The 72,089-nt window shown below is 37.2% G+C and overlaps 2 protein-coding genes and 1 long non-coding RNA gene across 8 annotated transcripts; 2 read left to right on the top strand and 1 right to left on the bottom strand.

Moving 5' to 3' along the window:
* The first annotated feature begins 22,805 nt into the window (after positions 1–22,805).
* Positions 22,806–29,026, top strand: drd1a (dopamine receptor D1a). The gene has a single exon (XM_026918832.3). It carries the CDS (start codon positions 23,675–23,677, stop codon positions 24,842–24,844), a length of 1,170 nt encoding a protein of 389 aa, XP_026774633.3. The 5' UTR covers positions 22,806–23,674; the 3' UTR covers positions 24,845–29,026.
* Positions 29,027–38,489: 9,463 nt separating this feature from the next.
* On the bottom strand, positions 38,490–45,500 carry msx2a (muscle segment homeobox 2a). The gene is made up of 2 exons (XM_026919620.3): positions 45,040–45,500; positions 38,490–43,873 (listed from the first exon to the last, which is right to left on the bottom strand). The coding sequence occupies exons 1-2, from the start codon at positions 45,305–45,307 to the stop codon at positions 43,437–43,439; spliced, it is 705 nt and encodes a 234-aa protein (XP_026775421.3). The 5' UTR covers positions 45,308–45,500; the 3' UTR covers positions 38,490–43,436.
* Positions 45,501–62,133: 16,633 nt separating this feature from the next.
* Positions 62,134–71,883, top strand: LOC113530001 (uncharacterized). 6 transcript variants are annotated; one of them, XR_004578748.2, is made up of 5 exons: positions 62,134–62,540; positions 62,713–62,752; positions 63,098–63,237; positions 63,732–68,991; positions 69,500–71,883. It is a non-coding gene; the product is annotated as an uncharacterized LOC113530001 (long non-coding RNA). The 6 variants fall into 6 exon arrangements; XR_008302385.1 differs by having other exon boundaries at positions 62,135–62,752; positions 63,732–68,734; positions 68,876–68,991; positions 69,500–71,882; XR_003403101.3 differs by having other exon boundaries at positions 62,135–62,752; positions 63,732–65,401; positions 65,667–68,991; positions 69,500–71,881.
* Positions 71,884–72,089: the final 206 nt, after the last annotated feature.

Genomic DNA, 72,089 nt, shown 5'->3' with positions numbered 1-72,089 from the left:
TGAGAATGAGCCACCACTCAAATAATATGTGGTCCTGTGGTGGTCCCTGATGTACAGGGTAGATGGGGCTGACATATTATGCATAGCAAAAGATGGGTTACTGTCAGTAAGTTGTGATTATGGTAGGTTATGGTAGGTTTATCCGATAAAATTTCCAGAGAGTGCAGGCCGTACTGCAGCATGTAACTAGGTTTTATGTGGGTGGAGGCAGTTGTATTGTTGAAATATAGAATTGTAGATCAAAATACCATTTTTTGCACAATCTGTTTGGAGGAGCCCAAATCTGAGTAGAGTGTAATTTTGTTTTTCATTCAGCATTACTCATCACCGAGAACTTCTCTTTTTACCTGCATGTGGTAATCTGTGTACTTTCCATCACGCATGGCCATCATTTTTGCCAACATTTGTAACCTTTTTATAACCTTTCTGTTTGTTTGTTGTGTGTTTTTCTGTTTTTGATGACTTGCTGGAAAGCACATTGGTCAACGGAAGTTGTAATTAATTGTGCTATATAAAATTGCCATTGTCATCATTAGCATTTTTCTGCCACCTGGTGGACATACAGACATGTCAGCAAACACATCAGCCATGGAGACAGTAGGGATGTTTCTGTGCTGGGAAAACTGTCAGGTCATTCTGTAGAAATGCCGTCTGAGTCATTTAAAGTGTGGTTTGACCTAAAGGTAGACTAACACAGAGGCAAAAGCAGTAGAAGCGAATGAGCGTAATGGCAGGAACGAGAGCTGACACTTCCTCCAAATGTGCATATCATCACACCATCTCTCTTAGGTGAAAGGAACTTGAGCACCCCATACCAGAAATAGCTGCTGAGTATCAACCACTAGCCTCCAGACACATCGTCAGCTATATTTGCAAACTAGGCCCCCTACACAATTTTGCCTACACATCACTCACCAGATGTTGGAACTAACGCTCCGAATCAAAATTCTGGAAAATAATGTGGAATTATGAAGGAAAATAAACAAATAAGAGTTTTTCAGCAGGAACACATAACAATAACTGTTTACAGAATGGAAACTGAGGACAATTTGGCTGATAGGTAAGAATCTAAGGTAGAGTACAAGTTTGCAGACTAATGGCGGCATTCCCCTCTACTTATACTCACGCCCACTCTGAAAAATGACCTTTTGACACCAATATAGCAAATAGTCCTAAATTAAACGTTAGTAACAAAGCTAGAGGTTCAATCAAGATCTTGAGATTACAGTGACAACGGGGTATCTATTGTCTTCTGGCTTGCTTTGCAGTAATGTTTAACTGTTTTTATTTAAAGGTTACAATATAAAGACCACATGAATTAAATGTAAAAACAAAACAAAATAAAAAGGCAAAAATGAAGTCCATGTTAAAAAAGCCCCATTTGGGTGAATTCCACTGAGCATAAACTTGGGTGAGGAAATGGAATACACTGTTGTACCCAACTTAGATGGTGTAGAGACAAGCCCAAAAGTGTTGTTTCATTAAAAATGAGTCAGAATCTCGAAAAGCTGAGCAGTATGCACTTTTGCTTTTTCCTTAAAATGCATACTTTGCGAAAAAGAAAGATGCAGTTTAATTAAGGGAAGGTAAGTGATATTTGGATTTTATACTGATGTCACTGAATATTACTATTAGTGATAAATATTCATATGAAACATGATGCACCATTGCGACGTAATATGATGGCAAAGTAAATTTGTATTTCCAAAATCCATACACGAAAGACAGAAAGAAAATAGAAAGCGAAAGCTCACAGGCTACATAAGAAACCTGTGAGCAAAACAAGGAGAGAAATAAGAAACACTTCATCCTGTAGCATTTTTTAATTACAAGGCAGACATACACATCCTATAAATGGCAGAGATGTAAACTCTGAAGAAGAAATATAGAAGACATCATCAGCAGAAGTTGATGAAATTCTCAACAGAAAATTGATCACAGAATATAATAATTCCTCATTAATTTATTTAAGATGATGTCAAGGCCATAATATGAAGCACCTCAAAATGATTACGATCACACAAAACAAAATCTTGACTTGCATTAGGCTTCAGGGTCCATCAAATCACCTTTCAAGAAAATATACTTTTAGTGTATTTGAACCTCATACAAAGAATTTAGTACCTGCTCATTGATAAATCCAGGTTTGTTGAACAGGTGTGCACCACACAAGGAATAAAACATTTTGAGGCATGCTGTTATAGGAAAATAATCAACAATGGGGTGGTGCTATACAGCCCAATGCGAAGTGTTGATTATTTTCCAATAACAACAACTACCAATGTGTTTTATTCCTCTTATACCAGAGCAATTTGCAAATTACTACAATATATTATATATTTATACATTTATAGTTTCATTTAATGTAGTGGAACATCCACAAAACAGGTTCTTGTCATAGCTGAAGTTATAGAAGTACTTGTTATACTTGTTTCTTGTTATAAAGTACTGACACAGGAAACTCCTTCCAAAAATGCTAAATAAATATCTCCCAGAAAACTTCACCATATCAACAATTACACAAGTTTTTTTAATCCGTTTATTTGGAGTGTCTGCCATACAAGTCCCTGTTTAAGTTGTTACTATAGAAATTATAACATATTAGAATGAGGGCTTTAAATATAAACCTGTGATTTGTCTTTCAGTTGGAGGTAATGTCAGAGCTGCTGTTCATTTCATAACACATTATGCTAAGATTTGAAACAATTTAGCATGGCTTCAGTTTTGAATAGGTGCCTCATACAGGTTTATGTCTGAAACTTATGATGTGACTTTTACAAAACAAATGTTGGCACACATCCAAAAGCCTGCCTAAGTGTCACACTTCTCACTGATATTGGAATGTTTAGTACCACTGTAATAAGCACTTCCTCAGTGTCTGAAATAAATAACTGAAGCCTACGCAAGGGACTTTAAAGAGGGGATGCTCACATCAGTTATAGGGTCATTCCAACTGAAGTGTTGAAAGACAGGATGCTTTTAAATGGTCATGATTATTCTAAATGGCAAAATGGTGGCAACACACACACACACACACACACACAGATAGATAGATAGATAGATAGATAGATAGATAGATCAGATCAATTGATCTATCTATCTATCTATCTATCTATCTCTTCACATCAATGACTGATTTCTGTCCAAGACATTAATTCACTACTGCATTTATTGCACCCTCCATTAAGTCTAGATGGGCATTTAAATACTATATTGAAACTGGTTAATTAAGACACATTCAATGCAAATGTGTAGCAGCACAGCACCACTGCAAGTAGTGTTGAGACCTCACAGCTCCAGGATCTGGGGTTTGATGCTGAACTTCGAATTTTGTCTCACAGTTTTCTCCCTATATCCACATGGGTTTCACACACACTGTGCATGTAAAAAGGTGACTAATAAGGGAGGAGTGTGTAATGACCTAGTCTGAGGTTGACTGAGCAACATGATACACATGCACCAACACAACACATACTATCATGTCAGTGTCACAGCTAAGCTTAGGAAAAAAAAAAAAATATATATATATACACATATACATACAATCTATATGTTTTAATACCACAATGCTGTTGAATTCTTAAATCTGATTGGTCAGAACGTACTGAGTAGTTTTCTATAACAGCAACTTACAGGTTTATGTTAATGCAGTCCTTTAAGTAACAAATACTTGTATGGCAGACATTCTACATAATCTAAACCTAATAATAATCAGATTAAAATTTCTGTAGTTATTTCACAAAGAAAGAATTTATAATCGCTGCTCTGGTGAAGTTTTTGGTGTGAAGTTCATTTAGCATTTATGGAAGGAGTCTCCCCCATGAGAACTTTGTAACAGTCAGAGCTGTTCCTTTAACTTTTCCACCAGGGGAAAGTCTTGTGCTCTGCGGTTTCTCATAACATGATACGGATGTAGCTTTTGTAAAATCAGAGACTGTGTATAGTTGTTATAACTAATTTGTTTTGAGGATGTTCTACAACATTAAATGTAATATAATTGAATAAAATGAATGAATCGTCACGCTTTAATAAATAAAAAATGCAATTGTTGGCAAATTGCTGTGGTCTAAGGGTAATAAAACACTTCGGGATATGCTACCCCATCGTTGATTATTTTCCTATAACAGTGTTTTATTCCGTATTTACCATTGGGTTCTAGGAACAACTGTTACAAAATTATTGAATACAATCTACCGCAGCTAAAATGGACTTGGCCACGATTCACAAGCAGTATAGAAGAGTATTCATCCTTTTTTTCAATTATAAATTGTCTACTGTGTTGCTGCATGATTTGACTTTGAGAGTTCTGCTAAGTATACAGACTAAGACTAAAACCCTGATTGACACTTCTGTTGCGTCACACTGTGCCTATTAATGTATTCACAGCACTCAGAATTACACATACACACCTCAGTGACATCTTTCAGAAGCTTCGTTGACCAGATTGATGGAAAATATGACTCGGTGTCTATTACATATTTAACTAATCATTCCCTGAATGATTTGGCTCTGGTCAGAAAAATGTCTTTTTTAAATTCATGATAAACCAATAATTAGCTAAAAGCCTGAAATTGGAAATATAGACATTATAACTAAATCATAATGTTGTATGTTAAGACCCAAATACGCATATAGGGAAACCTTTTTTATTATGATGAAAAAAAACCCCTGGGAAATATGTGATAGTGGTGCACCAAATCACCAATTATATATGTATCAGAAATATATGACTCAGACCTTCGGCTATGCTGTGTATTCAGGCATCTATGTAGCTGACATCATAGTTTATTTCTGAGGTGTGATCTCTAAGCGGCACAACACAGCTATTTCCTCCTTACTGGGTAAAGTGACAAACTACACCAATCAATGCATTGTTATTACAGTGCAGGCCTGCAGTGTACAGAAAGAGGGAAGAAAACTTCCTTTACTCCCCTATTTCACAGAATAATCTCACTTGGATACTGTAGACTTGTACCTGAGAACTGCTACTGTAAATAATAAAGAGTATGATGCTTATGCAGAACATTCTTTCAATATACTAAATATAGTACATAGTGGGAGAAGAGTAATAATGTATATCAGGTGTGAATGAATGAATGAATGAATGAATGAATAAATGAATAAAGCCAAATGAGACACATGGGGCTTTTTTTCTTCTCGGGGTGTTTTTTAATTCAAGGAAAGCAAGCATCTTGTCTCACTACCTGTAATATAAGGTTTATATTTGAGCAAAAACTTACTCAAGTTGAGTACTGAGTATTTACATAATCTATGTCTGCATGCATGTATTTATATTAAGTGTATTATAACTGGAAATCAGACACATACTAATGCATAAAAGCACTAATTTTTATGCATTAGTATGTGTGATTACATAACATGCCATGGCTCAGAACATAACTGATCTTATCTGTCATTCCACAAGCCAATGATAGTCAGCACTAACTGTTTAACACTTAGCAAATATAGCAGAAACAATCTGATAAAGGCAATGTGATAATCATGTATCATGTTCATATATATATATATATATATATATATATATATATATATATATATATATATATATATATATATATATATATATACACGTGTGTGTGTGTGTGTGTGTGTGTGTGTATACTCATGGATAAAACTAGCTCATGGGTGAAACTAACTCATTAACTCATGGGCTGGGGTGGGTTTAGTGCTAATATATTTTGTATCTTTTTGTATATTCCTGAAATAGGGAATCAAACTGAAATCCAATGGCAACACCATTTTTCTTATGAAAAGCGTGGTTTATGAAAAGCATGGTTCATTCAAGATAAAAACCCAATTTTCTCAGTCATGTGTGTCATAACTATGGGTATTCTTGGATATGTCTCGTATGTTATATATTCTACCTACAAAACTTGAAAGAAGTATCTTTTTAGGTCACTCGGGTGCACGTATGTAGAGACCAAAGGCATTAAAACCATCATCTGTTAACTTAATAATATCATTCAGTAAGTGTATGACTTCTAGCCATCAGGCCTCCAAACCTAAGATGTCACCTCTGAAAAAAAATATCTGTTGGCGTCAAAATAATTGTAAATGGAGGGAGTTTTTTTAACACATTACTGAAACTGACACCATGATCTGTGGTCAAATAACACCAAAATAGGCTGAAGACTTTCTGACTACGAAATAAATTTATGACCTGTGATGTTGTGGTGAAACTTGGAAAGTATACAGGGCTTTTTACATGTAAACATATCTAGGTTGTTACCAGGGGGTTAAAACTCGGTCAGCACTAGATTTGTCAGGATTGCTGTGTTCCAAACTCTCACAAATATGGCCAATGCACCAAGATTATAAATGATAGTTTCCAGAAGATATAAACCCAATGTACACTTGTACTACCAAATTTTATCAGTCAGTGTTACGTTAGCAAGGAAAATGAGAACAAATAGTGCCTAGCACTTTTCAGGTAAAAGTGATACGTTTACATTATGCTCTAAACCAGAATCTTAAAAGAGCATAATAAAAAGTTGCTAACATAAGTGACTGACATTTACTTTTGTTGTTATTTTTGTTTGCTTGAAGTTAAAAAGGGGGACATGGATCAGGATCACCAACTACAGCACAATCAATAATCAAACAGAACGCCAGGTCGATTTTTGTTGAAAAGCTCTTCCAACAATAGACATCCTCACAAAGCAACTTTACAGAGCTCTGGATCTTGATCTAGATCCCTAAGATGATGACCCTGAGATGACATGAGGAAGAAACCATGAAAAGAAACAGACTCAAAAGGGAATCCATCCTCTTTTGGGTGACACCAGATAGTGTGATTATAAATCATTACAGTGTACAGTCAAATAGAGAAAAGACACTAAATGTGTTGAAGGGATATAGAATGTTAAGTATGGGCATATTTAAATAGGAGTCTTGGAATGAGAACAAGACAGGCTTCATGAAGCTTAGGTGCAAGTCTACAGAATCCAGGTGATGTTATCCACCAAAGCAAGACGTGATTCCTGGTACAGACAGCCAAATAAGGAGCAATGAGTGCAAGAGTAGAACATCAGGATGAATCAGGTAGGTCCAGAGGATGAGATTAGCTATAGCAGTAGAAGTGTGTCAGGATCAGGAGTACACACGTACAGCTTGAACATGCACATTAATCACAATATACTGTGATTACCTACAAGCTGTTGACATTATTGGGTTAAACACCACAAACTCATCATCACCAGCTCCATATTTGCCACTTGTTCATGTGTCTTCTGGAGCACAAATGCAGGATTGCAGTTCATAGCTATATCTCAGCTATCAGTCATGTGATGTTCACCAAACAACAGCAGAGATATTTGTTATTTTTTAAACTAAATTAATTACATATTAGCTATTCATTGCCAGTCAAAAGGTTTTGAACAAGTGGAGTTTTTGTTGTTTAAAATTTTAATACAGTTTACCCACAATTGGCAATTAAATAAGAAAAAAAAAACATGTATCGGAACTGTAAATAAGTGCTTTATTACAGGTGAATGTGTTTGTTTGGTGAAGTAGTTACTATAAGACTGCAAGTTTCTGTAAGCCTTGATTTGTCTTACAGTTTATATTAGATCATATTATAAGTTGTGTGCTATGAATGCCTAATTAGAGTGATCCAGATGAACCTTTTCCAGTTAGTTCTAGATTTTTTCCCTAAAAAACATTTCTCAGTTCATTTATATCTCTTACATATCTTTCTTACTCAGATTTTCAATATTTATTTATTGAAATTTACAATATTTAACTTGAAACCATTTCTTGAAGATTAGCCAAAAATGTTAATAAAGGGTATTCAAAAACCTTTGATTAGCAGTGTCACAGGAAGTGTTTCACCCACACAGCATGCCTATTTAAGTGCAATTTTAGACATCTGAAAATTTGAAAATTCTGAACAAATCATGATCTCGTAAGAATCTATCAAATGGATTACAGTTTAAAATGAAGAAAATTTCCCATATATATATAAAACTCCTATTTATTTTATGCCTTAATTTAATATTATTAATATTGGTAAATAGAGTTAAAATATTATTAATTTGGTTGAATTATTATTTATTGAAACTACTTTTATTACACTTGGTAAATTTGTCCAAAAAGGGAAAAAAGAGCAGGTAGACCTGGTGCTAGAAAAGTCGGAAGTTTTCTAGTACAAATTCAAAGATACTGTGTAGCACAGTGGGAAAAATTCATTGCATTCATGCATTAACACATATATGAGGTGTAATATAACCAGATGTGACAGATACAGAATGTAAAAGTTTAGAATTTTAATATTCATTAAATTTGAAATGCACATGTAATTTACTATTGATGAAAACAATCCTTTCTTAACTTGTGCAGATTGTTGTCAGATAATTTCTCCCCTGTCTCCCGAAAACATGTAAAACAGAAGCTTGTGGATAAATCCAGCCTTTTGCTTGAAAAATAATCATGCAGGATTACAAGCAATTAATAGTATTAATATAATCGACTTTTCAATATGATTTGTGAGACTCAGGCTCAAATAAAATGATGTGGTCAGGTTCAAGTTCAGTTCAGGTGCTCTGACCAGACTGGTTCTCAAAATTTTCTGAAATTCTTAAGGAGAAATAATTAAGCTCTTAGAAAAGGTACAGCTGCTAATGTTAGATATGTATAGCTCATAAGTTACACTTAAGTGGTAGAATAGTTGTTAAAGTGTTGATAAATTGTTAGGTTGTTAAGCACTTCTCTGCTGTGGATGGTGTACAGTAAGCCATTTTGTAAATATAAATGTGAATTTGCATTGCAGACCGTTTTGTCTGGACATTTAGAGGTAGTGGAATTAAGGAAAATGTCGAAATGTTTGCTACATAACAAATAAAACAGGATGAAAAGTGCTGTTATAAGAAAATAAACTACAATGTGGTGTGATGTGGCCCTACACAAAGTTGAGTTACTTTTACACACCCAGAAGTTGAGTATTTTCTTATAATAGCACATCCTAAAGTGTTTTACACCCTCTTATACCATGGCAATTTGCCAAAAATCATAAGTTCTATTATCTATTTATAGTTACAATGAAGTGGGATGACCTTGAAACAAGTTCATTCCTGTTCTTGTTATACTTATGTTATAGCAGCTACAAACAGTCGTTTCCTCAGCAGCCTCTCATTTTTCTCTCTCTTGAAGTTAGTAATACATAAAAACTCTGCTTGTCATATTACTGTGAAAACACAAAACACAAAGTCTTCTGTCCTGAAGACGGAGCCAAGGTGGATACTTTCAAGAAACTACAGGTGCTACATCTGACTTTTACAGTGCGCTAACACTAAAGACCAAATGATAAATAGACATATCCTTCATCAGCGATTATACATTTTTATTTGCCAAATAGCATGTTTTTTTTTTATTAATCTTAGATTATGTGGACTGTCCTTGTTAATTACCATTACTATAGAAACAATAATGTATTAGAACAAGCGCACCAATATGAACCTTTGATTTGAATAACATTAGCTGTATAGCAGACAGTGTAGTAGTAGGCTCTGCCACTGTTGTCAGAGATAAAAAACAGGCACTGTTATTATATTAAGTGTTAGGAAGGCTATTGTATATAGAATTCTGAGGACATATAAGTGGTAGAACATCATTTAATGGTCCATTTCATTAATATCAGGGACATGAGAGAATATGCATATATATGTATGCATATATATATATATATATATATATATATATATATATATATATATATATATATGCATATATATATATATATATATATATATATATATATATATATATATATATATATATATATGTATATATATACATATAAAACACCTTCACATGTTACTCACCTTAGAATGTTCCATGTGGGCAACTAGAGTGCAACCTGAGTGTTTTCCTAAGCATGGTCGGGTTTTTTTTTTCTTTTTTTTTTTTTTTTTTTTTCTCGGCCTCAAACTTCCTGTGTGTGGTATATATAAAAACAAGCACACAGAGAACTTTATCACTAGAAAGCGTCTCTGAGAGGAGGAACCATGAAGAAGACACTCATTTTTCTCCTCACACTGTCTCTCACTCTATCAGGGGCCATCAGTAACAAACTTGATAAGACCTTGAAACACATTATTGAGGATCTGCGTAAGATTAATGAATCAACACCCCCCATCAAATTTGTAAGTAAATAACTAACACTTCAATTTCACATGATGTTATTGTGTATTGATATAAAGTGTCACAGTGTCTGTCGTTTGGGCATGTACTTATAACTTTTGCATAATGGGTCTCTATTACAAATGGAGCTGTTAATATATGATTTTTATTTTCTTTTTAGAGCCCAGATGTCAGTCACAATATATCCAGGAAACATTGGAGAGTAAGTAATTTATATTGTTCATCTTTGAGGACATCAAATCAGTTCTTTTTTAAAAATGCAGTGCAGGTCAACAAATAATTTTATTCTTATTACTCTACACTAGTGTAATACTTCCAGAGAGATCTTGAAAGAGTTGAATGTGGTCCTGCACAAAGTCAAAGCAGATGAACTCTCTCAAACTAATAAGGCTACTCTGAAAACCGTCCAGCAAAATCTAAAGACAGTCGAGGATTTTTTCCTGCGAGGCCAATCTGTGACGGTAGGTTGATGATACATGTTTTACCATAAAAAAATATAAAAGCAATATCAATATTAATATGATAGTTAATGCACTATTTTATGATAACTCCTAAAATAACTTCCCATCCACTGGCCTAAAATCTTTTTAGATTAATTATTAGACTGTTTAATTTTTTTTTTCCTTTTTCTTTAAGGGAGAAAAAACCTGTCCAAACAGACGGTCTTGTGAACGCCCTTTGGAATGCTACATCAAAATCCTACAGTGCCTTTACCGTAACTGCTCTGTTACTTCAATGCCAAGATAACTTATTTTCTTAACTTATATAAAACGACTATTTATTATGAACATGCTATTTATTTAATGTTACGTATTTATTTGTAACTTAATAATTTTATATTATTTTTTTCTAAAGAGCTACACTGTCTTTGTTGAATGTAAAAAATCAGTAATATTGCAAGAATGCAATTTCTGTTTGGAGTGTATTGCAGCAATACAGTATATCAAATGTTTACAGACATAGAATGGTGAGGCATTAACTCACCTGACTGTGGTCACCATGCAAAATTAATTTAATAATGACAAGCCACTATTTTCCTGATACTGATTTGATTCAACAGATGCACAAATTTACATTAAATGCGATACATGTTGTATACTTCGAGCACCTCTTAGTTAATAAAATTTTATGTATTTTATTCTGTGGTGTGAATTTTATGAACAGCTTAAAATACAGAACTTCAGTCTGTGAACAGTGCTTTCTTCTGGAGGAGGAACTGCATGAAACTGTACAACCTACCTCATTCAGTACCTGAAGTTCAAGTAGACTTGATAAAAATGACCTTAATGAGCCAGATCAGATGTAAAAAGCAAGGAAATGTAGTTAAGTATGTCATGCATTAGATTTCATATGAACGAGCTTATAAGAAAATATGTGATTGGTGATGTGAACACTATCCTTGCAGTACTTAAATAAAGAAATAAATAAATGAAATAATTAATTCATAAATTTAAAGCTACTTCAGAGAAAGATTCATTTTATCAACTTCAGTAACTGCTTTATCCTGGTCAGGGTCACGCTGGATCCGACGCCTATCCCGGGAACCCTGGGTGTGAGGCGGGAATACACTCTGAAGGTGCATTTACATCTAGGGGCAATTTAGAGTAGCCAATCCACCTATCATCATGTTTTGAAAGCTGGGAGGAAACTGGTAGACCTGTAGGAAGACCACACTTGGACACAGAGAGAACAGGTGAAACTCCACACAGACAGGGGACCCTGGAGTTGTGAGGCTGCAACACTACCCGCTGTGCTACCATACCTGTCTACTCCCAAAAGTGACTCCTAAGAATCAACGGGCTGCATGATATGCATCGTCCATGTGCGCTAGTTCATCTTCTAGCCAACCTTGATCCCAGGGCCAATTCTAGAAAACCTGTGCTCACTGAGATGCACCTTTACTGGCACTCCTACCCCACATGAGTCAAATAGTCTCTGCCTTATACATGTTCTGAGGACACTGACCCATTCAAGTATTTCCCCCCTTAAGGATCCAAATTCAGACTCAAATGTTTTATTTGTCGCATACACAGTTATACAAGGTGCAATATGTAGTGAAATGCTAAGAAGTTGACACAGTGACTGTGCAAGTAAGCATAAAAATATAATAAAGAGAAAATTGAATAAAGGTAAAAGTAGAGGAATGTAATATGTGAAAAAAAGAAGTATTGAAAGGTGGGAGTCAAATTTACAGTGGTGTGCACATGGAGAGGAAAAACAATGTAACTGATTTCTGTGCAGTGCTGTGATCCTCCTGCACTGAAGTATGATAAGCAGTAGAAGTGCCGATTGTAGAGGTGTGCTCTTCATGAAATGCTCATACAGGACAATTCCCATGAGTTGTGACCACTGGCCTTCAGTCCACCATGGAGGACATTGACTATCAAATTAAACTTGACTAACAGGATGTGACAAGTGGAGCTATGCCGTCAGTGTGCTGCAGTGATTTGAGGTTTCACCTCCACACATGAGTATGCACACATGAGTATTCATCTGGTGTACATGAGTATATGACCCACTGATGGGATTTTTGACCTTTAATCATTTTTCTCATCATAGCCAAGTGGGGGGGGCCATCAGACATAGACTTTATGTGACCTACCATCATATTATTGTGGCTCTGGAGAAACATGCAATTCCCCCATCAATTTTGTAAGTAAATAACAATAACTTCCTGACATATAGCAAAGTTCCTGTTACCAAACACGCAAAGGTTTTTTTCCAATAACAGCACATCAGCAAGTGTTTTATTCCTCTTGTACCACAGCAATTTGTCAATATATATGTGTATATATATCATTTATACTGAAGAATGACTTTTTATCATTTTTGTCCATTTAAAGTTACATATAATGTTGTGGAATGTCCACAAAACAAGGTAGTTACTGTTTTCATTTATGTTATAACATAGTTCCCTCAGTAGCCTCTCTCTAACCTCTCTTGAGATAAGACATCTTCTCATCTTACTGACAAACCACATGCTGTCTCCTGAAGACCTTCTCATGTATGAAACCTTAAAGATCTGACTGTTACAAAGTGCTGACACAGAAAACACACTACCATGTAAGTGTAACTGAACAGAGATCAACCACACAGATAATCAACCACACAGAATGTGTACTAGTTTAAATATTATACATAAACGCCTAGCAGGCCTCATTAGCATTAGTCTGCCTAGTGGAGAGAAGTGGCTACGTGGTGTATTGTGAACAACCTAGAAGCTCAACATGCAAAAAACAGTAGAGATGGTAGTTGATTTTCATGAGAAACCACCTCTCTGTCTTTACAGTTCACTGGTCAGCAGCAACTCTCAAAGCTGCATGACATCAGAGCCAAGAAATGAGCTAAAAAAAAAAAAATCATCATGGACCCTAAACACCTGGGGAACTATCTGTTTCAGAAACTCCCCTCAAGTGAATGGTACTTCTCCATCAGAAGCAGAACCACATGACATCTGAACAGTTTAGCAGTCATTCTTCTCAACAATTCATAAATGACAAATAAGCAGAACCCTTTATCCTATATTACCAAATGTGGACAATCTATATTATATTTAGTGTGTTTATTATGTTACATGTAAAGTCTGCATGTCTGCATGTTTACACATTTGCTTGTTTGCACATTGTAAGTTCTAGAACTGATCTGGCAAGTTAAATTCCTGTTTACCTGTGCATTGGGTAGTTTCTCTGAGTCTGAATAGTTATTAAGTTAGAGGTAGTTGTATGTGTTAGGGATATATCTTTGCCATTGCTACTAGTGCAAGACTGTGTGCTATTCTAATTGGTGCTCTTGTAGATAATGTTTTCTGATATGTGACTAGATGTCATGAAAAAAAAAAGGTTGAACTCTAATAAATGTATGAATAATTAGGTGCTATCTTAAAGTCTTGGATAGTCTTTTGCTATCTTTGCTTCTGTGTCTCTTTTACACACACACACACACACACACACACACACACACACTCTGAAGCAATATGATCATATGAGGGATATATACAGCTCAGAATTGCAGCAATATTGTGAGATCAAAGAAGGGAAGCCCCTTGTCTGAGACCATTGGTATGTGTGTGTGTGTGTGTGTGTGTGTGTGTGTCAGAAGGTGTTGGTGGTTTCCTATTTTTAATGGAGCAAAGACTATATGAGTACATTACTATATTCCTTTTTGACCATCCACTTATTGAGTACAAGTGAAGGAGATAGTCAAGACTGTGAAGGCCAGGCACTTGTGCTATTTTATATGACAGTGAGCACAAGTGCGGGACCAGCTGCAGTTTGTTCCTCTGATCATCCCCTTGATTGTGTGTTTGAAGTGGTGATTTACGAGTGGCCAGTGGCCATCTTGGATCTTCTTTGATGCTTTTTTAAAGCAGGTCCACATTTATCACTTCAGCCCAAAAAAAAATCAGAGGCTGCACCTGTGTTTCTCTCTCTCTCTCTCTCTCTCTCTCTCTCTCTCTAAAGCAGGTGACCTACATTGAGGGAGAGTTTTATTATACATTATTGATTATGCTGTAATTCTCCACTTAGGATCTGAAATAGTACAGTGACTGTGAGGACTGAACAAAGTGTGAGTTCAAGATGCTAAAAAAGTTTGAGACTCATTAGAATAACTCTGAACCATAGTCACACATTTGTCTGTTACTGCTTCTGCTAGCTGTTCTTGTAAACCATTGCACTATATATAGATCATTCCATTGTTAAGTATCAGTTATTTCATTAGTACATATTACATGTACTGTATTCATCACTGATCCTGCTATATATGCAATATAATATACGGTAGCTGGTATGTTGGTATTTAAAAACCATCAGATGTCAGTATCCTGCTATTACTATGTGTTATTTATTGTACTGCAATATTGCACTTTCAGCTGCCAAATAATGATCTGAATAAGCTGCTATATCATTGTCTCTATAAACCTATATCTTTAAAGTAATTATAAACCTGTATGTTTTTATTACGATTGTTAGTTTTGTGCATATTTTCTATCCTACTAGGAGTAGCAAACATACTCCTTTTAGCTGAATAACTGACTAATAAGCTACGAGTTTAAGAGGCTAAAATTATATCACTTATTGTAATTACTCATCTAACATATATGGGAACATGAAGCTCAATAAGGAAATCTTGACAATCATGCACTTTCATATTGTCGTAATTACATCCAGAAATCTATGACACGCATCTACACTCTTCATCTTCCACTTCCTTGCTTTTTTTGTGAAAAACCTGAGTCTGATCTCACCACTTTGATTTCGTCTATGTGGGAAAGTTAGACTGTGGGCAATTCATTGGTCAGTCTATGGTGCTTTCACACTCGACATTGTTTTCTCAACTGCCAGCTTAGTGTTTCATTAGTTTTATTTAACATGCAATTGTAAAGAAAACGAGTGCAATGTGGCCGTTTCTTAAAAAAGCACTGCTGCTGTCATTTTTTTTTGGTCATAGACAAACTTCCTTAAATTAACCAAGTACAACTTTTCAGAAAAGCGGTAAGTGACCCCAGCGTATTTAACTTCCTCATCAATCAGCTACAGCGACGTTAACAACCTCGTTGGCAGAATTAAACCAGTCTTTATTTCATCTTTATTTCTTATAATAATAAATCTAATTCAGGTATGCTAGGCTAGTTAGTTAATACTAGATAGGACTGGTAAGACTGTTGTTATGGTTACAGTGTGTGACACGTGAGATGCTTTTTTTTATATACCACCTTAGCTGGTTGAGTGTTTATTTTCAAGATTTTTCTCAACAACTGAAATGATTCTTTGGTCATGACACCATTCCCAAACCTGGCCCTGGGAAACATACTGATTTTATCATCTACACATTTTAGCATGCTCCAAACACATCCAAATAATCAGCTAATTAACAGCCCTTCCTGAGCTGAAATGTGCATATTAGAGCAGGAAACTGCTAAAATGTGCAGAACAGGGCATACTCCAGAACCAGGGTTGAGAACCACAACAAAAACCTCAAGAGCAAAAGGAAATCCAATCCATCAACAGGTACATACATTTACACCAAGAGCAAAACCTAATGTGAATGGGTGTACATGTTTTCCTGTCAGTCTTGAGTGGAGAAATTGAGTTTTGTGCTCTTCACTGAGGTCATGATGTTCCATATGTGCTATAATCCATAAATAATTAATATGACATGAAGGCAGTGGTGTACTTGAAACCCCCAGAGCCCACACAGTGCAGTCTGATGTCCTTCCGCTGATAGAGTCCATCGGCATGAGATATGCTGGGTTTTATCACCATGTTTTTTTTTGGTTTTTTTTTAAACTTCTGTTTGTTCTTAATTATTCATTTTAGAGCTCTTTTTTGCATTGTAAGTGTGTTTGGGTTGTATTATTTCTATCTATAAACATGGTAAATTTTCTGGAAGATACCCAGGATACATTTGTTTGATATTCAACCAGTGGTGAAGCCAGGAATTAATTTCAGTGTTGCATGAGGAAATACACTAAATAAAATAATCACATTATCTGTGTAATTAAATTGATAAGTGTGATGCACTCTTGCATTTGGAGGAGATGCCCGACAACGGTAGAAGTGGTGAAGGGATTCAGAATTTGACATTTATTTAAGGTGCGATCTACCATCAACCAATCTTGCTATATTAATAACGTTAATAGGAGTAGTTAATAACATACCTTTATTACAGTTCCACTGAAAATGATTATGTTACTAACAGGGGAAGGTGCCTTTTTTCTGTACCTTATAAAACCAGAGCTACTTTTCTTTTTCTCCTCCTGCAGTAAACCTCCAGTACTTCATCACCTACTCTTACTTTGATATCCCTCAGAGCTCAGAAGGTAACTAGCTCATCAATAGCTTTCAAACAGAGATGGGTAAAATTATCTTGGTATATCCTGATGGGTTAATCCTGTTTCTCCACCATACCACCACAGCAGCTGGTAGCCAATAAAATGTGACTAAACAAACTAAGGGATGCATTTGTTTGGCATCTGGGGCAGTTAAATATGGAGGAATCATAACGATAACTTTGTTGACCTTTTTTGAAAATCATAGTACCACAGCTATATGTCATCTGACACGTATACAATCAGCTACCTTGTATATGTGTCATGCTAACCACCCACAAATAAGTATTTGGAACTGTCATAAAATATTTCAGGGGGAGGTTCATACCCGAAATCCCCACCTAGCTACGCCTCTGCCTCCGTACTGAAATAATGAACTTATGAAAAGCCAGTTGAATTCCCATTTTAAAAATGACAGTGAAGTAATTAACCTATTTTTTGTGTGTATGTGGGACGATACATCTGTACACGTAGGCCTACTCATTCCTGTTTCATACCCAGCCCCCTCTACAGCCTCCTCTGCATCACGCCTGTACTTCTGTGAGTGTGTGTGAAAGGGGAAGTCAGCATTAAAACCAATGGCCTGCAATTAACTTACTGTGTCATTTCAGAGCCATGAGTCACACAAGAGGCAAGTGATAGTACTGTGTAGATACTTAACTACGAACTGTTTCTCTACACTGAGAGATATCTTTATCAATGGGAAGGCAATACAATAACTAATAACTAAGCAATTCACCCCAACATGGATTTTGTTTACCTCATTTAACTTATGTTGCATTTGTGGAATTACAAAGCATTTCAGTCACATGATTTTTCTGTTGCTGTCATTATATTTGGGACTGAAAATTTGGCTTCGCTGCACAGCGTGAACACAGCTAGCAGTGAAAGATAGCTAAAATCACCTGACATACTTAATACATACAGAATAAATAGTACAATACCTGTGCTTCTTATGTACTTTAAGATCAAGGAGGTCTAGTGGCTCCTCACGTCCAGGTGGGTAAAAGATCCAAGTGTGTTTCATTAAGAGGAAAAAAAAAAAATTTTCCTTATAGGAAGGGTAAGTCAATAAGTCAACAGGAAGGCTAACTAACTAACTTTCGCTAATATTAGCAATATTTCCTGCCGAGATATACGTGTCAATTGTATACTTGTCCCATAACGTAACTAGCTATATAGCATAGCTATGAGGCAGCATGATAGAGAGGATCTGCTGCACTGCTGCTGGTTGAAAATGTATGTAGTGAAGTGTATGAGGGCAGTCGACTATCAGTATAACTGAAAACGAAACTTCTTAATGAAACACAGACACAATAACATTGACGCAGTCGGTCCTCTATTTGGTCTTCAAAATGTACAGTGTTACGTCACATGAAACACAAGGATACGCATAATATTGCTGATTCATATGCAGACTTGCATACATTGCACTTACGTAGTCCAAGCAAGTATATGAGAATATGAATTTACAGTGCTGGGCTATGGTTTAGGGTTGAAAATCCATGTCATTTCCTGTCTTGCTTCTTGACAGTGGTGTAAGAAAAACTAATAAGTTAGCTCAATGTGTCAAGCATACCTGAAGACCTTGAACAAACTTTACTAGCAGGTGTGTGGAATAACAGAAGGGCAAAATAAAGAAAAGCACTTAAATGAGCACAAATTTGAAAACAAAAAAAACCCCGACTTCTATTGTTTTTGTTGCTGTAAAGCAGGGTTTAGGGTAATAGTGCTCTTACTAGAATGAAAATATGTTGGAATCCACAAAGAACTTCTGTAAGTTGCTCTGGGTAAGGGTATCTGTCAAATGAAGTATATGTAAATGCAAATACAAATGAAGATACAGCCCTGAGGCATACCTGTAACAGGAAAGGACAAGATATACTGTAACATTGTTTACCTCAACTAGTGATAAACCATAGATTTTAACACGGTTTCCTAAAACCATTTTAACATGGTTTCCATTTGTTTATTATGATGTGCCAATTCAAGTTTCACAAAGCTTTTAAGGGATCTTCAAAACTACTACTATTTACATTGCTGCTGAGGTTATATTTTAATAAGAAGTGGCCAAGAATGCACATATTTAGGCCACAAGTTAATATTTTGAGGCCACAAATTATAATGTTGTGGCCACTAGTGACTAAAGTAATGGTCACACAACTGTGCAGCTTGAGCTCAGCTTAATATTTGCCTTAGCATCATACTTAATATGTGGTCTCCAGCTAAGTACTTGGCGGGAATGGGTCAAAAAGTCTATTTGCTTTGCAAATTCGCTGAAGGTGATACAGTATGTCTTTATCTAAGATTGAAGTAAAGTGTAATATCAGTCATCTCTGTGCTTTTGCCACAATAGTTACGTATTTCATGGCCATAAAAATATCTCTCGAGAAATTTAACCTATGGCCTTAAAATATTAATGCTTTAATATTAAATAAATAATCACTAAGTCACTTCGGCAGCTCTGTACATTAACCAAGTTAAAATCTCATAAATCATTAAGTAACGTCTAATATCTTATGCCTTAAACTTATATATAAATAGCTTATGGAGCTGGATAGAAAGCTGATAGTATGTACTTTACAGTGCTCTAATGGCTTAAAATATTTATCCAAAGTCATTTATATAATCAACTTACAGCAGAAAGAAAATTGTTAATAATATTGATTATTTTTTCATTGTCCAAGATCGTCATACAAAAGTCCCGTTTTTATTTGTGTACTATATACGTACATTTATTTTGTCTGTTATATCTCACAGCAGGATTTGTGTTTATTTGCAGAATTTAAAACAGTACATTCTACATAAGGTCATGTGCAAAAATGTGCAAGGGCAAGAATGTAATTTTTGGAAGAAATTCTGGCTTGATGCCTGTGGATACAAAACAAAGCAAGCATCTATTTAACATACCAATGGAGAATCAGCCACTTGGGTGACTTGTAACATTTTTGTGCTGCATTCACTACATTTCACTAATTAAAATGAAAAGGCTAGGATTAACTCCATTCATACATCAGTGTTTTACCAGCATTTCATCAGACGCAGCTGCCTTGCAGAGCCACTTCAGCTTCAGTTTCAGTTCAAATACATATTCAGCTTCAGTTTAAATGCATATTGTAACAGTAATTATAGTCAGTCTCAAAGTTTTGTGCAGTATCCTCAGCATCACGTTGTAGTTATACATTTATCTGTGTGAGAAAAAAACCCCAACTTTAGTTATAACCTTAATAACAGAATGTAAAAATACTGCATGAATTTATTCTCTCTTTCAAGTTTTATCTATCACATTAACACAAACAATGTTATATTAACACCCATACACTGGTTAATGTAAGGAATAAAACACAACAGGACTTGTTGTTATAGGAAATTAATCAACAGACTGGTGATGTGATATGGCCCAATGTGAAAAGTAGTCACTTATCACCCTGAAGTTGATTATTTTTCCAATAACAACATGTTCCGAAGTGTTTTATTTATCTTATACCACAGCAATTTGCCAACAATTTAAATTCTTATTTATTAAAGAATAATACATCATATTCTTCTATCCGTTTACATGTTTCTGATATACCTTACAGCCATAAACAGACAGTTCCTCACCACTTGGTCATGTTACCTAGAAACCGCAAAGCCCTCCAACCTGAGGACATTCAAGTGTCCAAAATCGTAACCTTACAGCTTCACCTCAGACTGATACAAAGCACTGACTCTAGAGACTCATTTCAAAAATGTTAAACATACATCTCCTTACAGAAAACTTCACCTTACAACAATTATATGTTTTTCTTTGTTTGATAACTGCACATTTTTAATTGATTTATTATTAGACTCAGATTTCACGGAACATGTGTAACACAAGTCCATGTAAATGAGCTGTTACTACAGAAACACTAACATAACAAATGAAGCACACTAATATAAACCTGTGATTTGCCTAGCATTCAGTACTAATGACAGAGCTGCTGTTATATAATGTCAGTCAACCTCATCTGACCAATCAGATTCAAAATTCAACAGCACTGTGTTATGAATGAAATGATCACCTTCAGAGAATACAATACAGTTCAAGTAAGCTTTATAAATCACTGTGCGATATCTTATTCATGAATCTGGTTCATTCTGAAAGCCAACATGAATTAAATGTTAAGAAATGGTATAACTAAACATTAACTCCACCCCTAATCTAAGCCTTTGCAACTTTTCACACAAATTGTTATGATTTTTGCAATTTTGAGGCCATGTTTGTTGAAAATGACTTTTTTTTTTGTCACCATCAGTTAGGGATTTCACCAGTGATTGATCTGAGAACATGTGAACTGAAGCATTTGGATCATGAGCAAAATTTCAAGTACCAGGTTGACCAAGAGGAAAGTAATTACAGAAGAAGAAGAAGAAGAAGTGTTTAGTTAGGTCTTAAAGTGTTAACACCTACAGTGGCAAATATCACTTACAAATTTGCCTTGTTGAATTAACATGTATAATGCTGAACTAGCATTTGTTGTACTAATAATATCACTGTTAATTAACTGAACACTAATCATTTCATTTCGCAATCACCATGACATAATTATGTTTTTTTTTGTTTCAATACCTTGTGCTGTATTAAGACAGTGTATATAAGCGCATCTTACAAGTTCATTCAGTAAGTTAGTTCAGCACTGTAGGTGTTAATTCAACTCTTTATAATCTAACTGAACAATAATCATTTAGTTTTTTCCATTATCTTAGCATTGATTAGTTAATGAACATATTGTACAGTTTATTTCAATATGTTAGTTCAACTCGTTAAGGGCTAACTGAACACTAATCATTTTGTTTTCTAATTACTTCATCCTTTTTTTGTTTTTACAATACCTACAGTATAGTAACACCTACAGTGACAAATAACACTTTAGTAACAAATTAACAAGTAACAAATTAACACAATGTTGCGTTAAGACCAAAGCATTGGATTACAGTGTTGAAATAGCATCTTGTATTAACAATATCAGTGTTAAATAAACACCTAGTGGTTTATTAACACTTACACCGTAAATAAACATGTCGTAATAAACCTCACAAGTCTGAATGTGCAAGTTCAACACTGCAGGGGCTAAGCCAAATCCTAGGTGTTAATTTGACTCTGTAAGGACTAACTGAACACTATTTTTTATTTGTGCCATTACTTTAGTCTAATTTAATCATTGTTTCAGTAGTGTTGCATTAGCAAAGTGTGAATTCAGTATGTTGGTTCAGCATTGTAGGTGGTAATCCAACACTGTAAAGACTAATTAAACACCAAGCAGTTCGTTTTGTAATAACTTTAGTCTAACTGATACATCTTTGTGTATTAAAACCTAGTGACAAACAACACAATGGATATTCTTACAGTGACAAACTACAGAAACACTGAAATACAGTGTTGAATTAACACATATCTAAACACTGATAATTACACACCTAGTGCTGTATTAGCATTTACATTGTAAATAAACTCACTGCACAAGTTCAGTCCAATGTGTTAGTTCAACACTGTAAGGACCAACAGGACGTTTTGTTTTGTAATTACTTTAGTGTAATTAAGGCTTTTTGTTGTTTAAATATCCAGTGTTGTATTAAACACTTACAGTGCTGCATGAACACTGACAATAAGCGCAATAATAAACATTAGGATATTGTTTTATTTGCGCAGCTGCGTACAGTGATCTGAGAGTTTGGTTTTTTATATGAGCGTAAAGCTGATGGAGTCGGGGACAGTGGAGGATGTCCTTGGGGTTTAGGTTGCTGCTGGATGAAACCTGAAGCGCTGAGTGTGTGTGGCGGAGGGAACGGCGCCTTCTCGCCACTCGACGTCAGTGCGCGAGCGCGGCACGGGGCTCGCGTGTCACTCAGTCCGGTTTGGCTATCTCACATCGACATGGACGCAGCGGAAAGCACACGGCGCCTTTAGAGTTTATGCAAAACATCCTTTTATTCATGCATGGATCTTTAGCCAAGCTGAGGAGCATTTCACCGGGCCTTTTTTTTGTGCAAGAACCGGGGAGTTAAAAACGCGCGCGCTAAAAGGACGAGCTCTCAAACCCGTGCTATAAGTTATTTCTTATGTAAGATGCATGGAATGAGGAGAAAGGAATAAGCAGATGGAAGAACAGTAGGGAAAAGGTGTTTTTTCCCCCCTAAGGAGCGTATACTCGGCTCTTGGGAATACAGTTTTTGCATGCATAACGCACAAATCATTTAATCTGGAAATGATGTGCTTTACATCGGTATTCTTCACTTAATTTAATGTGTCAGTGGGACTGAAACGCAACCGTGCGCTTTGGATGACTCCGGATGGCTTTGCTGGAAAGCATAACATTTCAGTGCACAGAGAATAGGATGAAAAATTAGGGTGAGTGATATAATAATAATAATAATAATAATAATAATAATAATGATAATAATAATAATGAAGATGAGGATGAGGATGATGAGGATGATGACTTTGGAATTAACATGATTTAGGTGGTGAATATTGTTCATTAATTTGTAAGAAATTCATTTACACACAGCGACTGATATGGAAGAACATAATTTGAATGCAGCAAGGAAACCAGCTGATGTCACAACATGTCTTCAAACCACATCGTGGGAAATAAACAAATGAGATTTTGGCTGTGACAATAATAAACCAAACCTCAAGTACAGAACAGGAAAAGACACTGGATGTCAGTGAGCTTATCATCTATCTCGCTCTGCTCTCAGTCTTTCAGTGAGTTCCTGCTTTATGATGCAGTGATTTCTGGAAGGAAAAAACTGGCAGTGATGGATTTGAATTTAACAGTGATTGACAGTGGTTTGTTGGAGAGCGACCAATCAACACGAGTTCTCACCGGATGCTTCCTGTCTCTCCTCATTCTTTCCACCCTGCTGGGAAACATGCTTGTTTGTGCAGCAGTCACCAAATTCCGCCATCTCCGCTCCAAAGTCACCAACTTCTTCGTCATCTCTCTGGCTGTGTCAGATCTATTGGTCGCCATCTTGGTCATGCCTTGGAAGGCTGTAACGGAAATCGTTGGCTTCTGGCCTTTTGGATCATTCTGTGACATCTGGGTGGCTTTTGATATCATGTGCTCAACAGCATCCATCCTCAACCTTTGTGTTATCAGTGTAGACCGGTACTGGGCCATTTCCAGCCCATTCCGCTATGAGAGAAAGATGACTCCCAAGGTGGCATTTGTGATGATCAGCATAGCTTGGACGCTGTCTGTGCTCATCTCTTTTATCCCGGTGCAGCTGAACTGGCACAAGGTGCAGCCAGTGAGCTTACCATTGCAGAATACTTCTCATGGGGCACCTTTAACGGACAATTGTGACTCTAGTCTCAACCGAACCTATGCAATTTCCTCCTCCCTCATCAGCTTCTACATCCCAGTGGCCATCATGATTGTGACTTACACACAGATTTACAGAATAGCCCAAAAGCAGATTAAGAGGATCTCTGCGCTGGAGAGGGCTGCTGAGAGCGCCAAGTTCCGGCACAACAGCATGGGCAGCAACTGCAATATGGACTCTGAGAGCTCCTTTAAGATGTCTTTCAAAAGGGAGACCAAGGTGCTAAAGACCCTGTCTGTTATAATGGGAGTGTTTGTGTGTTGCTGGTTGCCCTTCTTTGTCCTTAACTGCATGGTGCCGTTTTGCGAGCGTAACCTTCCATGCATCAGTCCCACCACCTTTGACATCTTCGTGTGGTTTGGATGGGCAAACTCTTCTCTCAACCCCATTATATATGCCTTCAACGCAGACTTCCGCAGAGCATTTGCCATTCTCTTGGGCTGCCCTAGGCTTTGCCCAGGTCACAATGTCATAGAGACACATAGCCTAAACAAAAATTGAAATGACCCTGCTGCATGATTCTCTTCCTCAATGGGGTCAGAGGATATTCTTAGTATGTGGGGGAACCTGCTCTAAAATGCAGCCTAGTCCACATTCCCCAGTGCCAGAACAATAATGTGTACAAGAGGGGTGAAGGGATTTGGGATTAAGGCTCTGAGAAGAAAGCCCTCCTGCTGTGCTGGGCACCAGTTCTGATGTTTCTGTTAAGGGGGATAATCTTTATGACGGGCAATGCTTCTGACTCCAAAGACTGATTGCCTTGAAATCCTGCAGCTATGGACTATTTCAAGCATGAGCAAATTACTAGGCCTAGGCATTTAGGGACTAGGCCTTTAGGAATTTTGTATTTCCTTCCTTGTGAATATGTTTCACTTAGAGACCTTAAGAATGATAATGAACAAACAAGAATGTTTATATGGAAAGGAGTTTAAATGTGACTGCATAATGAACAGTTTATATATATGAACTGGAATTGAAACTAATGACTTCAGCTGGGCAAACACAGAATACAATGGGACATTTTCTGTAGTGCTCTTCTCTCTGCAGCGCATTTCCAGTTTTTAAGTTGAACTGCTAAGCTCTAAAGGGCCAAGACTTCACTAGAAAGCAGGGGTGGCTGGTCTAAATGGGCTAGCAGGTCTTTCAAAGATAAAAACACATCAGTATAAGGTTTCATTTTTGGCATTCACATCAAATTATTTGCTGGTGACAAATGTCTTAAGGTGGATTATATTTTTTGAATTCTTGCAGAACCAAGAGCAACAAATGTTTGTAGGAAGTATACACAGAAAAGTATAGAGAAGAGAGGTTAGGCTGTTTTCTTTCTAGCCCAGACTGTAGATTCATGCAGCCTATCACTGACAGTCGTGTGAGATGCTTACAAAGAGTGAAACACCCCTAGATGTGATCTCCATTTGCGCTTCACTGATACATCTGTAACACATCATCAGCAGTGATTGATGAAACAGGACTTTGAGGAATTCCGGAATTTGAATCATGAAAGGAGCTGCCTATATGTCACAATAATGTGCAAGTAATAGTTTGCCCCACATCATAATTATTATGCCATCACTGAGACCTTGTGATATAATGCATTGCTCAACCCTAATAGTTTAATTGTTGAGCCATTAATGGATATAAGATTGTAGCCCTTCCATGTAATATCTCAACCAACCATCACTTCCAGCAAGTAAACTTATTAAATTTAATTCTTGGTCAATAATTGAAACATCAAGATGAATATAACCTGGTTGCAAAAAACTGCAAAAAAAAAACATCTCCCACTTCTCATAACATTTCCCTTAAACCTCACTTTATTCATAAGATATAGCTTTATATCCCGGCTTATTCCAAAACAAGAGGGCAGATGGTCAATTACGAGATGGTTGTTCCGTGATTGTCATAATAAATATGTATGCTGTTCATTGGTGCCTGTGCTCCTCTAAAGTCTGCTTTTCTATTACCAAACTCTGACAGCTAACTACCAAGACAAACAGAACAGATGGCCATTAAATATGAATTCAGAGGTGGAAATGAACTATGATGAGTAAGCCCCAGTGAATGTGTAATGGATTCATTGTTATTATGACCGCTACTGTATTCAGAAGATGCCTATGCTGCTCAAAGGGTGTTCTACCTTCATCTCAGTAGCAAACAGCATCCACTGCTATATTAATTAATGTGTGTTATGTGCAATTCTACAGTGTGGCTGTATTGCTAAAGTGCTTTGTGAACAAGAACAAGATATGTTTAAAGGAAATGGTGGCTGATTTTTTAGGAATTCACAAAAGTTGACCTCAGTTCCTTAATTGTTTGGGTGTGAGAATATGATGTTAGAGGTATGCTTAGAGTATCAGTGTGTTTACAGAATGGATGTCCATTTGGGCAAGATGATTAAATCCCTCTTTGGTGTTTAAGTCATTATGAACGGTCAGTAATGTACTTGATGCTCATCCATCAAGAACACTTTAGTACACAAATTAGCAGAATGAATTCCTGTAATTTGAAGCAGTAAAATATGAACAAGGTATAAATATGTTTCATCATCTTATTGTCTCACTGTTGAAAATGGAAAAAGTGGCGTATATTCACTACAGCTGTTGGAGATGAACTCTAGGTGATTTAGCTATCACGATAAATGTACTACTATACTGTATGTAATGTGAGACGTTAAGTAAAAAGCTACTAAATTCATTGTGGTGTACAAGTAGTTTTATCTCAGCCTGTGCTGTGATAAATGATGGACTTCATCAATATGTCCAGTCAGTAGAAAGATCCAGAAAAACCACAAACTAACTAAATGGTTATGCTATCTGCACCCACAGTGTCAGAACTTTTCCCTTGACTTTTGCTGAATAAAAGTTTGTGTTGGTTTTGTTGCCATACTTTTCCTGTCTCATATGTATCTCACATAAGAGTGACGTGAGCTTCCCCTGTCAATGCCACACTATTTGCTGTGGGGAGAGGCTTAGAAACAAGTGCTGACTGCATGTCACACACTCTCTTGTCCTCGGTGTGATGAGATGTGAACGGGAAACTATAGCAGACAGGAGAAATTGGGCCTTAGCATCCTTTACGATTACATTAGTTTCTACTGCGCTCTGTGACATAGCACTACTGACATAAATACAGATAATAGGCTCAAGCTCAACTGGAGGAACTCCAGAGTCAAGCAGATTTTTTTTGCACAGCCAGCCTTTGTGACTTTGTGTTAAATTCGACCGTGCGCAGTAGGGCCCTCCACGCTGTCATTAGTGGTCAGACTCAGATTGAAAGCTCTCATGTCAGACACAATGGGCAGCATATTGAGTGACTCATTAAAGACTAGACACAGAGTGAAGCACCAATATCACAGCATGTGAGTCACCGTGGTAATCCAATGCTGTGTTTGGCATCTAAGCCACACTTACAAGCCCAGGTAGCAATGGAAACACTTACTATAATTACCTTGCTCAAGTTCATTAGTATTTCATGACATGCTCAGTAGGGAATGCAGTCAAAACAGTGTTACACAAACACCAACGGGGTGTAAATTTAATTTTTGCTCATTGAAGGTTGGCACCCTAATACCTCATGTTGCTGATTTTCTTACAGCAAGATTAGATTAACGAGTGTAATACAATAAAACAGTGTGACATAATGACATAATGTTTCTTGTATGGCTTTTTCCGCACATCCAAATTAGCATAACATTTAAATCTAAATTTTTATGTTTTCAATTTATAATCAAGTCACACAGGGGTGAGAAAGTGGTGTTCTTTATTTAGAACTAGTCTGCAACAATACAAGTGACTCTGTACATGACCACTGGATGTCAAGGTCACTGAGTAGCTTTAGGGAGTTTTATGCTGGCAAGTGAGTGTGTGTGAAAGAGAGAGAGAGAGGCAGACATGCCCAACCTGTCTGTTAGAGATATTTCTCCAACTTTCGTTTTGGACAAAATGCTGCAGAGCCTGTAACACTGGGGAAGTCCTATAGCACTGATGCATTATATGGAGAAGTCTGAACATGACATAGTTCTTCTCTCCTCGTTCTCATGGTTAATGCAAAGTCAGAGTGTAAAATTGGAGCCTGGGAAGGGCAATCAAGTGCTTAGATAAATCATATTCACTCTTGCTTAAAAATTAATAAATCTCAATTGATATTGTAATGCTCCCAGAACTAATGCATTTGTAATGGATCATATGACATAGCTGTGACAGAGTAATGAGAAGAGCACAGGGAGCTGCAGCAGACGCAGAGGGAAATGTGTCAGCTCATACAAACGTTGACTGACACTGATTCATGTTCCCCATCCCTGTGGCTGAGTGCGTCTGGGTGTCTCAATGTCACCAATGATCAGCGTCTTTTTTTCCATAGTGGGCTGATTTGAACCTCACCAGGATCAATGAGATTGTTAAACCTGCTAGAATAAGCATCACTTGGCTTGCTGCATCTGTTGTTCCTGCTTTCTGTGTCCTCTATATGTAATCTGTCTTAACAGGCCAACTTAGACTCTGCTTAGTCATCATTTTATTCAGCTATTAAATTTAAAACTAACATGGTCAAGTGATTTCACTGGATTTTACAAAAGTGAAGTTGTAAGAGAATTCCTGGCTACAAACTTAACCCTTCCACCTAACCTTAAGCACTAGCAAATTTGCAGAGACCCACCAAACACTACATAAACATTCATTCTGTATCAGAAAGAAATGCATCCCAGACATATAGTTTGATCATTTTTGCTTATATCTTGGCCATGGAAAAATTTGTTAGTAATAAGCTGTTTCTTATATGTGTGTATGCTGTAAAAAATGAAGAGTAGTACTAAATATTTCCACATATACAGGACATTTTGAACAATGACAATGATAAGCTTCAACTCACCATTTTAAGCATTAAATATATTCATACACTTAAATAAGACTTCACACAGCTCTAGGTTAATTATACTGAATCCAGCAAACATTATGTAGACTATCAAACTATTAACTGACTTATTCTTCAGCTTTTCAACCACCCCTCCCCCCCAAAATGCAAATCCCATTAAAGCCAAAGTAATTCAAATAAATGCAAATCCTCAATGAGTCAGAAAACCAAATCAATAATAAAATGTTTTAAAGCTTTAAAGCTAAAAGTAGCGTGCCTAGCCCCAAAACTTTTAAATGACTTTTAAATAACTCTTAAATACCCTGTATACTTTGAATAGTAGTAACTGCACACATTCAGATGTCTTCACAAGTCGAAAACTCCATTCTCAGATACCCTTAGGACTAAACCCACCAAACATCCTGCATTTTTCAGAACCATTAACCAAATTAATGCTTCCGTTACTTTGGCCTTTCTAATACTTCCACAACAAATAACTCCAATTCCCCCAGCATGCATCACTCCCAGCCTAAATAACCCTGAACCAACATATGTACCTAGAATTGCTGTTACATCCTTACACTGAGAGATATGCCTCTCTTCATTAGTATACCCTTAATCCTCAAATCACTTATACCAAATTACCCAAATAAGCCTCAAACCTCCAGTTTATATACCATGGTCTATTGATCCAATAGCCTTCTACTTTTTACATCTCAAGCTTATTTAGCACTTTTGAAGGAACTAAAGGTTCCTTCAAAAACTTAATTTTTTTTTTTTTTTCCCCAAGAACTGGTGCCAGTGCCAGTCATTACCCAACCTCATTATGCATGGAAATGAGCAGAGTGCACCATGCGGGTTGCAATAACACAACTCCCTGCAAGGATAAATCAAAGCAGTCATCAGGCAAACGTCCCCATTAATCCTCTCTGATCCACATGGCCCATTCACATGTCAGGCCCAAATGCTACATCTGCCTCGCATCTTCCACCATTCCAAAGAGGCCCCATGGTGATACTTAATAGGGATGAACATGTTCTTATTGAAAAATGAAAACATGCATGAGTTGGTTTACTGCGATTACACAAAATCAATTGAGTGAGGACATAACTGGTGTATGAATAGTTGCAACAGTGGTTCATATTGAGCCAGTGAATCATATAAACACCCAACAGTAAAGATTCATGTGAACATAATGAACACAATGTCACAAATCTTATTTTTATTAGTCTAATGCCATGCTTGTCAATCATGCTTAGGATTAAATATAAAAACGAGACCTGATATTAGCATTTTGATGGCCTAAATAGGTTCAAAATTCTCCAAATTAAAAATGTCCCACTGAACCTGTTATTGCCTTTCAGATCACTTCCATGCGCAGGGAGATAAATGTAGAATTTATCTTATGAATAATAATCATAATGCAGATTAGACTTGTATGGATTGGCATTTGAAGGACGGTGCGAAGGGAAGCCGTGTCATGTTTGAATGGATGAAATGCTAATGCAGCACCCTTTGGGCATGCTCCTGAAGTGCTGCCTGTCCAATCTGACTCATCTCATCACATCAGTGCCATTTGCAGACAGATGCCCTCTATCATCAGAATAAGCAAGCAGCATCAAGGGAGAGGGCCAGAGACCAGAGCAGGAGAATGAGAGAGAAAGACAGTGAGACAGACAGGGATAGAGACACTACTGGTACCAAATACCCTGACTTCCTTCTCTCTAACTACAATCCCACATCCCACTGCTATATTCCTACTGTTCTTATGGTTGATACTTTTTGTTTCTACTGTTGTTGTTAGTATTCTTACTATTATTTATTGAATTAACAGAAAGCAAGAATAAAAATGGGCCCTAGAAACTTTGAATCCAGACACATGAACATTTTTGTAGGACACAATTTAGGACAAACTCTAATGGTTCTACAGTGGACTGTGCCAATTCCCTTAACCAGAAAGTCAACTGTTACCTCAGGTGCCAGTTGGACACGTTTCAAAAAGTGTGAAATGTGGCTGAGTGTGTCCAGAACTCCTGCTGCCTCTGACATTCAGAGCTCCAAGAAGGATGTGCAGCTCTCAAGTACAGTAATGAAGGGCTTACTTTAGAGCACCTGAGCACCAAAACACTGCAGTGTGAATCACGTACAGCACAATACAGAGGAAAAACATAAAAAATAAGTCTGGAGTTAAAGCCCAAACCACCTCCTAAAGGATTTAAACAAAATATCTAGGATCCTGGATATACAAGGCTTCAAGTTGTCCTCCAACTCTAAGAATGTAAGCTATGAGCAAATCAGAGTCAGCCCTTGAAGTGTTATTTCTAAGTCACAAATAAAAACAAAAAACAAGATTAGAACATTATGGGTCAAGTGGTTAAACCTACAGTTCAATTAGTTTTTTTTTTTTTTTTTACTTCAATGTGCATGAGACATATTGGGGCTGAGGGCCTGATTACTTAGCAATGAACATCCCCTGTAGAACCAAGCTGTGCAAACATTTCAGTGTTTGAAAACCAGACTTGAATTATGTTACATTGACCCTTAGTAAGGAGGTCTCAAAAAAATTCCATAACTACAAAGAAGGCAGTAAACAGCAGGCTAAATCCGGCACCACAATACCCTCTGGGAGCTAGACGGCCCCCGTTGCACAACAGGCAGGTAACAAAAAATAATAATAATAATAACTATTATCATAAAACTCTGCCAAAACCACAGCTGAGAGGACTGGCTTGCATCCTACATGCTGTGCACACATCTAAAACAATTTCCCCAAATACTGCTACACCAGCCAAGACTGTACAGCCGATTATTGTTTCCCATACAAAAATCCATTTTTAGAAAGCAATTTGGGTAAACAGCTCTGATGCTGATAATAATAATTTTTCGCAAAAAGGTTGCCCATGAAAAATACTGCATTTGTGTTAAATATAAACCAATATTAGACCATGCCTATGTAAAAAAATAAAATAAAATAATAATAATAAGAAGAATAAGAATAATAATACTTTTTCTCATTCATTCATTAGTCTTCAGTTATTGCTTTAGAATCTTGACACAAAAGATATTGTTTGGCTCAGTAACATTATATTAAATTAAAATAGCATTCGGTGTTCCTGGAATAGACTCTGGATCCACCTCGACCCTGACTAAGATAAAGTGGTTACTGAAGATGAATGAATAAATAAATTTTAAAATAAAAAAATGGAAATCAAACTGGAGCTACATTATCACCCAAAACAATTCCTCCAAAATTTAAGCATTGTAACTGAGTCTAATGATTCTGTAGATTGATATGAAACTTCATTTGTCCATTTTTATCAATAATAGTGTGTCATATATTATCAGAAACAACAATGTTTGAGATGAGTGTGTGATGCTTTAGGAGTCTGGCTAGCTTGATGCCAATAGTCACCAATCATGCCTTCACCGACTGACTATGTTAAGGGAAAATTACATAAATGTAATTCTTGGTCAAGCTGTTCTTGTAAAGCTGTATATCCACTCAGAAGTAACTCAGAGTTACTTCAAGTTATGTTCGTCGTTCTATAGAATAAATAATAGTTCTTGGAAAGACTCTTTGCTTCATTAACAAAGAATGATAAAATCTGAATGCAAAATGTATCACTGGTCATGGAAACAGATTTAGAAATGTAAATATTGCCATCCATTTTATAACTATATATAGTACAAGACTGGTTAAGCAACTTTATAAGGGTTATTTTTCCCTAGAAATAGAGCCTTATAATTCTAATTCTTTGTGTCAGATGCACTTAGTTTTTTGTAGTTGTCCCAAGAAAACCCTACACTACTTTCAGAAAAGGCATGAAACAGGCTGTCATGTACGCTAACAAGTCCAGCATAGACTGATGACTCAGTTAAGATGAAAAAGCCACTATAACAGATTTGAGGCGAGGACGTACAATGGCACAATGTAGACCACAGCAGCAAGCATTCCCAGGAGGCCATTCAAGAGAAAGCAAATATGTCTGTTTTTAAAGCACTGCAGTGTGTACTTATGTAACAACTGACCTCAATGTGTTTGCAGAGTTCGGGGCAATCCGCTGCACATTCTTACAGTTGCTACTCCTTTATCTGTCTGATCAGTCGAACAATTCCAATCGAAGAAACTGAGAGCTCAGCAAACATCATAAACCCCCTCGAGGCCCACATTCCACCCAACAGTGCTTTAACCTGTGACCTAGAGAAGCTCCCAGAGAGTTCCCACACACTACATTTATCACAGCTTTGCAATCACAGTGTCTGAGCACAGAGGGCACAACCCAACACTATTTGCTTAGAACAACCTTAAAGCATGCAAAAAAGGACACATCCCAAGAGTGCAAGGTTTTGTATACTTTATGCTTCTCTAAAAATAGGCCCATACAAGACCACTTCTCTCTTTTCAGTGTGGCAACAGCGTGACCCAATTCTATAGATGGCTTGCTCCCAGCAGGATTGGGGAAGTTAAGGTGAAGCACAATTCATGGGTGAAGGCATCTAATGTGGCTTTATTTTTAGATTGCTACATATGAGAACAGTCACAGCCTGGGGAATAAAGTCACTGGAGTGTAAGGCCTAGTTTGGCAAAACAACATGCACTTCCACGGCTACACAAATGGACTCCAGAGTCCATGATAGAGTGATGCTGAGAACACGATATAACATTCTCAGACAGTAATGGCCAAAAGGATGGGGGCGGGGGATTTGGGGGTTAGAAGATGGATGCCTCTTTTCATAAGCATACTCATAAATGCAATTTGTATTTTAAAGAATTGCTAGACCTATAATAATCATACAGTTTCAAAGAAACCTTAGTCACAAAATGGTTGTGTTGTGTTTCCGTGTTAGCATTTTTAAGGCCTGGAATTTGGCTTTTTTCCCCCAGACAGACAAGAGCTGTTTAGCTCCACCCCCTTTTTCTTCAACTCACTATTGATAAACAGTTTTAAGGAATGGATGGGGTTGGTTGGCGGTAAAGGGAAGCTGTTGCATCCTCTGTGTGATACATAGTATGGTGAAAACTAATTATTTACTGATAGTGCGTGTCTAAAAACACCCGATGTGGGCAAAAACCAAGTGCGTCTGAAACAAAGAATTAGAATTATAAGGCTATATTTTCTGGCAGTCTGGTGAATGCTAGTAATTGTGAGAAGGTCTGCGAAAGCTAGAACGCTAGCAAATGCTAGACGTCTGGCTTGTAAGACTATTATGCTTAGATAAATAAAGGTAGGTAAATGATTTTTTTTTTCCTCATTTAAAAAAAAATTTAATAAATACATTGGACAAGGTGTACATGGTATCCATTGACTGTACAGGACCAAAGGAGCATAATGTAGATAAGTTTGGCAGCATAATGAATTATAGCTATGCAAAATTGCACAAACTGTATAATTTGTCATACTAATGTTACTTTAAAACTGTAAATGGTATATACTATTTCAGATTGCTTCATCACCTAAGTGAATATTTAATAGCTGCTATGACAGTTTCTCTCATCACTGTGGATAAGAATAGTGGTTACATCCTCTGTATGTTACATAGAATGGTGAACACACATCACAAGCTCTTCTCATCTAAAAACACCTGATGTGGGGAAGATCTTACAGGACAATTTCTTCTTGTGAACCTCATTTCCTAGATCCTGGGAGAGTGCCTAAAGCAGGATCTGTTTCATAAAAAACACACACCTGCTCATGTGCTTTGAAGATAAGATGATGGGATTTACCAAAATGATACACTCAGGAACAAAAGGCTGTATTGTTGTATACTGTGCTGAGGGAAAGCACTGTCCTCCCTGCTGCTGTTTCTGTTCTTTTGCACAGTGCTTCATGATACAGTCGAATGTGCACTGTGCGAAACAGATTTATATGCTAGCTCAGCCATTTGCTGGTAATGTTCTAGGTAAGGTTTGAAGTCCATTGGTACACATAGAAAGCAAAAGTGACAATCCACATATACACATGCTGTTCTCTATAGTATTTATGTCCACACTGCTCCTGCATATCTACCTTACCGATGAGCTTCCTTCCACCCCAATGCACCTGATCCTGCTAATCAAGGTGTACAGGAACATTCAGCATGTTAGATATATTAGCATGTTAGATATAACATTTAGCATGTTAGATATATAGATATATATTCTTGACTAAATCCTGCAAGAATTTAATAATGCAAAGAGGTTGGGTACAGAACAGAAGAATTTGGATGCATTATCATTATCGTCAGGATCATGGAGCCCATCCTGGGCCCACTGGGCATGAGCAGGAATACACCCTGGGATGGGATACCTGTCCATTGCAGGGCAACATGCATACACACACACACACACACACACATTCAGTCCTACAATTTAGGTACAATTTAGGGTAGCCAATGCATGTTCTAGGAAGGTGGCATATTTTAGGAAACTGGAGAACCCGAATGAAGCCCAAATAGAGATTAGAAGAAAATGCAAAACTTGACACAGATAGTAACCTGAGCTTAGAATGGAGTCTGGAACCATGGAGCTGTGAGGCATAAATGTTACCTGCTGTACTATGGATGCTGCCACCAAAGTATAATAATAATAATAATAATAATAATAATAATAATAATAATAATAATAGTTTACTTTTAATAATAGCTTAAAAAAGACAGTGAGTTACATTAAGCAAAATATGTAAGTACAATGCAGGTATACCCTTGTAGATAATAATAACAACACATCAATAATTGCTCTGAAAAAAAAAATTACCATCTTAAAACAGTCAAGACTTGACACAGTTCTGGCTTGTTTCTGGCAGAATGTGCCATATCCTGATAAGCTTTTCCAACCATGCTGCAGGGCTGCAGGAGGATAAGGGAGCCAGCTAATCGAACAGAGTGGGCTTGCCTGTAGGACTTGATCTCCTTTAGAGGCAAAAATGAGAATGTTTATAGCAATACATGTACAAACAGGAAAACCAGTGTAGTGTAGAGCACCGCAAAAATTATCTGATGCAATAAGTTTCTTATAAACTTATGAAATAGTCATTACAGAAAGCTTTCAACATTAGGAAATGAAATGAAAGATCTAAACATGGACATATTACAAGGATGATGAAATATATACATTTGTAATATTGTAAAATGTCACTTGTGTTTTGAAAAAAATCCTAAAATTCTACATTGCCTGATGTGGTAGGACTAGAAACTAGAACCTAGTCGTGGGGCAAAGGATTTTGATTTATCAGGTTTATGATAAAATCCTCTACAGCTGACATATCACTGTCAATATTCAGTTGAAAGCCATCATCAGTAGCAATGACTACTAAACAACTCAACAGTCTGTATTTAACCAAAATTAAATACAGGTGACAAGTTAAAGGAAAAACCATCATAAAATTTCTTGGTAAAGTGTTTGACTACTACTAGCCACCAGTAAAGCTTCACCTTGGAACAGATTCTAAAAGTCTCTGGAGCTTTACTGGAGAGATGAACACTGTTTTCCCGAAAAGATATTCCGTCAGTTGGTGCTTTGATAATGGTGGTAGGGAGTGCTGTCTAATTGCTCATTTGCTTGAGAATTGGTGACTGTGAAGACCATAGCATATAATTTTATATCAGTTTCATCTTCATCACACCATTCAGTGAACTCTTGTGCTGTGTGAATGGGGACAGAGTCATCCTGGTAGACACCACTGCCACCAGGATAGAAATGTTTCATCATATCATAATAGTGATCAATCAGAAGAACTTGCAATCGCCCTTACATCTAAGGAGACAAGTGGACCCCATGCTCTAAGTTTGGCAAGGCTTCACAAAGTCAAACAAAGGTTTATATACTCTTGGAAACAGGAAGTAAAATCAGGAAGCTCAGCACCAAGGACATTCTGCTCAGTATTCAGGACACTGAGACCTCTGGTGGCTGGGAAGGCAACTGCACAGAGCTGGTGTGACATTAAGATTAACATGCTCTTTTTGTTTAAGAGGTTCTCCTAAATTGTTTAAACAGTTTAGTTTAAAAAGATAGTGTTTACACTTACCTTATTTTGCTGACACTTTTATCCAAAGTGACAACTGAAACCTACAACTGAGCAGTATAGTGTAAAGAGCCCTGCTCAAGGGCCCACCAGTGGCAGCTTGGTGATGGGAACTTATGACCTTCCAATCAGTAGCTCAATTCCTTAACCACAGAGCTAGCATGACTTTGGATCCATGACTTGGGGAAAACTGTTGAGAGCATTAGTGGTGGGTGCCTTTGCACCAGTATAGGTTAGAGAATCATCTGCATAGTAACCCAAGCCATGCTTTCTGATGAGGTACAAAAATAGCAGCATATATTTACTATAGGATGGGTCCTAGGACTGGTCCCTAAGGAACACCTTGGACCACTGAAGCAGTGCAAGATTAATTATGTCCCATATGGACAAACAGTCATTCAGATATTGCTTAAATCAATGATGCACAGTACCAGATAAACCAAGGAACTTCATTCAGCCAGCAATGATGTCTTTTAATTGAGAGTCACATGATGTTCTATAGAGTATAGCTCATTCCTTTTCCCAAAAGATAGGTATGGTCTTAAATCCCTTTTGTTGACTTGTGACTCAAATAAAGCATTAGCTTTTTCACCCAACAGAGACACACAATCTTTTTTTTTGTACAGACTATAAATAGGGTACAGAGAGATAATATCAACATGAGTCACCACATAGAGGCTTTCCTTTAACCCAGTCTGACAAATTCCCATCAACAGATGTGCAGAAATTTAATCAGCACATTTCCATTTTGCGTAAACACATTTCTTCAAAGCTTAGTGGGGAGAGAAGCTGTGTGTGATTGTGAGTGCATTTGTGTGTGCATTCTTTCATCCGCACAATGGTTTGGCTTTCTGCTTGGCTGAGCCCAGAAACGACTGAGCCACCGGTGCTGTTGGCAGGTATGTATGGAGAGTGGCGCAGCAACATCGCTTGCCTTCTCCCCCACCCTATCAGAGCCATTGTGCTCTTTGTCAATCAGCTGTGCACTGCTCTGAACAATTATGCAGCCTCGTATGCTCCCCTCATTTATTCTGAGTAAAAACACACCGAGAATAATGTGTAGGCAGCTTGGCACGCTTAGATCATGTGGAGTATCTACAATAGAAATCATAGTTTAAGTGGCACATCAAGTCATTTAAAAACAAACTAGCTGAAATCATTTAGAGAGTGTATAAATACACACTGTATTACTCCACATGGTAAATAAAGTTTCTTTTAGCTGTTCAGCTTTAATAGTACTGATTTTATTAAAATAACACTCAGCTTAAAACAGAATTATGTTAACTGAAAACAACTGAGGCAGTGTGTTAATTTTTTATTCAGGTTACTACCGCAATAAACAACTAAATAAACATGCTATATTGTTATATGTATTCAACTTATATGTCAGGGCTTTGTCATTGCTGCTATATGTAAGTGATAACGGGTCAATGTAACTATAAAAGAATATAATTAAAAGAATTGTAATTGCTGACAAATTACTGTGGTATAAGGTGAATAACATACCATGAGAATTGTGGAAAATAATCAGGGTGTTAACAGTTATATATTTATACACACACACACACACACACACACACCAATAAGGCAGACACCATCCTACAGGAAAACAGGCAAAAATGGTCATATAAGCACATGCAGGTTGTGAAAACACACATAATATCAGATAACGTAATAAAGGTTAACAACATCTTCAAAACACATTCAGTATGGACACATGGAAATGTGAAAGCTCACAAAAGTAGAAAATTACTGTAACTGTTGAGCTGGTTCATAAACATGAAGAAAAAAATAGTTTCTGGAGGGAATTCACCAAACTCTATTGTATCACCTACAGACATGCTATGTCTGTTATGGGGTTTTACAGATTCACTTACATCCTTTCACACACACTGCATTGGAACAAGACTTAACCAAGAGCACCACCTAGAGCAGCCCGCATTTATCAACCACCTGACTGAAATTCCTCTCATTGGTGTTCCTAAGCAAATTTGTAAGATTATAATATACACTACATTTGAAAAAAAAAGGTACATTTATAAGAATGTGTGTATACATAGACCATCATGAAAACAGCACTATAAAGGCATATCTGAGCACCTGATCTAGGCTGTGGATTGTAAATGCAGGCTGCTGTAGATGGCGCTCTTGACTATATGGCCAAAAATGTACACGTGATAAATGAAACCGATGACTCAATTATGCTGTGAGCAGTATTTATTTTGCTGGCATGATTTGCATTCAGTTTTCCCCTCAATACAAATCATTACAAAGTTCTTCTGACTGATCACCTTTATCCCGTAAGGACACTTCATTGTCACCAGCCCAACTCAGCCCAGTTTAACACCTATGGGAGATTTTAGACAAGTGCTCCTCACAACCATCATCAAAACACCAACTGAGGGAATATGTTTTGGAAGAACTGCAGAGACTTGCAGAATCAATATCAAGGTGCACTGAAGCTCTTCTGGTGGCCCAACACCTTCCTAACACACTTTTATGCTTCTTTAATTTGCCACCCATTTGTATATTTAGGAAATTCTGAAGAAATAAAAAAAACAAATAGGAAACTGCTGTTAATATACCAAACTGAACTTAGGTATTTGGGAAAAATTTATTTAGCATCACAGGAAGCATGCCTATTTACTAATAGCTGGTTTTTATTCTTTTGATGCTTGGAAACTTTGCCTTTTGAACACAAACTCAGACTAGTTTAACCATAAATAGGCTCACAAGCCTGAAATCATCTGTAATTTGTGCGCATTAAAGGCCTATATCTGGATTAGCATAAAGTATCTTGCCACCTTTGTGGACCTCCCAGGTTTGAACCATTTCAAAGCTTAGCACTAAGTAGAGTGAGCAGTCAAGCAAACTTGGCACAGAAATCGTGGATTTTCAACCCAAAGGAGTGAACCTAATCTCTGGAGCCGAAAGGCAATTTTGCACCTCGAAAACATTCTGCTATCAAACTAATGCCAGAGATTGTTTTCAAAACAAAGGGAAGGAAATGGACTGTGAAATCGCTCGTAATTGTAACATGGCTCCACAGGACAGAGAGGCAGTCAGATAGAGCCAGTAAATCCCACAGTTAAGTGAGAGAGTGAAGGCCAATCTCAAAATGTGTTCTGGTCCTTATCACTGAGCACAGTACATACACATGATTTCACAGCGGTTAAACTAAAATTGGAGGTCAAGCACAATTAAGTAAGGGTCTGGTTGACATGGAGCACAGCATTTAAGATCATAAGGCTGATAAGTCAAATCCCAGATCTGGAAAGCTTTGGCAGAGAGAAGATATAAGAGTTTAGAGCCAAGGACCTGCGAAGAACAAGCACCAGTGTTCACTTTGTAGACTAGAGCTTTCCTTAAGGCACCGGTTCCCAACCCTGGTCCTGGAGTACCCCCTGTTCTGCACATTTTAGCATTTTCCCTGCTTTAACACACCCACTTCAACTCAGGAAAGGCTGTTAATTAGCTGATCAGATGAATCAGATGTGCTGGGAGCAGCTAAAAAACTAAAATGTGCAGGACAGGGAGTACTCCAGGAACAGGGCTGGGATGCTGTGCCTTAGGGGATGGCATGGTTGCTCAATGCGTAGTGTTGCTGCCTCACAGCTCCAGGGTACCTGGTTTGATCCTGAGCTGTCTGAGTGGAGTTTCTGAGCATCTTCTCCCCCTATGCATGAGGGTTTCCTATGGCTTATCTGGTTTCCTCTCACATACATTCTGGTAGCAGGAACGGCTATGATTAATCATCCCTAGGTGTGAATGAGTGTATGACTGGTATCCCATCCAGGGAGTATTCCTGCCTCATGTTCGGTGATCCCGAATAGGTTCTGGATCCACCACATCCATAGCCAGGATAAAGTGGTTAGTGAAAGTGAACAAGCTTTTCTTTAGGACCCTAAATGCATGATGGAGTAGAAATAAGACATATTTTCCCATTCTGACAGTCCAGAATGTCAAAAGCTGTGGAAAGCAAGCTTGATTACTGGAAGTGCTTTGTGTTAAGACAAAGGTTTTTTTTTTAAGGGACCCCAGACATTTACTAAAGGAGCAGTGATGCACCATGTACAAGCTTTCTGCTTATAGTTTAAAGAAGTGACAGTCACAGTAAATGTTAAGAGACTGAACAAGGCAAGCACTGTGATGAATGGCAAAGGTGTTAGACATCTATAAAATTTACAGCTTAACTTGTACACATTTACACACTATCATGGTCATTTTTTTCCACATATAATTACAGTTTACCTAGGATTAGCAGTTAAAACAGGAAAAGAAAACAAGTGTTCCATCAAATACCCAAATCTTTGTACTTACAGTCCACTCTCAGACTGTAATGGGATTCTAAAAGCATGCTTTATTGAAGGCACTTGTTTGGTCAAGCAGTTACTGTAAGACTGTAAGTTACTATAAGGCTAGAATAGTTGTATGTTACAAAGTGCCTAATTAGAGTGACATAAATAATATATATAAAGTCACAAACATTTCTCTGTTTGTTGTTGTTATTCTTTCGGTTGCTCCTGTTAGGGGTCGCCACAGCAGATCATTGGTCCCCATTTTTTATTTGGCACAGTTTTTACGCCGGATGCCCTTCCTGACGCAACCCTGCCCAATTTTATCCAGGCTTGGGACCAGCACTGGGAGTGCGCTGTCGTGTGCGGGGTTGGTTCCCTGGCCGGGAATCGAACCCAGGCTATGGCGGTGAGCTACTACTCCTCCTCCAGGGACCCTAAACATTTCTCTATTCATCTTAGGGATTTTCTAATTTTAGGGTATTTAACTTGAACTTATTTCTTTAGCTTTAACCAAAAAACGTTAATACAGGGTGTTCAAAAACACGACAATTACAAGTTGCTTAGAAATATATTATCACACCCCTACTGCCAGGAATTAAGAGGGCACTCCCAAAATACATGCAAAAACATAACAACTGAACCTAAATACCTCTTGAAATTTGCCTACATGCCCTGGTACAGCCTTGACTAATTTGAATACAAAGCTGCTATTATACTATTAGTTTTACTTTGCACTTAATAACAGCCAGGGTGTAGGACAGGGTGTAGACAGTAAATTGGTGCTATAGTGTTGACAATAGATGGAAAAGTTAAACGTGTCAAACTCAAAAGGGAGCCACATTCCTGTGCTTATACACAGAGGGAGTTTAACCAGCTTGAATAGCTTTGGGAGAGCCTCAGTGTTTCAGTGCGTCATGTAATGACACCATTTAATTAACTTTTCCCAAGACCACCAGGACGAAAAAAGAGAGCCATACAGATCAACCTCAACATTTCAAAAGATTATGAGCATGAATGCCTAAAAGCCTCTTTTCAGCAGCTCAATTTAAAAAGCATTAGCAACCCTGCAGCCTTTGGGGTCGAGCTTATCTCACATTCTCAAATACTGCATCATCAACCCCAATCAAATAATTTGTAATTACAATGCAGTTTTCCATAAAGGTGTTAGGTTAGTATTTTTTTTTCGTCCCTATCTTTTCCCTTATATTGGCCTGTATTAGCTTGTGTCATCATCTACTAATCCATGTTACCACACCAAGTTTCATCTGAAAGTTACATTTAATGAAAAGCAACAACATTATTATAAAAACATATTATGGTACATTTGTTCCTCATATAAATATAATTATGTGACCACTACACAAAGTCATGAAAGGCTATATAGAGCTTGTGTAATCAACATTTGGTTTTGTAAATTTAAGTCAGCATTTCCTCTGACTGAGAAGAAAGTACAAAATAGCACTTGATGATTGTTTTGATTTGAAATTTGTCCTCTATAAAATACTGATTTCCTACGCGACAGTTCTGTATGTCTGATACGAAGAGGCCAGGTTTCTTTCACACTTTTGAATTGACCCTAAAACATAAAAATGACATTGTTAAATTTTAGTCTTCAACCTACCAAGTTCAGTTAAGTAGTTCAGTATATCCAGCATCTGAACCTGCATAGTCTTTATAAGGTGCATTTAGACACAGCCTCCCCAAGCTGTGGCCTGTAAGGATTTTTTATTTTTATTTTTGCTTTGTTTTTGTGGGGATCTTGACATCTGTTTCAAAACTTTTAGAAAGCTACTACTATGTCAAAAATTACACACAGACTTTTAGCCTTTTTTGTTGTTTTGGCCACTTGACACACTTTGTAGATTACATATCAGCCCACTGGGCAAAGATGTTTAGTCACCAACAAACAGTCTTCAGTTTGGATGAAAAAAAAATCCATACTGCCTTTCAGGACAAATGATACATACTATAGGCCAAAGGCGTGGAGTAAATCCCAAGTGGAGGCATAGGGAGCATGTATCTGCGGAAAGGAAAGTGTCCTGATTGTCCATAGAGGAGCGCTGCTGCTCCCTGTGGCTGACTGCTGAGAGGAAACGGGAAAGAGAGGCCCGATTGCACCGAGGGCTTGGCCGCCATTTTGAGCTTCTCCATCTCGGCTTCCTGCAGTCGCTTGGCTTTGGCCCGTCTGTTCTGGAACCAGATCTTTACTTGTGTTTCAGTCAGGCAGAGAGAGCTGGAGAACTCGGCACGCTCAGCAATGGAGAGGTACTGCTTCTGACGGAACTTGCGCTCTAGTGCCAGGAGCTGAGCCGTCGTGAATGGAGTGCGAGGCTTACGATTCGTCTTGTGCTTTCTGAGAGAACATGAGTTCGGACCCAAGTGTCCTGTAACATGGGAGAAGTCGCAAACTACAATATGTTCTCAAAAAAACTGCAGAAAACAATTGCATTTTTTTCATTTAATATACCTCATGGGCACAAGATAAATTCCACAGCAAATTCTCATTTATGTGCTCCTTTATACTTTATATGCCAAGCTTTATTTTTAATTCCAATGGTTCTCGAACCAGGGGTCCATGACATATTGCCTGGGGTTCGTAAGTTTGTTCTTGTAGCTTAATAAATCAAAATTTTCATAATAAATAAATAATAAAGTTTATTATTTAGTCATTATAGTTAAAAGCTTGTTTTTCTGGTCACTTGAATTTAATAGTTTTAAATTAAATGATGTCACTAATATGTTTCTTAAAAAGTTGCTCTTTTAAAACATATAGATAAAGATCAGTAACTAAAAAAGTAGTATGAATTATATCAACTTGATACTTAAAGTGGCATTAGCATGATATAAATCTTTTCAATATGTTAACATGATGTACATGGTGTCGGTTCTGAGGGTGGAAAATCAATGTATAAAGCTCTAATGAGTCCTACAAATAAATATGATTGTACAGTACACATTGTCTAATTTATGCAATATTTGATTAGATGAATTGTGTTCATAATGCCTAGCTGAAGGAAGTTTGAGAACCCCTGTGGTAAGCTTCTGTATGTACAGTAGATATGTACGCATTTAGCTGCCAGCCTGGTGAATGGGAATAAATATTTTAAGAAATGTGTTATACAAGCAAAAAAAAAAAAAAAAAAAAAAAACCTACTGCATGTAGTTAGCTGTACAGTTTGTATTGTTGCCCAGCTCCACTTAAAGAAGACAGACTGCATCTTCATTCAGAGCAGTAGGAGTAACCTCAACACTACACATTCTGAAAAAAAGGGTACTAAACTATACCTTGTGCTCAAGCGTACACCTTTACCTTTGTCCCTTTACATTTTTCCTTTAAAAACTATTTATCTAGCTACTTAAATCATATCGACGTTTCCAGGTGAAAGGTACCTACATATTAAAGGTAGAAAAGTGTGCCTAAGAGACAAGGAAATATAGCATTTGTTGTTGTCATAATAAACATTACGTATTATATTACACGTTTTAAGCTGTTGTATTGAGCTCTTGTGGGGAAAATCCTGCGTTGTGAAGATGTTTTGCGTAAACCTACGTGGCTGTGGTGAGCACGCCGACTTGGACCAGGCCGCCTCGTCGCGATCCGACGCTTCCGACTTGACGGGCGACGACGGGACGCAGTCGTCTGGCGCAGGCGGCCCGTAGAGGAGCGTCGAGCGCCCGGTGCCGTAGCGAGGCGTTTCGGCGGGAGCCCTGCTTCCTGCGCGAGCCATGAGCGCGTCCACGCTGAACGGCAGGCTCGGAGCGCGCTGAGCCGAGCACGCGGCGTCTTCGCGGAGCTCCGTGCTCATACCTTGCCTCATGCGTCGACCTCGGAAAAACAAGCGCGCGCCTCAAACAACTAAAAAAATAAAATAAATAAAAATGTTAATAATAAACCTCAGTGCTTCCGTGACTGCCAGGTTCTCCTCCACTCCGCTCAAAGTTCTCAGCGTTTGAAGAGCATCCCGGAGCAAAGTTGGAGGCAGTCACCGTCACCGCCCAGCCAAGAAAAAAAAAGTTATTGAGGGAAGTGTGTGCGTGCCATTGGCTCGTTTTAAGAGCATTTATTTAGCCCATTATACCTGATTAACGTGAGGAGATAGAGCACGCGCTGGTCTTGGCTTTCAATAACGGTTCCCGTTCAGTTCGTTTCACAGCATACAGTATATACCATCACACTACACACTGTCAGAAACATAAGGGTATTAAACGGTACCATTCCTGGTCACCGAGATTTTACCCTCAAGGTTTTACCCTTACACCCTTTTTCCATTTAGTGTGTATCTTTTACCTGGAAAGTTGCATATAGTCCACCTTTAAAATATTACTCTACAAGCTAAGATACAAAAGAGCTTAAGGTAAAATTAAACATTTAATCATTAACATTACTATATTAAAACAACCATTAAAAGTACAAAAGATGTACCCTTCAGAGTACCACCTCACTGACAAGGAAAGGTACAGTTTAGTAATTTCTGTATTTTTTCTTAGGGTGCATAGTGGAAGACGTCCTACTATGCATGAAATCCCAGATCGCATACAATCACTCTCAGCAACATTCCCTGTTGCTGAGGTGGTATCATCAAAATTCAAACTTTTGTACCTACAGTACAGAGTGTATCTTTTTACCTGGAAAGGTGCACAGTGTGCCTTTAATATTATATCGAAACAGTACATCACCTACAGTAACCTATAGCGCTGTGCTGTTTTAAAATTTAGTAGGGTACACTTACAGAAGAATGCATGCTAAACTGTGCCTTTCCTTGTTGCTGACATGGTACTCTCATGTTTTGTACCTTTCATCTGGAAATATGCATATAGTGTACCTTTACAAAACATTTAAGGTACAAAATGGGACCTTTTAGATTAAAGCTCTAAGTATGATAGTATGTCGCTTAATAAATAACAACAGTTGCTTCATGAAGAATAATTTAAGGTTTCTGGATGCTAGCCGTTACAGAAAAATTCACATAAATTTCACATGATTGTGTGAAAATAACTGAAGCATGTGAAAAACAAATGTGAAAATAACGACAACTGTATAGCATTAATAAAATTAAAACATTAAAAAATAACAATTATAACTGTGTGAAAACCAACATGTGAAGTGTTTAACCCAATGTGTATTGTGTCAGTCAGTAACACACGCATTCAAGGTATAATCTACAGCATGTGAATCAGACCAGAAAATATGTCAAATACCAATCAATACAAATTCAGGCCAGGATTATCATCAATCCCTATACTGAATAGCAGATCAGTGCATCCCTGTTAAAACATTATGTAATCACTCAAAATGTTTCTACATTGTTTTGTCACCACTGTTTATAAAGCATGAAAATACAGACTGAAATACACAAATCATTATCCATTGCCTCTGATCTGTAGTTTAAAGAATATCCTGATCTATATTTGAAAAAAAAAAAAACATACACACTTGCTTGATAAGGTTAAACATGTCCAAAAGCAAAATCTGATTCTCTTTGAACTTTTGTATCACAGCTTGACTAATAATTCAGGCACAGGAAAGATGATTGATAAAGGTAATTCCCCTCGTGCGCTTCTCTTAGCAGGCTGTGAAAGGCACTGGGATTGGGCTAGCCTGAAAATGACTGTCATTACATTGTTATTATTAACACCTTGTAATTAGGCCTTTGGAATCCGGTTCTTTTAACCGGGATTTAACGGTAATGACACAAAATTGCTACCTTCCTGAGGTGTATGGCGCCCACGCTGATTAGTCTGAGACTGTCATTTTAAAAGCTATGAATTTTGCTCTGCTTGGAGGTCACCTGACCTTCAAACTGTACATAGGGCTGTATTTGTAACAATGCATGATCAGAAGAAACTGAAACTAAGTGTGTGTTTGTCTTGCTGAAATTAGACTGATTTTGTAGTCCAGGTGTGGAGCATAACTTTGACAAATGGAACTAACATTGCCATTTATTACAAATATGATTTTAACTTAAATGCATCCAGCTTTTCACGGACACCCACAGCCAGATGGGTCAGATAACAAGATTTACAATGCGTCAGTGACAAACTGTACTTCAAAAAAAAAAAAAAAAAGAGAGAGCCTTTCCTCTATAAAGTGCACTGTGGTAATTATTTGATTCACTCTGGGAATGCAACGGTACAAGTCAAGAGTAATAGTTAAGTGCCTCCACTGAGTCTGGGCTCCTGCATTCTTATTACAGCCCTGAAGGGGAACGCTGCTCTGTAATTGTGACAGGTTTAATGCCGTGGCGAAGGCCTCATGGGCTTATGGGTTCATTAAGGTTTATGAATCGCTGTGTTCACAGCTTGACTTGTTGGTGTAAATGCCTGTAAATCAATTAAGAACCTGCCTTTTCATCTTTTCATGAGTCCCCTTCACAGAAACAGTGATTAAGGAGCACTGGTGAGTTTAAAAATCAGAGTGAACTTGTTTCTCTGTGGCTAATTTGGAGTCATTAAGGTTACTTAATGAGAAGAAAGAGAAGACATAATTAGCAGGAAATTCTATTACAGTAGAAGAGCATATCCAGGAGCATAACACTCATTAGCGGCTGAAGGGAGAACACTTTGTATTTAGTTCTGCCAGGTAATTACTTACAATATTAACACACCTCATGGAGTACTAACCACAAATTCAAAGTTGAAAGCACAAAGAACCTTATGAAATAATGAATAAGAGAGGGCGGTTCATTTCTGACAGCTTTTAACAAAGTATGATAAACAAACTACTCTGACAGAGGTGTGTGAAAATGCTTATGGGCTGAAGCCTGTAGTTTATGGAAAATGTTCTAGACCTCAAAAAAACAGTATTCTAGACCATAACATTTTCGAAAACCATTTTAACATCCTGTCTCTATTTTGATACATGACCAGGTATGATGTTCTTGGCAAATAATAATTGGACATCTTAGCTTACTTTGCCTCCATGAGTAAATAAAAATCTAAATAACAAATATAAGAAAAGAGCAAAGCATAACATATAGAATGTAATCTGACCACGTCTAAGGACTTCTATCATCAGTGAAGAAGCTTTCCATGAGTTTTTACCTTAAAAGTGTACCTGTATATCTTTAAGAGGTATTCAACTAAAATTCACAAAGGTCCAGCAGCATCCTCACTTACAAAGGACTGAATAAGCAACTAACATGACGGAATGGCAACAACATTTATCTTTTACTGCTTCACTATTAGTGATTTCATAGCTATAAATAAGACATTACGAAGTGGTTATGTTTTGTTTTGCATTAGCACTTCATAGTACCACTTTTGACTAGTGTCACAGACTCTGAATAGATGACATCTGTTTTGAACTTGGACAATAAATGCATACTTTGCTGTCATCTGTCACATTTTGTCATCACTTCACTAATTAGACCAGAGAGGGTAAAGGAAATAATAATAAAAAAAAATCTGTAAAAGGCTGCTACCCTTTCTCTATGAATTGCCTTCCGCTAAATCATTTACATAAATGCGTGTGATTGGACACAACAGAAAAATTTACATAAACATCCTCTGATAACATTTTAGTACTGTATTATAGTCATATATAATAGTCATATACACTACACATGCAACATGGAAACAGCATGCACACATGCCACAAGCCCTCCTTACCCTAAGTTAACCCTAGCAAGCAACAAGTCTCTTGTGGGTGTGTAGTTTTTTTTAGTTCTGATCGTAAATGGTAATAGCCTATGGCTATATGTAGCACCTACAGTTCTACACAAAATAAAATTGGGTGTTTGATTTATATGTTACACATTAGGCTTTGTACTAGTATTGTTGAAGCTAGCTTTACATGCTACATATACGCACAGGTGGTACCAACAATCTCTGCTACTTCCAAGCTTTTTTTCTTCGAATATCTCTATACACATTTAATGACAGGTCTATATATATATATATATATATATATATATATATATATATATATATATATATGTATATATATATATATATATATATCAGGATAAGATGAAACCACAATAACAAACTTTTCTTCCATTTTTATGCATCAAACAGTAAATGGGACTAACTGCAGCTGACCATGTGTGCCATTGGTCAATAATTTGGATTTTTCACTTTACTGCATCATACCAAATTTGCAGGAAATTAAGAAAATCTCAATTCAATTGTCCCTTTGTTTCTTGTTGCTGAAATTGTGGCTCCGTGTTGCACACATTCATTGAAAATGAATGGTGGGTCACCTGTTGCTTGCTAGTGTGAACCTAGGGTTACACATGTACACTTACCTTTTCCTCTGTGTAACTTCCACAGCAGAGAAACAGTTAGCAAAAATTAATGATCGTAAAATAATACTCATATCATCTGTCTTATGATTCTGTAATGACAGTCCCTTCTGTAGGCCTTTCGTTATAATGTTATGATGATTTTTTAAACATAGGAGTTGTTCCTCTTGCTATAAATGTCACATCTTGGGATGGTCTGCTACAAAGAGGCAAAAACCAAAAGGACGCCTGAAACAGTAAACAAAATCAAACTCCTATTTCAGTTCAAAGATGTGACAATGAAAGCACATCGCTAAGTATATCAAAGTGATTACTGTGTTTACAGAATGCTCTGAGGAAATGGAGCGCAGCGTAAACCATTTGGCCCTTCGTGTTTACTTAAACATGCTTTATGTTCTGACAATCACTTCACAACTGGTTTTAGTAACATATATGCAAAGCTGACTCTTAAGAATTATCTTCATCTTCATGGTCAACACTTTATTTCTTGTCCTCTTTTTGCATCAAGTAGTTTCCTTAAACACCAATGTTATGAAATCTGGCCTGAATGTGTGTAGCCACAAATGTGACCTAAACAGTTTTGATTGATGAAAGCATTTAAGAATCAATCAGTTCCACACCCTTACCACTCTAAATTAGTGTGGGAACCATGTGTAATGTGTCTGAAGCTTTCTCATACACACTAACATTGTAAAACGTTAACAGCTTAAAAACAAAGTCAGTACAAAACAATGGGTGGGTTTAAAGTTGTTTAAGCAAGACACAACACTAAACAGTGTATCTTAACTTATTTTTAAAGTATTACTCAAAATGTGAAATAAAAAGTCACTTTGAGGTTTAGAGCTCTTAACAGTCATGCTGCTTGATGCCCTAAAACAGCCAATTTCTGTTCGTCAGGCTACAGTGAAATGTAAGCAGACCATTACGAACAGTTCAAGCCCCAGGAGACAGAGCAGCAGACAGCTCCACTTTTAGGGCTGGATTGCACCACAGGAACATTTTACTCCAAACAGTGCTGCCTTTGCCTTTATTCTTATCACAGCAGAAAAAAACAAAACCCGACAGAACAACAGACCAGGCCAGTTCAAACACCACTGACAATTCAGTTTGCACAGAGAACTATGCACAGTCAACTATGCATGGGTGTCAGAAGCACTAAAACTCTCAGACGTCAAATCAGCACTAATGTTCGTCACACAGATGGCCTGGCTGCCTCTCGGCTGTGTGGATGCAGCTCCAGGTCTTATCACATTCTCATCAGCACTTACATAACACATGGCGCCGAAGCTCACTCCTGCCCTCCATAGTGCTCACCTCACGCTCCTCTAGGCGATATGCAATTATACCTGCGCCCCAGGGTTAAACAGAGAGGCATTTTTTAGAACGAGTTGAACGACAGGCTAATTATCAGGTACATGTCACCATCTTAATTTACAGGCCATCAACTAGTGATTAATCACTATGCTGTCAGACAGGTCGAACGTCATATTCTATAAACCTCAAGCCTGCTAGCACATTTGTTCTTGCAAATAAGTGTCAGCTTATGTTGGATATATGTAGAAATTTTATATGGTGCATGAGCTGATGCATGAGCTGATGTACTTTCATATGCTGGTAATTGCCTAAAATTTTATAACAATTAGAGCAAATGATCTGTCCAGCATGCTTTTCAAACCTTCAAGAAGTTCTAAACTCATAAACATGTCTATCATAAGCAGCCAGGGGTGGACAAATCACTCTCCTGCACGCCGGTGACAAGAATGTTGTGTGTCTGTACTATACTTTTTTATTCAACAAGTAGGATCAGTAGGCTAGAGGTCAACAAGCTTTTTTTCTTCTCTCATTCAGGGGGAAAGAAAAAACACTACCCACTGCTGACTTCTGCAAAATAAAAGTTTACTATAGTATACTTCTAAAGCCACCACCTGCTGCATTACACACATTGGCTTTTAATAGTTGGATTAATTAGCATGACTGGATGACAGTGAAGGGAATTAGCATACTGACACTTTTGTTTTTGTTATTTAATATAGTTCCTGTGCATACCTGTATATCCATTTCAAATTTATATACATCTTTTTACTTTGCAACTATAAGTAAGAACAAAAAAGTGTGTATTCATAAGCATAAAGATACATTTAAAAAAAAAAACAAAATTAATAGGTGAATAAATATCAATTATTAATTATATTAATCATCTCCAGACAGGTGCACCACACAAGATTTCTGAAAACTCCACTACTAAAAAGCAGCACAGAGATACACAAAAAAGCAATTAGAAATCAAAAAATCAGAACAAATCTTTTGGAAAGATATACTCCGGTTAGATGAAACAAGACAAAACAAAACAAACAAACAAAAAAACCCTGAATTCTTTGGCAATAATTCGGCAAGTCATGTTTGGAGAAAAAAGGGTTGTGCTTCTGATCCAAGAACATCATACCCACAGTGAAGTATGGAAGTAGGAGCATCATGTCATTGTGAGGCATTACATATCCCATGAAGGAAACATGAATGAAGAGATGTACCAGGACATATTAGAGAATTTACTCTTATCGGCCAAGAAACTGAATCTGTGGAGAAGATGGATGATTGAGCAAAACAATGACCCTAAACATACAGCCATATTAACTGAAGAAGGCCTTGCAAGGCCTAGCCAATCTCCTGACTTGAATTCCTTTGAAAATTTAGGGAGGATTTTGATACGAGTCCATCAGAGGGACCCTTGTAGCCTTGGGCAACTGAAGATCATTTGCCAAGAGGAATGGGACAAAATTGAACCACAATGCTGCAAAAGACTAATTACTTCTTACTGTAGACATCTCGTGGCTGTAATAACCAACAACAGCTTTGCAACAAAGTATCACTATCAATTTTTTTTTTTGTTTATGCTCATGAATACATACATTTTTTGTTTGTATTTATACACTATATTGCCAAAGTTTTGGGACACCCCTCCAAATCATTGAATTCAGGTGTTCCAATCACTTCCATGGCCACAGGTGTATAAAATCAAGCACCTAGGCATGCAGACTGCTTCTACAAACATTTGGGAAAGAATGGGTCGGGGATGGCCCCTTCCTGTTCCAACATGACTGCGAACCAGTGCACAAAGCAAGGTCCATAAAGACATGGATGAGCAAGTTTGGTGTGGAGGAACTTGACTGGCCTGCACAGAGTCCTGACCTCAACCCGACAGAATACCTTTGGGATGAATTAGAGCGGAGACTGCAAACCAGGCCTTCTCATCCAACATCAGTGCCTGACCTGACAAATGCACTTCTAGAAGAATGGTCAAAAATTACCATAAACACACTCCTAAACCTTGTGGAAAGCCTTCCCAGAAGAGTTGAAGCTGTTATAGCTGCAAGGGGTGGGTCCAACTCCATATTAAACCCTACGGATTAAGAATGGGATGTCATTAAAGTTCATGTGCACGTAAAGGCAGATGTCTCAAAACTTTTGGCAATATAGTGTAAGTCTAAAGACATTACGTGCATACATTGGAAATATGAGGTGGAAACATAGTAAACAGCAAAAACAAAAGTGGTTGAATACTTATTTCCCCTCACTGTACAACCTTTTCTGTACTGGACTGATACAAGGTTCTTCCAAAAGATATTCCCTCAGTTGGTGTTTGATGATGGTGGTGGAGAATGCTGTCTAAGATGTCAATCCAAAATTTCTCATAAGTGTTCAACCAGGTAATTATCTGTTGACTGTGAAGGTCATAAGATATAATTTACATCATTACATGTGTGGATGGGGCGGGTTCATTCTGGAAGAGACCCCACCCGTTAGGATAGAAATGTTTAGGATAAAGAGGATCAGTCAGAATAACTTGATTTGCAGTGATTTTGTAGTTACCTCTAAGGGGACAAGTGTAATTATGTACAGGACAAGCAGAATATCTGATATGTTCCTTGGGGCAAAATGATTGGCATAATGATCTAACTGTATTAATCTCATAGTGGCTCTGTAGTTCTGAACACTGAAGGGATTAGGTCAAAATACTTACGACTACAATGATGATTTAAATAAACATGAGCTACAAAAAGATTAATAAATTCTGCTCAAAATGTACAGGAGTAGTGACCTCTCAGTGATGTGATCTGAGGTAAGCTGGGGTGGCAAAACTTATTTTAAGGGCAACATCTTACACCTTATACCACCCATGTGGCCACGCCACTGCACATAATGAGTGCAAGGTCTGTATTATGGCTCCATACAACACAGGTTTGAGTTGAAAGCAGTCGAATCACAGGACTGAGTTTACTGTTTAGTCTCCAACACACCCAATTCAGGTAATGAAGGGCTTAGTAATGAGTTGAATCAGCTATAACACTAAACTCAGCAGTGTGTGGCCCACAGAAAAACTAAGAGCAAGTCATTTTCCTGGAGCCTGGAACAGAGAACGAATGGAGGAGTGAGTCACCAAGATGTAAGGAGAGCCATTAAAACGTATCACTCCACACTACAGCAGCTAATGACCATAGATTTATGGGGTAGGACGACTTTAGTAACATAGCCTCAAACAAATTTATATTGAGAGGCTATCACACTTCACTTCTTCACTACTATCGGCTATTATCTAGTGAATTTTTAGAGTAACCACATAATATGCAGCTAAGAGTCAACATTCATGCACTGTCCACTTTATCAGGAACACCTGTACAACTGCACATTCACGCAGTTTTCTAATCAGCCAATCATGTGGCAGCGGCGCAATGCAAAATATCATGCAGGTACAGGTCAAGAGCTTCAGTTAGTGTTCACATAAAACATCAGAATGAAGAAAAAGTGTGATCTCTGTGACTTTGATCGTGGTATAGATGTTGGTACCAGATGGGATGGTTTGAGTATTTCTTAAACTGCTGATCTCCTGGGAATTTCATACACACACCAGTCTAATAAAGTGGAAGGTGAGTGTATAGTCATCCAGAATACAGTTTACTATCTCATCTTTTGAGCGGTTTTAGACATACCTTTGTTCAGCTGTGTTTGATACAGCAGGTGAATTTTCCCATGTGCAAGAGGAACATAGAAGAGATAATATCATTACCCCGTGTTGCCACGTTTCAACAAAATTTTCAGCCCAACCACATCTCTAAATCTACACAGAAGACCTAAAACTAACCCAAAAATTCAGCAATGGAAAAACCAGACAGAATTTTCCTAGCTTTTGGATGGTAAAAAAGGTCACCATGGTGCACAGATATTATCCACTCCATAATCCCCCTTTTCCTTTCTCAATCTTTGCAACATATCTTACAATAGAAATGGTTCTGTATATCATAGACTCACTGTCTGCACTTCATTAGCTTTAATAGCGATCATAATAGCGATCATTTGCTATAAACAAGATATTACTGGCCACTGAGAATTTTTAAACTAGCCCAATCTGGCAACCCCATTAATTGTGCTGTGCCATTTATGCCCACTAGGTGCAATAATAACTCCATGAAAGCTTGATCCCTTCGATTGCGCAACATCTACAAAAGCAAGCAAATCAATGAAACATCAGCTTATGTCTGTCAAATAGCAAAATTTTTTTAAAACTGTTGGTTGCTCAAAAGAGGTAATTAGTATCTCAACAGAATGTAAGATATATGGAGTTGTGAATGAGGACTTTTAACAAGAATGAAGTTCTCTATAAGAATCTTCACCACGTCCGTATTAGAACGAATCAGAATATATAGGTTTCCCTATTGAGATGTCTACTGTAAATGATGTCATGGCCATCAAAGCCATCTGCCACACTATATTCACTAATACAGCACCAATATATTGCAGAAATCATTCCCTATGAAAAGGTCAACACCAAAAATATTGCTACAAAAAGAAACGGTTCCCAATCTACTGACATTTTTGATTTCAGTAAAATGATGTACAATGTAGTAGGATTAGGGGGAAAAAAAGCAAGCACACTGAGCTTTTGTAAGAGCTGAGATCAAACCGTCTAAGTATCAATTATTCTGCATCATTTGTGTTCCACCCAAAAGAAATAAACTATCAAAAAGAAATTAACTTGCTGTGTATAAGGAAATGGAAGAAGTTAGTTGGAAGCTTGTGCTTGGAAACTGTGTACACTGAGTCAGTGTGGCCCAATTTGACCCGCTTATCCCTAGAGGGATAATTGCCGTTTGTGTTTTTCCTGTTTCTCTACCCACCATTATGGAGATTATATTGAGCAGAGGTGGCATATTACAGCAATTAAAGGCTGGGTGGGGCTCTATTTGCTTTACCCGTTTCAACATATGACATTAAATGAGCCTAGTGGTAAAAATAATTACAGCTTAATTCGTCACTGGTGTCTGAAGCAAAATGTACATGGCCTTAATAATGTGGCGTGGCAACAGAAAACTACTCTGCACTGTGTTTTCTCTTTATACTGTAGTGCCATTCAGCACCAGGGTGGACTGGTTCAGCTTTACCAAGTAGAGCAGCAATGATAAAGATAGTTATTGTCAAAATGTCATATGGTGTAGGTTTTCCTATTTCTAGATTTCAACCCAACAATGTCAGATCATCTTCACCACAAGTTTTGTTTGTGCTTTGAAAGCCATCAGTCAATCAGGTCAACATTAAGGTCTAATGCTAATCTCCAGAACAGCAATGCCATTTCAATTTAATTCAAGGGCTTTCCAAGGTTTTTCAATTACTAAATTACTGAGAGTCCCCATAAAACTGAGGTGAGCAAGCACTCCACTGAGAAGCACTCAATGTCACATATCCTGCTGTAATGATTTACTGTGATGTATCAATTTTACTGGCATCTCTGAAGTGGCAATAAGTCACGTCATACAATTTATAACCATCATATTCATCATAACCAATCTCATTTTATTGAATTTTGCTACAACAATTTTCATTAACCTGAGGAGGAGCATCTAATTCAACCAAGAGAAGCTTTTTAAAATTGCACAGCAAAAGCTGAAATGTGCTCTTTGGTTCAAGGACAAAATTCACATTTTAAAACTATGACAAGATAGAAATGAAAGAAAAAAACACAAGAGTTTTCATTCATTTCTTCATTTTCAGTAACCACTTTTTCCTGGCCAGGGTAGTGGTGTATCCGGAGCCTATCCTGGGAACACTGGGCATGAGGCCACCCCTGAATACAGGGATACACTGAGGGTGGGATGCCAGTCCATCACAGGACACATGCACACATAGTCACACACTTATTCACACCTAGGGGCAATTTAGAAGCCAATCCACTTACTGGCAGGTTTTCGGGAGGTGGGTGGAAACTGGAGAACCTGGAGAAAACCCACTCGGACATGGGGAAAACATTCGAAACTCCACACAGACAGGAGGGAAGGAAGGACACATCTAATAAATACTAGCGCCTAGGAAAGAAGCTGCAAAAATCATAAGCATTGTTATTCACAATTTATCCGTGGAATTTGCTCAATCTTAAAGTCTTTGACAACTTGATTAATACTTCTCCATTTTAAGCAAGATAAGATCTGTTTCAATTTATAGGCATGATAGTCTATGAAAACATTTATTTTGGACATGACTCAATGCCTTTCTGCCTCTGAATAATTTGCTGTCTTTGTAGGCAGAATTTTTTTTTATCCAAACATAGGGGAAAAAAACACATTCATGATGTGGCTTTGAACTTGGGACTTCTTTTGCATTGACATGTTGATGTGTTGTAATGTGTTGAGGTATCGTTGAGCTGTAATAAGTATGAGCAGATTTGCATACTGTTCATTAAAATTTGACAATCATTAAAGATACATATAGTTTAAATTACTATGTTTTGAAAAATCAGGCAATCAAGATAACAGTTTTGGACAACAACTGTAAGCAGGTTTAACAGGTTTAAGCATAATCACTGTAAAGATATAAACACTTCTGTGCTTCTAGTGAAAGAAACTATAAAAAATAACCACACTTATTTTTTAAACAAGTGATCTCAACATTTCATGAAAAACTTCCAAAAACTCCAAAACCACACTTTATTTATAAAAGTACAGCTACATCTAAAGACTTCATCCTGTAAACCACATGGAACCATAAAACAGTAGGAAACACCCCAATCATCAAACAGACCATTTAATGTCCAGCCACTGCTGTGACTTGTGTAGACACCAAGTTTTGTATGTACACATGGTACACATACATTACAATGCAACACAAACGCTGTTTAGCTCTACTCAGTTCCTTAAACATAGTTAAAAAAATTAAAATAAAGTTTTAATCTCTTAAGCTGGTTTTAGATGCTGCAATTTCATCAGTCTTTTAAGATTATTACTTGTTACACTGTATGAGATGATCCCAACACAATCTTGGTCAAATTTGGTCAAAGACTGGGTGATAATGTGTTATTAATGTCAGATTATATGATAAAGATAATCTAAAGATAGACCTGTGATTAAAGAAAATAACTATATTCTGCTTATATCATAAATCACCATGAACCGGGCTCATGCAGAAAATGGGGTCTATGGTACATTTTTTTTGTACCCCTCTCCTGAATCCTTTTGACAGTGAGACCCTGTACAGGCTTTGTCAGCTCTTTGCAGACCATGGCTTCAGCAGTCAGATGAACCCAAGATGATGCCAAGAGGTTCCTACAGAAACGGCTGGTCTTTATTTGGGGTTAATCAGAATAATTTAATTGATGATAGCTGTATGATAATTACTTTTGAACGTGAGACTGAATGTGATTGGTTCATTCTGAACACAGCCACATCCCCAATTATAAAAGGGTGTGCACACTTATTCAACAAGGTTATTGTAACTTTTTTATTTTTCATTTTTTTCCCCCCTAAAATGCTTCTGATTGTTTTTCACTTAATTTTTATTTGTTGTAATTTCACACCGAGGGTGGAAAAAGTTCCGACATTTTGGTTTAATTTTTTTCATCACAAAAACTTTCGATTTTAACAGGGGTATGTAGACATTTTATATCCACTGTATATTTACCATGTGCTTTTTCAAACACTCACATAATATAATCGTCATATAACTTTTCCACAATTAACTTTAATACTCAGTAATTATAAGTGGTGTTCATGAAATTTTAATGGTTGAAAGACTAAGTGCCTTTCTGTGTGTCATTTGCATGTGACAAGATCCAAGAAATGGTGACAGTTAAAATTAGGGTTCATTAGGGAGATCACAGATGTCTTTCTTTCATTTACGTTTCTGTCAACAGTTAGAGCAAACAATTTTTTTTTTTACAACAAGCAGAGTATTTGAACTCAAATGTTATTTGCTTTTCCTCTCATATATTAGAAGAAGCGTTGTCTCATATGCATTACAGCACAGTGAAATTCTTTTCTTCATGGTCAGAGTGCAGGGTCAACCATGATACATAACACCTAGAGCAGAGAGGGTTAAGGGTCTTATCCAACAGTAGTTTGGCAGTGCTGGGGCTTGAACCCCTGACCATCGGATCAGCAACCCAGAGCTTTAACCGTTGGACCACCACTGCACAGCTGTATTAAGAAGTACAATTATTCGAATAAGTGAATAAGTTAAATTCACTATAAGTAAAAAGTAAAAATAAGTAAAAAACCTACACATTACCTACACAAAACCTACATATCTTACTTTATAAGATATACACCCTATCTGCATTTTTATTTTGTCAAATAAAAGTAAATGGGCTTTTCCCAGCATATCATAACAATCATCACATGATCTGAGGTCACTGTACACTAGGGATGTGGGTTCTTTGAATGACAAGCTGTCAAAATGCATCATTGTGCTCCTCTATGCAACACAAACACACTCACAGGTGATTAAACAACTGGACAGAGACAAAAAAAAAGGGCTCATCTCTGTTTTTGGACCAATGTAATGGCAACTGTGTAAGGACAGCACTGTATTTGTAACCATTAAACCTTATAAACAAATATTTAGTTAGCTGAGACTGTTGTTCCTTGAGGATCTCACTTTTTAAAGTCATTTGTTTCTTTGTACTTTAAAAACCAAAATTACTTAATGCCCATTAATCAAAGTTCTAGTGAAGTGTACACTCAAGTGTATACAATGATAATGCACAGAAAACGGTCAGAGAGCAGTTGGATTTTCGTTTTTATATTTTCTGAATGTGAAATGTGTCTGCTCATAGTGTATGTATGACCAACACAGAGGAAGAAATACAGAACAGTTTAAAAATTGATAAGCACAACAGTGACTGTACAAAAAGAAATAACTATTTTCACTCTACAAGTTCAACCAGAGTGTAAACATTTCTGTAAACCTCAACTTAACAACTAAAGCATACAAAATGCCTTTATCATAATATTGACTGTTAACAAACTGTTAACAAACAAATTCCCAAATTCCCATCAACCTTAAAATAAATCATGCCACCCCAAAACCTAAACTTTGAGGGTTAATTTTTACCATTGCCATTAAAAGAATGTGGAACAATCAGCTATTCTAAGCTTTGAATATAGCACCATCTAGGGTCAAACATCTAGTGTAATATTTTCAACATATATTTTTACAAGCATAAAGGCAAAATAAAAGTCTTGAAAGTTGTCCTCCAACATTTGCATGTGACTGGGCTCTTGAGCATTCCAAACAGGTTTTACAATCTTCTTTTAAGGAAAGCCAACACACACACAGACACACACACAGACACACACACACACACACACACACACACAGAGTGTGCACAAATACATAAAGTTTCCTCTCTAATTCTGATGAATCTACAATAACAAAGTTATAAGAATAACAGATATTCCATATTGCAATGTGTTTTTAACAGGAACAGAACATTGTGTCAGTGTCTAAACTAATGTCTGCAATAATGAATACCTTGTGTGAACAACATTCCATCTCTTGGTTTAGAGCCACTCTTATTTTCTACCTGCCTGAATCTGCAGCAGAAAACAGATTTCAGAAAACATTTCCTCAATACACAAAAACCAAATTTTAAGTGCAGTGTTAAGGACGATTGTGTTGTGGGGCTTCTTTCTAAAAACTCTATAAACATTTGTAAAAGTGTGGAATGACATTTTAAAGAAAACCAAAACACTGAAAAATTTACCTATGCTTATATTGAAATATTTGTGTTGTGTTTAGTGGTTCTGGTGCTATTTTGTTGGTTGGTGCTGTATTTTCATTATTTCTGTGAGAGGTACGCAGTTCTAGAAAAACTATAAAAAAATAACCACTTATTATTTAGTAAGTGATCACAACATTTCAAGAAAAATTTCCAAGTCTTCAATAGCAAAGTTACAAGAGTAACAAATATTCTATATTGCAGTGTGCTTTTAACATGAACAGAACATTGTGCCAGTCTAAACTAATTTAACTAATTTAAAGTGTGCAGTAACGAATAGTGAGACATTTGTAGTAATCTGCTGCATCTGATGTCAAAGGGCTGAGGCATTAAATTAGGAGAGAAAAATTCAACAATGGCAAACTTAATTGATAACAGTCAGGTTTTGCAGTTAGCGCCAAAAAAACAACAATGGACAACCTTTTTTTTTTTTTTTTTTTTACTCACCATTTTCCAGTGTCTCAAAGTTCCAAAATGCAATGCAGCTAAATGAAATGGTTGCACTGCTAATGTAAAGAAACATTGTCACTGTCCAGTGAAGTTTGTCAAAATGTTTGCGGCCACCTGACCACCACACCCATAAGTGCTTGTTGACATCCCATTTCAAATAGATTCCTCTTTGCTGGTATAATAACCACTCTTCTGGGAAGGCTTTCCACTAGATTTTGGAGTGTGGCTGTGGGGATTTGTTTTCATTCAGCCACAAGAGCATTAGTGAGATCAGACACTGATGTTGGGTGAGGAGATCTGGGGTACAGTTGGCGTTCCAGTTCATCCCAAAGGTATTCAGTGGGGTTGAGGTCAGGGCTCTGTGCAGGACAGCTTGAGTTCTTCCAATTCAACCTTGGCAAACCATGTCTTCATGGAGCTCGCTTTATGTACAGGGTAGTTGTCATGCTGGAACAGGTTTGGGCCTCTTAGTTCCAGTGAAGGGAAATCGTAATGCTACATTATATAAAGACATTCTATACAATTGTGTTCTTCCAGCTTTGGGGAAGAACCACATATGGGTGTGATGGTCAGGTGTCCACATACTTTTGTAGCATTATTTACATTTACGTCATTTGGCAGACACTTTTATCCAAAGTGACTTACAATTGAGCTGAGCAAATGAGACTTAATGGCCATGCTCAAAGACCCAACAGTGGCAGTACCAGAATTCAAACTCATAGCCTTCTGATCACAAGCCCAGAGGCCTAAATGCTGAGCCATCACAATATAAGCTCTATGAAGAGATGTCTGCTCACATTATTATTTAAAGTTCACTTCTAAGCTATGATAAAAAAAAAAAAAGTTCACATATTTTTAAAGAATTTCTTTCTTTTTGGCTATTGCTGGTTCAGATTTTACACATGCAGTACTGACATTTAAAATGTTTCACGTGGTACCCAGGCCTATATTCTTTTGACCACTAGAGGCCTCTATTAGACACATAAAGCCTCGAAAAAGAAGAGTGGAAAGTTTCAAGCCTTTCAAGCTTTTGCTGCGTTCGAGGCGATGTTGCAACTTGTAATTCCCTGCCTACAACCGGTAAAAGCCACAGAAAACGCCCCCCTCAACCGCACCTTGTGGTAGTCTTCTCAACTACCAGTTCCTTCTCCGATTATGGAGTGACATCAAATCAACATGGCCATGCAGAGTGTGAACAGTGTAATGTACCCCTTCTCTACTTTTAAATTAGTTTAGTATTGGCTTTAAATCAATTAATATATAGACACAGTCCTTGTTTTAATCTATAAAATTGACCATACTAATCGCTGTTTTGAGAAGGTAATCATCAACATTAGAGTTATCATTAACGTTAGCCGGCTAGCTTTTTGCTAATGCTACCTGATTTTGTCCTTTGTTGTTGATATACTCTAATTTCAGTCCAAAATGTTGCATGAATGTTTTAAGTTCACGTTATGTTGATGTCTTAATGTTTCCTCAACTCCGAGTTCAGCAAGTGACGTCACATCAACATGGCTGCTCACAGCTGAACGGTAAACAAAGTAGCACTTTTTAACCTTTGTAAGTCGATCTGGATATGTTAATTGAAAATATTGCTAAGTTGTTCAGGGTGGATTTTTCCTTTAAGGTTGAATATGCTGACTTTTTCCTGTTTAACTTGTGCAGAGTCTGGGCCTCTTAAACAAATATGTTTAAATCAAATATGTTTCTTTTGCAATCTTTTGGTATTCTGACATACAGCAATGCTTCCAGTAGTACCGTTGGGTATTTAGGGATTTGAAATATGCAGAGGTTTTGAGGATTTGTCTAACTTAAGGTGTCAGGTTTACCTGAGATAATCTGATCCACCGCTCTCTGATGATCTTGTTCTCCTGTAGCATCCTGGACATTGTCTTCAGCACACTCTGCTTCACTTCACACTGCTGGAGAAACATTTAAGCCTATAAACGGCTGATGATAATTTTAAGCTACATTCACAAAGAATATTTTGCATTTGCCAGAAAATCAGTGGCAGAAGGTGAGTTTTTGACAGATTCCATGTCTTTGTAAATGCAGCCTTAAACTAATTCCACGGTATAGGTTAGGTTGCCTAGATATTAAGCAGAAAAACTTACAGTTCCTTTCACCTTTCTATCTCCTGGGGCATTCTTCAATGGTCCTGCCAACATGTTGGCATGTGTTATAAACAAGCAGTGTACACAAGATACATTCTCTTTACATTTTTAGTGCACCTATAAACATGTTTATGTAATTCTAAATGGTGTACAAATGTGGTTTTTGGTTTCAATTAACCTTGAAAGTAATAGCTTGTTTTTTTTTTAAGTGTGCATTACATCTTTGTAACTGGAAAAATAGAAAATCACAGGATTACCTAACTTTCACAATTAAAAAAATGCAATATTACTTTCACTTTCTTTATTAAAAAAAACCTTTTGAAATAATTAACTAATTATAAAGGGTGCAGTTATATCTAGATAAAAATATTATAACCATTATTGCTGTTAATTTCAGCATGTTTTGGAGTCATGGAAGGAAACCGAAGAACCCAAGGCAACCCATATGGACATGGGGAGAACATGCAAAACTCCACACAGACAGTAACCTGAGCTCAGAATTGAACCGGGGACCCTGGAGCTGTGAGGCGTGCCCCACCAGTGTTATTACACCATGAGTTATTTATCTTAGATTAGTAAATATACCCAAGAGGCTTTGACACTGTGTGTCATCAGCTGTGGCTTTTGCTATTCTTATTATACAGACAGTAACACAAGCTCAGGATTGAACCAGGGAGGAACCCTAGAACCACCAGACCAATAATACTTAATATTTTGCTTGCAAATCTTGGTTTTGTTTAATATTTATAGGCACAGAAATTATTATTATTATTATTATACCTTAAACAGTAAAAAAAAACAGTAAAATTAATATGCATGAAATCTTTGAAATATTACCTTCATTTTCTTCATCATAGAAAAGATAGGGCCCTGCATCTTTTGAGATAGACAGACAGATAGATAGAAAGAAAGATAGTCTGTTACTACATCTTGACTACAGTTTTTATAATACATTTTGTTGTTGTGGGTGTTTAAAAGTATCAAAATACAAGAAAAAGAAATGCAGGTCTATGGAGGAAATTAATAATAGAGGAAATTAATTATATGAAAAAAGGGAAGAATGCGTGTGATTGAAATGAAGGTTTAGTGATTAGAGAGTGAATAGCTACACTTTGAAGTAAAAAAAAAAGACATTATTATTATTATTATTACTACTACTATTAATTTCTGTCCAACGCAACTTATGTTAAACTGCATATTGTTTTATATTATTTAGTTAGTTAGCTAAGCTACCTTGTGTATAGACAGAGGCCTCTCTGCTCTGTTGTATCTTGTGCTGAGTTGAGCCCAGTGTAGCACTGTGAGTCTTCTCCTTTATTTTTAATGAAGAACTAAACTTGAGACTGTGCTTTGCGTTTGTCTTTCTTGATAAGCAGGTCACAGAAATTTCGGGACTTTTTCTAACTGGCAGCGACAGAAAAGCTTTACTAACCACCATCTTCCTTTTTAATTCCCGTCCTGAATTCGTGTCAAATTTCGCATTTGTCAATTTTTGTCTTTGCACACGAGACTTTTCTTTAGTAAACATAACGCAATAGTTATTCTGAAAACGATATTTCTCTGGTAAAATGAATGGAACAAATTTAGCTAATTAGCTGTTTTTTCCCCCCCTGTTTGTTTGTTTGTTTGTTTGTTTGTTTTTGTTTGTTGCGGCTCGAGCCACTTCCAGGTTAACGCCCTAACAGAAACCTCATGCATAATTTATAAGCGCGTGTGCGTTCATCCAATCACAAAACACTAGACTCACGTGACTCATCCAATCACAGAGCAGCAATCCACCTGTCACTTCAAAGCAAGGACTCTGTTCAAAACCCCACACTACTTACTAAACAGTATGTCAAACATAGTGACGACACAAATAGTAACGTGCTAATTGGACACACTATTTAGAACGTATGCGGTTTGGGACGCAGCCAAGTCATTGGCGCCTTTTAACGTCTCCGGCGCGAGCGTGCTGCTGCTGCTGAGTATTTAACCAGTTAGCCAGTGAGCTAATGGAGAATCAGTTTCACAGAGTGTGTGTAGTCTGTAACAGAGCGAAGGAGGACAGGAAATGAATGGCTGGAGGTTAGGATTTTTGTCTTTGGGATTCACTTTAGCTCACATTACTATAGTTAGCTGTCTACAATAACATTTGTAGACGCGGCTACCAGTGATAGAAGTGTGTGAAAGAGAATAGTGTGATCTAGTCAGAGAAATAGGCAGGAAATTGGCATAAATGGAGAGCGGTAACATAATACCTTATAACGTTACTACCAGTGTTGCTAGAATTGTGTTAGCAAGCAATGTACTGACATGTTTATATTTAAATTTCGATAGTCCGCCATTTAAGAAACGTCTGTCAGCTTTAAGCAAGGCGCAGGGATTTGGAGCTCTGTGATTGGATGAAGCAGCGCATTCATTAATTATTAATGAATGTCTCAGGTCCTAAGGAAAACAGTGAGTACATGTGGAAACGTAAGTACTAAATCTTCAGTACCCATGTGGATCTGAGCCTATCCCGAGAACACCGGGTGAGACTCAGGAGTACAGCCCTGATGGGATGTTAGTCCATCTCGGGGCACCACACACACACACACACACACACACCCACCCACACACCCTCTCATTCACATTTAGGGGCAGTGTTGTCAACTGTTTTCAGAGGAAAGTAGCTAAAACATGCCCAAAAAAGTCTCCAGAAGTTTCTAAATGACATCATATACTAATTTGCATATCAATTTACAAACTAGGGTATGTGAAGAAAGAAAGTTTTCACTTAGAATATAATAAAAATAGAATAGAGTTTTATAGAAATTAATAAATTATAATTTATTATTTAAAGTTCTTGTTCCTTATAGAAAGAAGTCATTTTTAGTCATGGTGTCAAACTAAACGCAGACAAAATAAAGCAGTGACAGTAAGTAGTTGTGAAAGGTGAGCAGTCATGAAGGAAATCTAACTTGCTTTTATTAGCTACTGACTCTAAGGAGAGTATTTAAAACAGCAGTGCGAGGGTGGGATAAACAGCGGTGATCATTTATTGGTAGCAGTCAGGCATTACACAATGATGATGGTGATTCAAGCGAACCTGTTCTCTGAACTCATCTGTCAGCAGGTGTGATGTGAGCTGGAAAGCCGTGTCGAGTTCAGGACAGTCACTAATGTGTGCTCAAATTCACTAGATTTGTCTAAAAATCTGTATGATACTGCAAAAAGTCAGAATATTGTCATCATAGGCAGGGTGAGCTATTTCCTTTTTGGGGCCCTAGGCATCTGCTTTCCTAAGTGCAGTGAGGCCCTCCTCATATCAGCTCATCAATATTTTCCATTTTACTGACACAAAATACTTCCTGATTTTATAAATAGAAAAATAAATACCCAATACCCACAGACAAATCAAGGCACATTAGAAATAATCAAGAGGGAACCAACAAAAATATTAAACGTTGGATCATATTAAGTATGACATTAGATGGCATAGTGGGTGATGGTAAAAAATAAATGAATGAAGGGGGGAAAAAAAAAACAGGCTCTCATGCTATTTTCCTGTTGTGGTTTAGCTGTACTTGCCAATTTAGATGGATGACTGCAAATCAGTACAGAATCTTGCGTAGGAACTCGCATCAGAGTATGCTACTACGAGTTATCACTCAAAAATACGCAAACACAGACGTCGTTTCTTTTTTTTTTTTCTCCAGAAAAGGCAGATGAGCCAATCAACATGTGAGTCTGGTATGACATTAACTCTCTGATGTTAACTGATGCCAGGCCCACTTCCTCCCATCTAACATTAATAATCTATTGTCTCGATTTTCCCACTTGAAACATGTGGATAAAACATGAGGACAATGTTTTGAGTCTGTCAGGTCTACCCCTTCCTTGAACTCAACTTCCCAGAATACACCACGGAATAGAAGCATAGCCACCACAAACTACAATCCCCAGCACAACACCTGGGTTCATGAACAACAGTCATGTTCATCTCCCGAGTTCTAATCACGCACACCTGTTTCCAATTACATTCACACCCCATATAAACAGACCTTGGACAGTCATTCAGTGTGAAGTAATGCTTGGTGTGCATCACGTGACTGACCATGCCTTTGTTTGTTGAATGCTAGCCTTTTATTTTATATATATATATATAATATATATATTTTATATATAATTTATTTATTTATTTTTTTGTGATTCTATTTCCTGGTTTCTGTGTCCTGGTTTTGCTAATTTATACTGTTTTCCCAATTGCCTGAACCCTTGCCTGTTTTTTTGACCTTGAACCTGTCTCTCTTTTTGGAATTGTTTGCTTGGACCTTTAAACTGTTCACACTGCATTTGCATCTGTCTCAGCCCTTCCAGTGTGACAGAGTTCTTTAATGTGAAATAAAATCGATGTCAATGTCAATGCATGTTTGACCTAACATTGGTATGTTATATCAGTTAACTATATTTATTAGGGATGCCACTGAAAAAACTTTGGCCGAAAATAGTAAAAAATATGGAGGGGAAGAAAATACAGTTAAGTATAAAATCTAAGTTGGTCCAAATATTTTAAATGGTAATAGTGATTAAAAAAAAATTATTAAAAAGGCTGCTTGCTCTCCTGTGCCAGCCACTGCAAGCGCATTCACAGAGTGGGTCAAGCCTGTTACGGTAGAAAGTGGAGTGTTCCTATATAGAGGGTTTTACAGAGTGGGGTGGAAACACCTGTGTGAAAAGGACACAAATGTTATCATTGTAGCTGTGATTACAAATTGCAGTTGATGTAAAAACCAAAAAAAAAAAAAAACCTGTTTCCCAAAATCAATTATAAACAGGGCTGATTTAAAAAGAAAATAGGCAAATACCAATAGCCTATATTTGCCCTAATACCAAATGAGACCACCAGGATGTGCTGTTGTTTGTTTGGAGCTACTGTATTAGATGGGGAGAATGTAGTTTTAAAGCCTAGTTCACCCTGTACTGACAGACACTGACCAAAGCCAACAATCACCAACTTTCAAAAGTTGGCCATTGGATTTAGAATGCTGGGAAATACAACTGTCATGTTCCCACTGCCCCAACAGACACCAACAAACTTTTTTATGGACAGACTGGTTTAAAAATGGATGATCCTTTCACGACAATCAAAATTTTATTATGACTAGTGTCTTTGTGTCGTTTTTCGCCTGAAAAGACGAAGAGTGAAACGAAAGAGGTTGGTTATTGTGACGTGAGAGACAAGGCGCTTACTTAAATTTATGCGGAGAACTGCAGACAGAGGATGTGTGGAGCTTTCAAAATTTTGATCGGTTGCCCCACGCAGTTTCAACAACTACTGCAGATGGTGACACCATCATTCAGAGGCAACTACAAATTTTAGAGATGCCATTTCACCCGGTGAACACCTAATGATTACACTTTGCTTCTTGGCAACAGGTAATAATCTTTGTTTCATCTTTAAAATCCCAAACAATTCAATTTAAGCTATTTAGGTGGAAATGTTAATATTGTAGTTTCTAAAAGCTGTATAATATCTTTGTATTGATACAATATCTTTGTATTGTTTAATGTTCACAGGGGAATTTTTTCGTAACCTGCTCTACTTGTTTTGATTTGGATGCTCAACTTTAACTAAGCTTATTCCTGAAACATGTAGAGCCATCTACCAGGTTCTCCGAGAGAGACATCTTAAGGTAGGTTATGTGGTAAGCTAAGACCATTATTAGGTCATGCATTATGAACAATATTTTTATGCAAATATAATTTATAAACGTGTTGCAATTTCGCTTCTTGCTTCATGAAACAGAATATGGAAAATGGCATACTGTTAGTGGATGATCCCGATTAAAACCAAAACATGAGAGTAGAAAATGAGCAGTGTTATTTAAATAATACATAAATACATAATGACCTTTTTGCAAAGAATATGTCGGTGGCCACTCTGTCTTCGTGCTTTAATTGAATTATGTGCATCATTGGGGAGCTGTCAGGTCCAATGGTGCTGAACAAGGCCAAATCTTTCACCACACAGAATCTATAGTTTAATAATAGTGTTAGTGCTAAACTATGCACAGAGATTAATGATGCACACAGTGTAAATGCATATTATGTGATTACACACAATGTGATCATAAGGACTTCATAAGAAAAAATTTTGCAAGTGAATTCATGGTTCATTTACCAATTTCTTCTCTTTTCCAGTGCGCTACCACAGCAGATGAGTGGCTGATGATATCTGAAGGATTCCAAGTCACTGCAAAATTTCCTAATTGCTTAAGGGCTTTGGTCAGGAAGCATATTCGGATTAGACCCCCCCTCACTGTGGAGCCCAGTTTTTCAATTATAAACACTTCAGTTTCATTGTTATGATGGCATTGCATGATAGTTATTACATATTTTTTTTAATGTTGATGTAGGGTGTAATGGAAGGGTGTAAGATGGTGGAGTATTTAGAGGGTCAACTCTGCAAGAGTCTCTAGAACAGAGAACTGCAAACATTCCCCAACCTACTCCACTACAAGGGACAGACATGAGAATGCCATTTTTCATTGTGGCAAACTTAATGAAACCTTTTGCATGAAGGGGCTTTCCACGGAACAGAGAGTCTTCATCTACTGGTTATCCTGTGCCCGCCTTATTGTAGAAAATATCTTTGGTATCTTTGTCAACAGATTCAGAGTTTTTATGTATGTATGTATGTATGTATGTATGTATTTATTTATTTATTTATTTATAAAAACTATGATTAATCTAGATCCAAATGTTGTGGAGGACATTGCATTATGTGCCCTTCACAACTATTTACATGAAGAATGTAGTGATGCTTATCTAAGTGGAATAATTGATCAGGACGAGCAAGAAAATTATCTTCTACCTGAAACCTAGAGGCAGGACCCTACTCTGCAACAGGCAGCATTGCCGAGGTCCACAAATGCAAATAATAAGGCCAAACAAAACAGGGAGAGGCTAGTGGAGTACTTTAACTCAGAGACAGGAGCTGTTTTTTTGGCAATGGGATAGAATATAGTAAATAATTCTCTTCATCCATACCCAGATACATAACAATTTAAAGGGAAAGTTCACCTAAAAATTAAACGTCTGTCATCATTTATTCACCCTCATGTTGTTCCAAACCCGTTTGGTTTTCTGTCTTTCATAAGTGACTGAGGTTTCAAAAGTGACCAAGGCTCAAAATTTGCAAATATCTCCTTTGTGTTCCACAGAATAAAGTCATACGGCTTTAGAACAACATGGAAATGAGTACATGATGACAGAATTTTCATTATTGGAAGAACTATATGTTTCATTTAAATTAATCTATATTTTTAACAAAACAAAAGAGTTTGATGGAGTACTTTAATTCTGAGAGAGGCGCTGTCCATGGCAATGGACTAAAATACTGTAAATGTTTCTCTGTACCCACACCCAAATAAACATTTTATTTTAAATAAACTTAAATTTTGAACATCAAGGTTTGATGTTGAGGATCTTTTTTTTTTTTTTTAATGTGCACCTCTAAAAACTTCAGTCACCTCAGAAACCATTCCTGCCTTGGAGTCAGATGTCCTCTGCAAACAGAGGGAGGGGATTTCAGGTATCTATTGTACTGTGTCCTCATATTACCCATTTTTTTTTCTTTACCTCAGCTTCTGTGAAAGAAGAACACGAGACAAACTAAGATCAGTAAATGTACTGAAGTATTGAGGTAAACTTTCAAATGACTAAACCTGATATCCCAAGGGCTGTGGCAATCGACCTGATCGCATTCCCCCTTGCTTTGCAGTTGGTATACATGGCTATACCCACAACATAAAGCTCCAGCTTCTCCAGAGATCCAGTAACTCTTCTTCTATCTAATTCGTCCAGAAATCTGCCATCTTTCCCACAGCAACGATTTAGCACGCCTAGCACCTAGCCTACCAGCTTTCGTTTCTGTGGCGTTTTCAAGGACTATTGCCTCGTCATCATGGCAACGGTTCAAGCCCAGGTCAGATTACGTCAGAGTTTATTGGAAAATCATACCACAGTGCTCGGACATTCCACAACCCGACAAATGCTGATTGAACATGTTTTTGTTTTGACCAACTGAACAGGCTTTAACACATGTTAACACACTGATCTGACAAAACCCGACAAAAGCGTCTGTTGGTGTTGGTCAGCATCTGTCAGTGCAGTGTGACAATGAGAATGATAATCAAAATTATCAATCCTGAAGGAGTGAAACTCTTGGTGTGAAGCCCCCAATGCGTTATATCATATGGACTCGCAGTAAATCTAAGCCTTATGGTGAGTCCATATGCCATAACACATTGGAGACTTGAGTTTTGTACTGAGTGTGCTGGAGTTACAGCTGTTACGCCGCAGATGTGACCATCGATTGCCTTGAAGCCAACCGCTGTCTGCGATTTCTCCTTAAACAAAAGGCATAGTCTCCTCCAAGTTTGTGTGGTTCTTTCTTCTAAATTAATGCAATTTCTCACACAAGCTTTTCAAAGTTCTAATACTAATAATAATCTGGCGTTAATGTGCCAGACGATTAAGTATTTATTTAACCAATACTAAAGTATAACTTCACCACATCCACTACATCCCTCATTTTAGCACACAAACATTGCTTTGATATGTATCATTTTCTCTAAATATTGTGACTTTTTTCTGATAATAATTTGACTTTTGTCTCAAAATATTATGACTTTATTCTCGAAATCTTGTATTTTTATTTTTTCAAACAGTGGCTTTAAAATGCTTTTGTAGGCCCCAGCTTTGCCTAGCACCAGATTCAATTAGTTAC

The sequence above is a fragment of the Pangasianodon hypophthalmus genome, chromosome 9, assembly GCF_027358585.1.
Source record: "Pangasianodon hypophthalmus isolate fPanHyp1 chromosome 9, fPanHyp1.pri, whole genome shotgun sequence".
Classification (NCBI taxonomy): domain Eukaryota; kingdom Metazoa; phylum Chordata; class Actinopteri; order Siluriformes; family Pangasiidae; genus Pangasianodon; species Pangasianodon hypophthalmus.
Note: the sequence above shows the minus strand (reverse complement) of the source record. Positions and strands in the feature narration are given on the sequence as shown.

Bases quoted from the DNA above. Each gene is read 5' to 3' on its own strand.
- drd1a (XM_026918832.3), top strand. From the start codon at position 23,675: ATGTCAGTGAGCTTATCATCTATCTCGCTCTGCTCTCAGTCTTTCAGT.
- msx2a (XM_026919620.3), bottom strand. From the start codon at position 45,307: ATGAGGCAAGGTATGAGCACGGAGCTCCGCGAAGACGCCGCGTGCTCG. The intron at 43,874-45,039 runs GTAGGTTTACGC...CCCATGTTACAG, and splicing joins GGCGTGCTCACCACAGCCAC to GACACTTGGGTCCGAACTCA.